Source organism: Rattus norvegicus, chromosome 7, assembly GCF_021556685.1.
Source record: "Rattus norvegicus strain SHRSP/BbbUtx chromosome 7, alternate assembly SHRSP_T2T, whole genome shotgun sequence".
Lineage (NCBI taxonomy): Eukaryota > Metazoa > Chordata > Mammalia > Rodentia > Muridae > Rattus > Rattus norvegicus.
The window spans coordinates 35,558,032-35,630,120 of record NC_141540.1 but is presented as its reverse complement, the minus strand read 5'-3'; the positions used below and the strand labels follow the sequence as shown (position 1 = coordinate 35,630,120).

The window sequence follows — 72,089 nt, the reverse complement described above, 5'->3', positions numbered from 1 at the left end:
AGTTGCCATATTCAAAGCTAAAAAGATCTGACTTCAAAAGGCTTCTAACTTTTTCAGAAGTATGCATGGGAATTTCAAGAAAGATCAGGAATGTAAATAAGTTCCAGTCTAGGAAGGTGTCTCGATAGGAAAAGTGCTTTCTGTGCAGTCATGAGAACCTGAGTTTGATCCCGACTGTAGAGAGTGTGATGCAGTTGGTGTGCACTTGTAAACTCATAGGAAAGGCAGAGACAGATTACAAAGGAAGATTACGGGGCCTTTTTTGGTCAATCATTCTTCTGAATAGATAAGCTCCAGGTTCAATGAGACACTCTATCTTTAAACGTAATTCCTCAGTTAAAGCCACCCCAATGTCAACATTGTCTAGCCTACATTCACACATGCACACACACACACACACACACACACACACACACACATACACACACGAGTTAAAATGGATAGCCCACACTCAGGCAACATATTTCAAGGTCTAACATTCATTTCTCCATTGAAAGAACTCTTGGCTGTTCACTCAATAACCGCCATTGAGTCCCATCAATAAGCAACCCTCATTATTCTTCTAAGAAATTTAATGTCAGCTTTTCTCAAAGAATGTCCTGTAAATCAGTAGCTCTGTAGGGCTTAACTGGTGGTTAGGTGACATATGAAATAAATTGAAAAGCACTGAATTAGAATGTGGTCACTAACCAAAAAGTTCCCAAAACTACTAGAAAAAGAAAACCATGATACCTCAAGAATTACCAAGGAAGAAACACAACGTTCAGGACTTCCAAGACTTACTTGACTACTGACTCACTCTCATTTGTAGGACAGGTGAGAATATTGCTCCACAGAAGACACTTTGGAAAATGATAAAGTGGGCTTCAGCCGGAGAAGCAGGGAAGCGAAGTGCAGATCTTCACCTCTCCCTTCGCTCTTCCAAATCCAATCCCCCAGTCTCATTCCCAGCTTGGCAGCATTTGCTCATGTAGGATGTCATACAGGTGAGGGAGGGTACAAGATAGAATGAGGCCTGTCATTGGACGAGAAGGAAGGATGGGTGGGAGAAAAGTTTGAGGGAAGAGGAGGAGACTGGAATGGAGGAGACTAGAAGAGGAAGCCACGGAGAGAACATGGAGGCTGACGTTAAGTTTCCCCTCTGTGTATTTACAGGTTGTTATGAATGTTCTTAAGGGATGGATGTGTATAGGACTTTGTATGTTTAGGTGGGCAATTATATCTTATCAAATGGATCAGAGGTCATTGTGTTGTGTGTTGTTTCATGTGCAGATTTAAGTGTAAGAGAGTGTACAGCGGCTAGAGACACTGGGCTCCATGGAGTTGGGATGTGTTTCTGCCAAGATATCTAGCAGATATCTTGGGACACTGTGGTGTTGGACATAGCAGGGTAAAAGAAACCATTTTTTTTAAATAATTTTATAACAACATGCTCAGTTTTGGTCTCTTTTGCTCCTATCTCTAGTATGTTGAACTGATCTCCCTTTCCTAACGCCCCCCCCACTCACTACTTTATCTCAGCCCCAATTCTAACAGGTATTCCCTGGGAACCCACAGGCCACTTCAGTTGGGAACTCAGGTAGGCTAACTGCAGATCTTCCTATCTCACAACATTCCTCCAAATCCAGTCCCCTAGTGTCATCCTCTGCTATAGCCTGCTTTCACTCTCTATCCCTATTCCCAAGGGACTAAGCAGAACCTGGTGGAACACCCTGCTTTCCTCCATCCCCTCAGCCCCAACTCCCTTTCAACTCATCCCTAAGTGCTAGCTCCCAATACCTAGAAACACATTTAACCTTGAACTTCCAGTAGCCACACCTAACAGGACCAGGGAAAATTTTTCTACTAGGCAACATCTAGCCACCACATTCTCCTAAGAACTAGAAAAGGCAACAGAAACCAAGGAACAAAATACCCACTCAACAAAAACAAGACCACGTATCAGCCACTAGACTTAAAATCTTCCCAAACCCAGATGCCTAGATACAATAACAGCCAAGACAACACGTCTTCACTGGAGTCCAGCAACCATACACAGTAACTGCTGAGTATTGCAACATAGCTGAAACATGAGAAAAAAGGCCTTAAATAAAATAGGTATGTGGGGGTTGGGGATTTAGCTCAGTGGTAGAGCGCTTGCCTAGCAAGCGCAAGGCCCTGGGTTTGGTCCCCAGCTCCGAAAAAAAAAACAAAAAACAAAAGACAAAAATAGGTATGTGTTCCTAAATCTGTAAATACAACTGCACAATCCATACAATATTACTCTATATATGCTAGCATAGCCTCTGTACTGGCTGGTTTTGCATGTCAGCTTGACACAAGCTGGTGTTATCACAGAGATAGGAGCCTCCCTTGAGGAAATGCCTCCATGAGACCCAGCTGTAAGACATTTTCTCAATTAGTCATCAAGGGTGGGAGGGCCCATTGTGGGTGGTGCCATACCTGGGCTAGTAGTGTTGGGTTCTATTAGAAAGCAAGAAAGCCAGTAAGAAACATCCCTCCATGGCCTCTGCACCAGTTCCTGCTTCCTGACCTGCTTGAGTTCCAGTCCTGACTTCCTTTGGTGATGAACAGCAGTGTGGAAGTGTAAGCTGAATAAACCCTTTCCTCCCCAACTTGCTTCTTGGCCGTGATGTTTGTGCAGGAATAGAAACCCTGACTAAGACAGCCTCCCATCTTCCTGTTTCTCCTCCTTTGGTTCTAGACAATTTCACTTCTACTTTCATTTCATATATATATATATATATATATATATATATATATATATATATATATATATATATATATATATTCATGTCTTTAGGTATCTATGTAAAAATCTGGGACTCACAAATGAGAAAACATATTTGTTTTTCCGAGGCCCCTTTATTTTGATTAATTCAATTATCTCCAATTGCATCCACTTTCCTGCAAAAGACATAATTTTACTTTTCTTTGCAACTGGGAAAAATTCCACTGAGAACATACCCCACCCTTTCCTTACCCATTCTGCAGCTGGGCACCTACACTGGTTCTATAACTTGGCTATTGTGAATGGCACTGGGATAAACGTTGATGTGCAAATGTCTGTGGTATGTTGACTTGAACCAGAAGTATTATAATAGACCATACTGTACAGGTAAAGATCTACTTTTTGGAGAAACGACCACACTGATTTCCATAGAGGCTGATACAGTTTACACCCCCAGCAGCAGTGCACACACCACACCAGTACTTACTGTTGCTTGCTTTCTTCATGGCTACGATTTTGACAGCTGTAAGGTAAAAATCTCAATGTAGTCCTGATGGGTAGTAAGGTTGACCATTTTCTCATCTTCACTGGCCATTCCCAGTCCATCTGTTGTGAACTGTGTTCATTTTAAGCCCATTTTATTGACTGAGTTTCTTATTTTCTTGTTGTTTAGTTTTTTTAAGTTCTTTTTCTGCTCTAGATATTCATCTATTAATCCTCTGTCATATGTAGAACTTTCAGAGGAGCTTCCATATAGTCCCAGGTCTAGAAGTCGATAAAGTAGGCATACAAACCAAACCACTAGTGGTAATAAACTATAAATTTATTTTAAAACAATGTTAGTCCATATACAATCTCCTACTTATTAAATATGATAGCTGTGCTTGTTTGCTTTTATATAAAGAATTAAATCTCAGCTGAGTATTTCATACTGCAGAATGCTCTTTAATATTTTCCAGGGTTGATCAGCATCTTTAATAATTATCAATGCTGAGAGTGTGGCTTTGTGCAAATACATAGTAAAAAAAACAGAAGTGTATTTAAGGCCATTGTAAAAATAGTTGAAAATTCTGTCTTAATTCCAAGCCAAATGTATTTTTTATAAAATTCAAGTCAGCAACTCAAACAGCACTTATTTAAATCAAATATTTCAACATAACATAATCCAAGAATTACTAATTTGAAACTTACATGATGAGGAGTGACAGTAGGAAAATATTGAAGGTTTTTCTTTCCATAATTAAACCATTATTTTTAAGATCTGAGAATTTTTATACACATGAGTGCACATACACACACACATACACACACACACACACACACACACACACACACACACACAAATACCTCCATTCACAGCATACAATAGGGTTGATTCTGAGCCAAGGTATTAGCATTATGTAAGGGGAAGCCATGCTCTGTGCAAAGTGTTCATGATAGGTCTTCTCAACCAAGACTATTGTTAAGTCATGTGACATAACATAGGTGTTACCAGAAACACATTGGATTCATTATGTGTTGGATTTGGAATTGATTTTTGATCATTACACTCTCTGGATCTTTTAACTGTTGCCATATTGTTCACAAGCCCCAGATTAGGTTACAACACCTCATATAGTAACACAACCCATATTTTAAGACCTATACTCTGATCGAAGCACTGCTGTGGAAGCCTTCTATTTGGAGTCCCTTCAGCTAGATCAGTGGTTCTCAGACTGTGGGTTGCCACCCCTTTAGAGTCACATATCATATATTTACATTACAATTCATAACAGTAGCAAAATTACAGTTACAAAGTACCAATGAAAATAATTTTATGGTTGGTGGTCACCAACCGTGAGGAACTGAAATAAGGATCACAGTGTTAGGAAGGTTGAGAACCACTGCTCTTGACCTTTCCTGAGTTCGATCTCAATATAGAACCCAGAGTGACTCTAACACATATGTAAAGATTACTTCCCTTTCAACCCTGGCATTTTCCTTCATGTACCAGAAACACTTTATAACAGTAAGTCTTCATAATATTGTCAGACTGTGTATGATTTGTCTTCTATGCCCTCATAATTGTCTCTTTCAATTATTGCCCCTGCTTTCATCATACCACTTCAGACTCTTTACAATCTCTCAAATATGTCAACTATGCTCCCACCCTAGAGCTTCTATAATTGTACCTCCATATTTGGATCATCTCGTCTTAGCACATCTTTCTGTATGCTCGCACCCACGTGATATCTTACCCTTCAAATCTGTGTTCAAGTATATGGTCTACCTTCCCGATCACCACATTGAATACTACAATCTTGCTCTAGTCTTCTCCACATTGTGCCTGCTGTCTCTTCTCTGATCTATGGTTTTATTACTTTTTTATACTCAACTCGATTGTGTTATAACTTATTCACTTACTGTATTTATTGTGTTCTTCCCCTATAAATTTGGGTGTATGTAGTGTGATTTTCATCTGTGTGTGGGTGCATGTATGTCTTCGTGTGAGCATGTGGATGGTGGCCAGAGGTTAACCACACGTAGTTTCCAACAGGGTGGCCATTCGTCTTGTTTTTAGAGACAGGGGTCTCTCACGGTGACCTGGGTCTCACCTAATTAGGCCAAACTGGCTGGCCAGTGATCAAGGGAGATCTATCTATCTCTATCTCTCAGCACCAAGATTATAAGTGGATGCTACTATGCCTACCTTTTCACATGAATTCTAGGAATAATGATTAAAACAACAAAATTTGGAGTCTATCAAGATTTCTCAGTGGATAAAAATACTTGGTGACTAATTCTGATGATCTGAGTTTGATCTCTGGAACTAACAAATTAAAAAAAAACTGACTTGCAAAAATTTTCTCCTGAATTCTTCATGCATAGTATCACATACACACAGACATGCAAGTACATGCACACATGAGTGTGTACACACACACACACACACACACCAATAATAATAATAATAACGATGGTAGTGGTGATAATGATAGTGATAATTTTTTAATAAAACAATCAACTTTGTATACACAGACTGAATTTTGACTGTGGCTCTACCATTCGTTACCATCTCTCTGAGCAACTATTTCTGCATCTTGGAAGTAAGAATCATGGTATCTAATTCACAAAGTGTAGTGCTTTGCCTAACGATAAAAAGAGGCCATTATTACAGGAAGCAGAACTTCTGGAAGCAAGATATGGGATGTGATGACCTGCCATGTAATTTGAGAGTACATTAATGTCATGTTAGACAACAGAAAATGGAGAAGAAAGCCGGCTTAAGCTCCCATACATAACTAAATGTGGAGCTTGTAAGCTATTTGGCAACAGCATATTAGGAAATTTAAAATGGATGAAATGTGACCATCTTCTACACAGTTGAATTGATGAGTAACACAGATAACAATCATTATAGCAGTTGACCACCCTGATGGTTTGAAAGTGAGGGTTTGGCTTTATAGAATGTATAAAATATGTCCATGTGTACTATAAAGCGTTTTGTAAAGAGTGCTTCAGAATCAGTCCCAAGGTCGTTCCAGTTGTCTCCAGTTCATGCATTCCAGAATGTCATCATTGACTTTGCACTTGACATTCTTCTCTGAGTCTGTTAAACTGTCCTTGGCAGCAAGGAGAGGCCATATGGTGCCCATCCATATGGATGGGCTGGCTGAATTTTAGAATCTTATTCCCTACTGATGCCCCTGTTGTGTGAATAGAATAACTTCTATTTAAGAGGGAAGATACACAATTCCAGACTTTCATAGTATGTCAGATAGAAAAGAGCAGAGACCTGAAGATGGGGTTTAAACAAAGAAGTTATGGCAGATGCCTCCAAAACACTGGTTCATATTTCATATGCATGTCTTCTGTGTGTCTGTCTGTCTGACTGACTGACTCTGTGTGTGTGTGTCTGTGTGTGTGTTTGTGTGTGTCTGTGTGTCTCCCCATCCCACCATTTTTTGAGCTATGGCTTCCTTTCTCAAGATTGCTTTATATGCACAAAGTGACTACTACAACTTCAGGATTTCCTCATTTTAAATTGAAGAACAGAAAAGATAAGGAACAAAGGACTCATGCCAGCTAATTTGTTAGCCCATATAAAAGAACAATATCCAAAGATTCACCTAATAACTTCTCTTTGAATTTCGTTAGATAGAATTTAGCAATTAATAATACTTCTCATCTCCCAGGCAGTCTGAGAAATCACATATATTTCAGCTAAGCATGTGCTGCCCCAATAAAATCAGAGTTCTCTATAAGGAAATAAGGAGATAATGGTTATTAAATAGTTTTCTAGCTGTCTCTTCTCCAGAAAGATTTTAAATTCTTCATTGGACAGAGGATTCAAAAAAGATGACTGTCATGCTTCCTAATGATTTTCCAGTTACCTTAACATTAACCTAGAAACTAAAATCCTTCTATTACTACCTGTTGAGTACCTATTTGATACTAATTAAAATATTCCATCCTTTATCGAGGCTTGTTATGACACAAGAAGTAAACAACTCCCAAGTCTAAGAAGTTCCTGAAATTTACAAGACTCACAGGTTCCCCTCTCCAAGGTTTATATGAGCAGTAGGAATGATAGGGAGAGACAACACTCCAGTTTGACTAACTGCCTGCAACCTACCTGCAAACAGCTCCAAAGATGCAGTTCTTTGTTTAAGTCATCACCCAAGCAAGGATGGAATTTTCTATGATGAAGCTGCTCTTCAGTCACCTATGCTCCAGTAAGTAACTCCTCATCCATATTCTTGTAAATAATGTCAATTAGCTTACTGGTTCACCAAATTGGACTCTATTGAAATTACTTTGGTCTGTCATTGGTTCCCTATCTGGAATAAGTAAAACATCTGTTCATCCTTTCCCAGGAAAGTCACAAACTCAAGGTGGCGCTGTCAAGAAGTTATTTCTAAGACATCCTACACATTGATGCCTACAGTACTACTGCTCTATATCACCCCTTGCTGATGAGATCTTCATTTGTATAACTGTTATCTCTCCCTGGGCATTGTGGGAAACATTTCACAGACCCTATCACTACAAGTCATCATTGTTGCAATGTCCCCTTGTGTGACCAAGGACCTTGACTGCCTCTTACACTCAACACAATACATGCTGTAAACTGGTGTTTGGGGAGTTATATTTGTTTTGTGCTTCAAAAACTCTTTAAGAATGCTTTGAGCACTCATTAGCTCTTTTGTGTCACCAGGGAGATATTTGGGTACATTTTACCCCTGCTAACAATTTCTAAGGATACCATTCCAATTTACTAAATGATCCCCCAGTTGCCTGGGTGAGTTATACAGTTTCAGAGAGTACCTTACTTACTCCCATGCAGTACTCCATCCACTCAGAAAAACTGGCTTCAAAAACCCATTATAAAATTCCTGTTGTTGCTAATTCTTTTCTCATACTACCTGAGGAATGTAAACATTTCAAAGGCAGCAATTTGTCCTAAAGGCCAGTGCCAAATGCTTGAGACAAAGCTATGAGACGTGTGAAGTACGCATTCATGGGAACTCACACCCCACCCAAAGGACATCTTTCTTTGTCTTTCATTTCTGCAATCTTGTTCTCTGAACACAACAGAACCCACACCAATTTCATGACAGACAAGCCCTTAATTTTTGGTCTGACTTCCTTTACTTCTGTGTGGAGATGGCTCTGTGGGGCTTTCAAGCTGCCAGATATAATCCATTTTGGCCACAGAGTCTTGAGAGGACAACTGCCACAGAATCCGTGCTGTCAGATGAAAAATCCATAGAATGCAAATGCAAAATCTTGCAGCGGTGATGAGCAGGGAGTTCTCCCTCCCCGGGATGGAAAGAGTACAACGTTGAAGCTGAAAAGACTAGGACAACAAATGACACAAGCCTCTGTGGACACAGCCTCAGCTGGTCATAAGGGATGACTCCCAAAAGCTCTGTGTCTTCACATCTCCCCTGTCACCCTCACTGACATATTTTCAGGAGAAAAAAAAAAAAAAGGCCAAACCACCCTTCATGAGGATATGCTGATTCAGACAGACAGCTAAGCCAGGGTGCCTTTGTTGAAAACACTCTCTGGAACGAAATGAGTTCCCCTGTGGTCTGCTGCCCTGGTGCTGTTAAACTGAAACTAGAGAATCTCGGAGTTGCTAAGAGATTGTCACACTGCTGCAGGAAGAATTTACACAATTGGCGCCCTCGGGCAAGCAGTGCTGAAACTGTCAATATTCAGGACTGTGTAATTTTTTCAGCTACTTCTTCATTCTGGTCTAAGTGGAGCACAGCCTGCTCTCCACACTTGCACAGTCAGCATCGACAGCATGGCCAGTTCTGAAGAAAGGCTGAGCCCAGGGCGACACTAGGAAGGAGGCAGACTGTCAGCACTAAAGCTGTGGACAGCTCCAGGGATAGATGGACCACACTTGGAAGGCTAGCCCAGACGATGCAGGAATGCAGAGAGAGCTCAAGATACTGTGAGTCACCACAGAAAAGGGGAGAGGGACTCATTGAGCACCCCAAAAGTGGGTTTGTAATGGAAAAACAGATCAGGACAGAAGCAAGGGCTAGGGTAGCTGCTACCCAGTTTGCTTTGCTGCTAATCAGAACTTACATCCAAAATCCCCAACTGAGGGGGCAAAAGGATCATCATATGACATCACATATTTTGCCATAGTTCAGCATCAGATTAAAAAACCATGTGACTCATTCAAGTACAGTAGTCTTTCAGCTGGCTTCCATATCTCTCCTCCCTTTTTATTTCCTTTCCTCCATTCTTCTGTTAAAATGACTCACTATGACTGGTGCCACACACCAGACATCCAAAGCCACAACTCAAATACGCGTGCCATCCAGGGTTAGGAGAGAGCAGAAAGTATGTCTTGGAAGGAAACCAGTGAGAAAAGGAAAAACAAAGAAGATATGCAGGGGCAGTGTGGAAGAGACGCCAGGTGAACTCAGGAGAGACAGGAAAGCAGGATAGCTACCTGACACCCTTCCGAGTCCCAGACAGACCTTGTGGTTATTCCTGCATGTGGCTTCTCCTGAACACTTAGAATCTATCCTGAAAGGTTTGACCCAACGAGTCTCCCATATTCTGCATATACCTCATTGCTGTAATGAGCCAGTTGTTCCACACTCTTTGCAGTGAAAGAACAAAGTGAACTGGGTCAGCAAGACGGCTCATTGGGTAAAAGTACTTGCTATACAAGCTTGACGGCAGGAGTTTGATCTCCGTAACCCATAGTGGAAGGAGAAAAAAATGACACCTAAAAGTTGTCCTCTAACTTCATACCAAGGCGCACACACACACACACACACACACATCTATACACACACACATATATGCACACACACATACACATCTATACACACACATATATGCACACACACATACACACACACATCTATACACACACACATATATGCACACACACATACACATCTATACACACACATGTATGCACACACACATACACATCTATACACACACATACATGCACACACACATACACATCTATACACACACACATATATGCACACACACATACACACACACATCTATACACACACACATACATGCACACACACATACACATCTATACACACACATGTATGCACACACACATATCTATACACACACACATATATGCACACACACATACACACACACATCTATACACACACATATATGCACACACACATACACATCTATACACACACATATATGCACACACATACACACACACATCTATACACACACACATATATGCACACACACATACACATCTATACACACACATGTATGCACACACATACACATCTATACACACACATATATGCACACACACATACACATCTATACATACACATGTATGCACACATGCACACACACATATACACACACATATATATGCACACATGCACACACACATTATACACACAATGATAGTATTTTTTACAAGAGCGAATATCATAAATACGCCCATGCACTCGTCCAGAACCAGAGAGCCATCCGAGATCAACTAGCGTCAGTTGGAGGAAAGCAGCCCATACAGGTCTCTCTATTTCACTCAAAGCCCTCACAATCTCTTGTGGTCTTGCTGGCCTACTGTGCCTTGGGCTTCCTCCTGAACCCCAATTAGACTGGCTTTCGATTTCTAGTCTTCCACTCTGCATAGTTTTCCTCTCCTTCGAAGGCTCTTCTTCCTCGTGTTATTTACTTCCTTATAAGGCCAGCCTGCTGCAGCCCATCCTGCTCATAGCTCATAGCTTCTTGATATAGATTCCTCCTATTCTAGACCCCTCTGAGCGCTAACTGTACTTTCTAGTTCAGCTTCAAAAGAAAGAATAGGATTAGTCCTGTTCATTCTTTGGCACCAGGCCAGAGGCTGCTGGCCAGCCTCTGATTTGACTATTCTTGGATCAAAGCCCACCTATTATGCAAACAATAGGGCAGGGCCACGTAGCATAAAACTCAGTGATCCAGGACTGCCGGATCAGCCCATGATAGGCCCTTTAACTGACACATTTCACTTAATGACTTCTCCTTACCATCCTCTGTTGTTCCCAGACAATCATGTGCTAAAGCCATCTATCTTGTAATATTGGTTATATTTTTATTCATTTTAGTAGTTTTCTAAATTTTTCCTGAGTAATATTTCAAATTTTTATAATCAGAAACATTCCATTAAGTATTAAGGGAAAAAAAAGTGTCCTTTCATCCGTATTCTTAGAGTTCTACTGCTGTGAATACGCTCCATGACTACGGCAACTCATAAAGGACAAGAGTTAATTGGGGCTCGCTTACCGTTCCAGAGGTCTGGCTCATTGTCATCATGGTGGGAGGCATGGCAGCATATAGGCAGACATGGTGCTAGAGAAAGAGCGGAGAGTTCTACATCTCGATCCACAGGGAGCAGGACCTGCTGTGTGCCACTGAGCATGTGAGACCTCAAAGCCCATTCCCCTCGTGACACACTTTCTCCAGTAAAGCTACACCTACTACAACAAGGCCACACCTACTACAACAAAGCCACACCTACTGCAATAAAGCCACACCTACTGCAACAAAGCCACACCTACTACAACAAGGCCACACCTACTGTAGCAAGGCTACACCTGCTGCAACAAGGCCACACCTACTGCAACAAAGCCATACCTACTGCAGCAAGGCCACACCTACTGTAGCAAAGCCACACCTACTGCAGCAAGGCCACACCTACTGTGACACGGCCACACCTACTGCGACAAGGCCACACCTTCTAATAGTGCTATATTTAAACCACCACAAAAGAACAAATGAATATTGAGCAACTATCATCTCCATGCTAAACACTGTAGAGATGCTCTTTTATTTGCTGGGAAAATCTCTTAGTGGATAAGAATACTTGTTCAATGTGCATGAGGATCTGAGTTAAAATCCCCAGCACAGACATACAAAGCTGGGCATGATTGCATATACCTGTAACATTTCAAGATGGATATCGGCAGATCCTGGAAGCTCACCTGCCAGACAGTTTCATATAAACAGTAGTAAGGTGGAGAGGGAAAAAATTAAAAATGAACCCAAGTTCTTCTAGCTCTGGTCCCACATGTGTATGTCTAGGAATGCTCACTGACACAGACATAGACCACACGCACGCGCGCGCGCGCACGCACACACACGCACACACCCACACACACACACACACACCACACACACACCACACACGAAACTGTCTCTTCATGGAGTATAAATCGTCTGACAAGGACTGAAGAGGTTATGGTAGATAAATGCTTTCCAGGGCTTTCTTCTTCCCATGAAGAACTGTGTTCACATCCCCAGCCTTGGCTTCCATATGCATAGGCGTATATACACGTGCACGTACATACATACACATGCCAATAAAAAAGAAAAAAAAACAAGTGGTCACATAATTTATCAGATGAGAACACTTCTGAGAGTGAAGGAGAGTGCTGTCTGAGATCAGAGCAGATGTCCGGGTTCGATCGCAGCCTCAGGCTCCTGCCACCATGATAGAAACCTCTCCTCCCCTGCTTCCCCCACCAAGATGAATAATGCCCTCGACCACCAGTGGATGATGCCTTCCAGTGTAAACCAAAATAAATCCTTTTTCCCTTAGGGAAAAAAAATTAAGATCAGGACCTGGCATGTAGCCCAGTGATAGAGTGCTTCCTCTACCTAGCATGTTCAAGGCCCTGGGTTTGGTCCCCAGGACTGCAAATAAATAAATATCATTTCAGGACTAAACTGAGACTGGGCTGAGCTGACTCAGGCATGTGGGGAATGCTTTGGTGGAACTGCACATTTCAACTGAGAACTACCAGATATGAGGCCCCAATCCCCCGACCCCTTAAACATTAATCAAGAGATTTAAAGAATATGTATATATGGAGACAGAGAGGTCCCTCAAATCTCAGCTTCTTCCTCCTACACTTTAGGAAACATTCCGGATTCCAGTGCAATAAGAGGAACCAAGGACATGAGGAATGCGATGAGTGTGTTCTAACAGGCATAAATCACTCACACACATGACAGCTACACAATTGGATGCGTTCGCCCCATGATCAAAGTTAATATGACACTAAATTCTGCAATATGGGCATTATTACACTCACATACTTGCACAGCAAACAAGATCAATCTGTCTCTGTTTGAATTTTTTTGGTCAAGGTATCAGGTCCAATGATAGAATTCAAATTGGGTCCCATTTGTCATGGCTAAATTCCCTACATCAATCCATCTCTTAAAATTTTACATTTAGAAACTCAAGACACTGGCACTCTATGACCTCATGTTCCTCTTTAAAATACAGGTCAATAGCTGTGGGTCTTCTGTAAAACTCCTTCTTCCACAATCTTAGCCCCTCTGCTTACCCCAAGCACAAAGGGAGAATGAATTTCACCGGATATTGCTTCTTACAACAGTTTCCATGGTTCTTGTGTAGGTGGTATCTGAATTCGCCATGACATTTGAAAATGAGAATTTTTTGAAGGCGATTAAAGAAAAATATCTGGAGGGTACCATTAGCCCAGGGGGTTAAAGAAAAAAAAATACTCAAAATGCCAAAAAGTATTTCTAACTAATTTTCTGCCAATTGAGTCAGAGTAATTCTATTGATACCAGATTAGTTAATTAAAGTAATATGTCAAATTCTGTCTTGACAAATAACATCACAACTCAAATATCTATTCACTTTAATGGATTTGACCTGCATCTTCTTTTTTTTTTAACCATGAATTGGAAAAACGCATATTTTCCCCCAAAGATGGTTTTTTGATGTTTATTTGAGAGTTTTTTTTTCAGTAGTGATGTCTATACTTGCCGCCCAGAGATATACACTTTGAATCAAAGTCACAAGAAGAAATAAAAAGGGCTTGAAACAAAGTCACCCCTAAGATATATTTTTCCCTGCCTTGTGTTAGCAAACTTCATTTACAAACTAGCACTAAAAGAATGTCAAAAGAATTTTTCACAACACTATCAAAAATTCTATTGTGTCTGGGAGGCATCTCTGCAGCAGAGCCCCATTGCATCTTTTGAAACAAATGTCTTGGAGGACCTGTGTGGGAGGGGCTGCAATTGGAAGACCCTTCTGAGATAGAAAAATCTCTTTTTATCCTAAGAGTCTTTGTTGAAACAAAAGACGTTCGTATCCTGGAAATGGCTGAAAATTATTCACCTTTTGTGTCCTGCATACTCAAAACCTGAGAGATGGGAAGAACACATATGGGAGACAGAATGGTTTTTAAGATGTGAACGTTTGGGTTCAGTACATAAGCAGAATGGGTAATTTCCTTTAATATAAGAAGGAAACAGAATCCTTTTGTCCCGGATAAGTTAAGTGACAGATTCGTCCAGGACTTGCCCCACTCTTCCCATTTGGATCTCAAGCCTCAATTCAAACCAGTGTTTTAAAATACTTAGGGTCTTTATTCTCCCTCCGTTTCTCCCATTAACAGCAAAATATAATCTTCTTTCATGTTGAGTAGCTGATAACAAAAACTGGCTAGCGTGAGAATGCCCCACTGACTTCACAGTCGGCTTCACAGAGCTGAGCTGGAGAGAAATAAATGCAACTATTTACTGTCTCCTGAATTATGGATTTTAGAGTAGTGTTTAATAAAGAAAAAGAATTATTTAAAACAGCTCCATTGAATTCTGCACATGCAGAAAACGAACAGGTCACTGGAACTGATAACGGATTTTGTTGGGAGAGTTAAATTGAAATCTAATGATAGTTTGGAAGCTGGGATGGTTCCACCAAGACAAATCCCAGCACGGCCTGCATGCTAGCAACCTGGGAAGTATAATTATATTTTTAAGTGGTTAATTTTTTTTTTAACTTGAAGCTTTAGATAAGGAACTTTTCCTACTTCTCTGGCCTTTATTTAAGCTTCGGGGTTCACGGGGGTAGCTCTCTGAAGGGTGCCTCTTCATCTCCCAATTCCTCAGTTATTCAGAAATCTGGGTCATCTTCTGAACCGAACTGTGAGTCACTGGAGTTCTTCGGACCATGGCTGAGGTAGTGGGAGCACATGTCCCTTGGTTTTCATCTGTTCGAGCTTTCAGATTTGCGGCTAGCCCGCTAGCGTTGGAAGCTCTGCTGGCTGATTACGGGGAGCCGGAAGCAGCTTCTGATTTGGGGCAGGATAAACTAAGCGTCACACGGAAGTGCTAGGTGATCCCAAACGGGACTGGACGCAAGCATCCACTGACTCAGACGGAGGTCTGGGGATTCTTACAGATGTGGATTCCTGATCCGGAGTTGTAAGCGGGAGCCAGGAACGGAAAGAGAGAAGGGTCTCCTGGGCAGAGGGCTTAGCTTCCTTCCAAGGTCTAGACAACTGAGAAAAACCGGGTCTAGAAGAGCTAAAAGTGGTTCACTGAGATTGATGCATGGATGCACTGCGGGCAGGATAATCTTTGTTGGCCTTTGGGTATCCTACTCATTCACTCCTTCCCGACAGCCTGGAAATATAAATTCCAGTGCTTTTACTTTATTTTGCATTCCAGAGAGTTTGAAAGTGTCCAGACTTTCAGTGTGAAACCATGACTAGGCCCAAGAGAAACCAAATAGATGATGCTTTTCAATTAGGTAAAATAATTCAGTACCTATCGATGATCCGATGTGTTCAGCATGCGGACACAAACATTATACATCTGTTTTTCTATTTCCGTTCTCTCTAACATTCCCCTCCTTACTCTTGGCTAGATTTCTATCCCAAGCTTGAGAGTAGAGAGTGGGAGAAGGAATGTATAGGGTGGTAGATATAAGAACATATTAATTTCTGAAAGCTAATTGTAGCCCACTATGTGCAGAAGTGTCTCCTTCTACACCCTAAACCATTTAAATAAAATAAAAAAATAAAGTCTTTCTGTCCACAGGGCCAAATCTACAAATAGCCTGTTGGGACTTAAGCTCGAAGTCTCCAATTTCCAGATATCTGCTCTGAGTACAGTGACTCCCTTTTTTTCTGTCATGGCTTTCCCTTCTCTCACCTTGTCTGGAAATACAGACCCCAGCCCCATACACACCCTCTATCTGAGGAAGGTCTCATAACCCTTGGCAAACCTACAAGTTCAACTTTTCTTTCTTCTTTCCCAATAAGAACCCACCCAGCAAGTACTTGAGATTCTTGGAATGCCTCTCCACCCAAATGGAATCATTCACATGAAAACTCCTTCCCACAATCCAAGGCTCGTATCCAAGCTCTTGGTCACCCCAAATAAAGTCTATGCACACCAGTTGTTTTGCTGAAGACTGTCTAAGAGAGCTGTACCACTGAATAGCATCTAAACGATCTGTAACAGCTGTAACGCTAACATCTTCCTTGGAAAAGGCCTTCCTCAGTCTCCATGTTCCCACCCTTACACCCCTGCACTTATTCTCGGGATCCTGTAGACCCCACCTGTTATGGACTCTGCTTCATCCTTCCACCCCAGTGTGCAGTGGCACCTGGACACCCTGAGAGAGAAGGCGAAGGATGATGAACCACACGTAGTCCCCAACAGGCACACCACAATTAACAGTACTGCTCGTTGATCAAACTCCATCGTCTGAACCAGAACTTTCCTGTGGAATGAATAAAACAGTTTGACCTCTCAGGTGGACAGTTCAACAGTATATAGCCAATAGTTTATAAGTTGACATACCAATAGTGCCAAACTTCTTGTTCTTAGGAAGCTGCCCTTAAAGAATAAATAAGGACATACATGAAGACTTGGCTGAACATCATTGGGTTTTGACGATCATTGTAATAAACATTTAGGATGTCTAAATCTTAGCCAAAAGCAGTCCCATGGTGACCAGTTTTGAGTTACTGACATGAAGTTGTGGACACAGAAAGGTCTGTGCCTGCTCCCTCCCGCACAGCACTGAAGAGAAACCACATGTGGGGTTTCTGTGTCTTTGGTTGGTTGGTTGACTGGAGTTGATCTCCTCTTTGTTTCTTTTCTTATCTGACTATTATAAAGAGTCTAGGTGTGTGATCCTGGGCTGACTTAGACCTTGCTAGGTCCCCAAACTTGTAGTGATCCTCCTGCCTCTGCCTCTGAGTGCTGGGACTGTAGGTATGCACATCAAAGCCAGCAACTCTTGTTCCGTTTTCTATTTTAGAACCACAACACCTGCCTGTCACGCATTCACCACACCACCTGACTCTCAGCCTGTGACTCCGGTTGCTCTCATGGCAATGCCCAACTGCAGAAGGATCCAGAAAGAGAAATTGTTCTATTGATAAACACAGTGATGTTCTCCACAGTACCAAGCCCCTGGGTTTCCTCTTTCACACTCATAAAATCCACTGGAAACAAAGTTTGTCCTTTCCCTAAATGAAAAGCGATCATCATTATACTCAAAATAATTGTTCATTCTCACCCAGTACAACTAAGGTAAACAAACAGCTTACAAATTTAAAAAACAAAACTTATTTCAGGATGATAGGCTTAGAAATGTCTGGTTTTATTTCTATTAATTTGCGTTTTCTAATTTTTTTTTGATTTTTTTTTATTAACTTGAGTATTTCTTATATACATTTCGAGTGTTATTCCCTTTCCCGGTTTCCGGGCAAACATCCCCCTCCCCCCTCCCCTTCCTTATGGGTGTTCCCCTCCCAACCCTTCCCCCATTGCCGCCCTCCCCCCATAGACTAGTTCACTGGGGGTTCAGTCTTAGCAGGACCCAGGGCTTCCCCTTCCACTGGTGCTCTTACTAGGATATTCATTGCTACCTATGGGGTCAGAGTCCAGGGTCAGTCCATGTATAGTCTTTAGGTAGTGGCTTAGTCCCTGGAAGCTCTGGTTGCTTGGCATTGTTGTTCATATGGGGTCTCGAGCCCCTTCAAGCTCTTCCAGTTCTTTCTCTGATTCCTTCAATAGGGGACCTATTCTCAGTTCAGTGGTTTGGTGCTGGCATTCGCCTCTATATTTGCTGTATTCTGGCTGTGTCTCTCAGGAGCGATCTACATCCGGCTCCTGTCGGTCTGCACTTCTTTGCTTCATCCATCTTGTCTAATTGGGTGGCTCTATATGTATGGGCCACATGTGGGGCAGGCTCTGAATGGGTGTTCCTTCAGTCTCTGTTTTAATCTTTGCCTCTCCCTTCCCTGCCAAGGGTATTCTTTTTCCTCATTTAAAGAAGGAGTGAAGCATTCACATTTTGATCATCCGTCTTGAGTTTCGTTTGTTCTAGGGATCTAGGGTAATTCAAGCATTTGGGCTAATAGCCACTTATCAATGAGTGCATACCATGTATGTCTTTCTGTGATTGGGTTAGCTCACTCAGGATGATATTTTCCAGTTCCAACCATTTGCCTACGAATTTCATAAACTCGTTGTTTTTGATAGCTGAGTAATATTCCATTGTGTAGATGTACCACATTTTCTGTATCCATTCCTCTGCTGAAGGGCATCTGGGTTCTTTCCATTTTCTGGCTATTATAAATAAGGCTGCGATGAACATAGTGGAGCACGTGTCTCTTTTATATGTTGAGGCATCTTTTGGGTATATGCCCAAGAGAGGTATAGCTGGATCATCAGGCAGTTCAATGTCCAATTTTCTGAGGAACCTCCAGACTGATTTCCAGAATGGTTTTACCAGTCTGCAATCCCACCAACAATGGAGGAGTGTTCCTCTTTCTCCACATCCTCGCCAGCATCTGCTGTCACCTGAGTTTTTGATCTTAGCCAATCGCACTGGTGTGAGGTGAAATCTCAGGGTTGTTTTGATTTGCATTTCCCTTATGACTAAAGATGTTGAACATTTCTTTAGGTGTTTCTCCGCCATTCGGCATTCCTCAGCTGTGAATTCTTTGTTTAGCTCTGAACCCCATTTTTTAATAGGGTTATTTGTTTCCCTGCGGTCTAACTTCTTGAGTTCTTTGTATATTTTGGAAATAAGGCCTCTATCTGTTGTAGGATTGGTAAAGATCTTTTTCCAATCTGTTGGTTGCCGTTTTGTCCTAACCACAGTGTCCTTTGTCTTACAGAAGCTTTGCAGTTTTATGAGATCCCATTTGTCGATTCTTGATCTTAGAGCATAAGCCATTGGTGTTTTGTTCAGGAAATTTTTTCCAGTGCCCATGTGTTCCAGATGCTTCCCTAGTTTTTCTTCTATTAGTTTGAGTGTGTCTGGTTTGATGTGGAGGTCCTTGATCCACTTGGACTTAAGCTTTGTACAGGGTGATAAGGATGGATCGATCTGCATTCTTCTACATGTTGCCCTCCAGTTGAACCAGCACCATTTGCTGAAAATGCTATCTTTTTTCCATTGGATGGTTTTGGCTCCTTTGTCAAAAATCAAGTGACCATAGGTGTGTGGGTTCATTTCTGGGTCTTCAATTCTATTCCATTGGTCTATCTGTCTGTCTCTGTACCAATACCATGCAGTTTTTATCACTATTGCTCTGTAATACTGCTTGAGTTCAGGGATAGTGATTCCCCCTGAAGTCCTTTTATTGTTGAGGATAGCTTTAGCTATCCTGGGTTTTTTGTTATTCCAGATGAATTTGCAAATTGTTCTGTCTAACTCTTTGAAGAATTGGATTGGTATTTTGATGGGGATTGCATTGAATCTGTAGATTGCTTTTGGTAAAATGGCCATTTTTACCATATTAATCCTGCCAATCCATGAGCATGGGAGATCTTTCCATCTTCTGAGGTCTTCTTCAATTTCTTTCCTCAGTGTCTTGAAGTTCTTATTGTACAGATCTTTTACTTGCTTGGTTAAAGTCACACCGAGGTACTTTATATTATTTGGGTCTATTATGAAGGGTGTCATTTCCCTAATTTCTTTCTCGGCTTGTTTCTCTTTTGTATAGAGGAAGGCAACTGATTTATTTGAGTTAATTTTATACCCAGCCACTTTGCTGAAGTTGTTTATCAGCTTTAGTAGTTCTCTGGTGGAACTTTTGGGATCACTTAAATATACTATCATGTCATCTGCAAATAGTGATATTTTGACCTCTTCTTTTCCGATCTGTATCCCTTTGATCTCCTTTTGTTGTCTGATTGCTCTGGCTAGAACTTCAAGAACTATATTGAATAAGTAGGGAGAGAGTGGGCAGCCTTGTCTAGTCCCTGATTTTAGTGGGATTGCTTCAAGTTTCTCTCCATTTAGTTTAATGTTAGCAACTGGTTTGCTGTATATGGCTTTTACTATGTTTAGGTATGGGCCTTGAATTCCTATTCTTTCCAGGACTTTTATCATGAAGGGGTGTTGAATTTTGTCAAATGCTTTCTCAGCATCTAATGAAATGATCATGTGGTTCTGTTCTTTCAGTTTGTTTATATAATGGATCACGTTGATGGTTTTCCGTATATTAAACCATCCCTGCATGCCTGGGATGAAGCCTACTTGATCATGGTGGATGATTGTTTTGATGTGCTCTTGAATTCGGTTTGCCAGAATTTTATTGAGTATTTTTGCGTCGATATTCATAAGGGAAATTGGTCTGAAGTTCTCTTTCTTTGTTGTGTCTTTGTGTGGTTTAGGTATAAGAGTAATTGTGGCTTCGTAGAAGGAATTCGGTAGGGCTCCATCTGTTTCAATTTTGTGGAATAGTTTGGATAATATTGGTATGAGGTCTTCTATGAAGGTTTGATAGAATTCTGCACTAAACCCGTCTGGACCTGGGCTCTTTTTGGTTGGGAGACCTTTAATGACTGCTTCTATTTCCTTAGGAGTTATGGGGTTGTTTAACTGGTTTATCTGTTCCTGATTTAACTTCGATACCTGGTATCTGTCTAGGAAATTGTCCATTTCCTGAAGATTTTCAAATTTTGTTGAATATAGGTTTTTATAGTAAGATCTGATGATTTTTTGAATTTCCTCCGAATCTGTAGTTATGTCTCCCTTTTCATTTCTGATTTTGTTAATTGCGTTTTCTAATTTTTTTTGTCCATAATAAATGTGCTATTTATAACAAGAGAAATAAGGTCATGGCTAAAATTGCGTGCATATCTGTATACATGACTCCATTATATGTGGATTACAAGCACACATGAATGTATGTCTTCTCTGTATTACTCTGACAAATCCTGACTTTTTTACTTTAAGATAAACAGAAGGCAGAAAGATAAGGTTTCCGGCCACACCCAGCAGCTCAGCAAACCCCCTTTGTGGTACCTCTCCCATGTTGTCTTCAAAACTTTGCTTGGCTGTCTATATATGTTCCTTGTGCTCTTTCTTTGGCTCTTTTTATTACCTGTCTGTTGATTTGCTCTGTCTTATTCTGGTTTGTGTGTTTTTGTTTTGTCTCACTTTATTTTTTTTAAATGACTGCTTTCTAATGAGAGAAAGAAAGAATGAAAAAAAGAAGCATACAAGCAAATGAATGAATGAATGAATGATGAACAAAGGGCATGAGTACAGAGGTGGGGAGAATCTGGGAGGAGTTGGGAAATAGGAAACCATAATCAAAATTCATATTATGGGATTGGGGATTTATCTCAGTGGTAGAGCGCTTGCCTAGTAAGCGCAAGGCCCTGGGTTCGGTCCCCAGCTCCGAAAAAAAAAAAATAAAAAAAAAATTCATATTATATGAAAAAAATCTATTTTCAATTTTAAAAAGTGTGTGTGTGTGTGTGTGTGTGTGTGTGTGTGTGTGTGTGTGTGTGTAAGATAGCTCAAATAACTGAATTACAAGGAAAAACACAGTCAATCTAGATTTTTTTAAAACATGTACATTTTGGTTATTTTAAATACATGTTTTCTTCATTATCTCCCCTCCACTAGGCAGAACTGTGCTCTTGGTTACTTAGTTATTGTCTTAGTTAGGGTCTAATTGCTGTGAACAGACACCATGACCAATGTAAGTTTTTTTTGTTTGTTTGTTTTTTGTTTTTTTGTTTTTTTGTTTTTTTGTTTTTTTTTTTTTTTGGTTCTTTTTTTCGGAGCTGGGGACCGAACCCAGGGCCTTGTGCTTCCTAGGTAAGTGCTCTACCACTGAGCTAAATCCCCAGCCCCCCAATGTAAGTTTTATAAAGGACAACATTTAGTTGGGGCTGGCTTACAGGTTCAGAGGTTCAGTCCAGTATCATTAAAGCAGAAGCATGGCAGCATCCAGGCAGGCATGGTGCAGGATTTGTTGAGAGCTCTATATCTTCATCCAAAAGAAGCCAGGAACAGACTGGGCATCCTCTGGCAGCTAGGAGGAGGGTCTCCAAGCCACCCCCACAGTAACACACTTCCTCCAACAAGGCCACACCTAATGGTGCCAGTTCCTGGACCAAGCATATGCAAACCATCACGGTTATATATAATAATCTTATTATTTGTGACACGTATATTTTACGTCAGATACAGAATGGGTTACAAAAAATAAGATAAAAGGTCAGATCCAGATCACAATGTCTAAAAGCTTTGATACAATCCGAAGTCTCTTCCTTAGTGGCCTTTCCCACACCTCCTCTCTCCTGAAGACCACTGTCCTACTCAGCCCCCTCTACAACAGATCCTAGGCATGGGCTTCCTAGCTACAAAGGCCCTCACGACATTTATTAGATAGCGTGTGATCCCCACATGTGTCAGCTGTGATGCTGGGGCACCAGGGGGCACCATGGCTGTGGACCCCTGGGGAGGAGCTGTGTCTGTGGAGATGAACCCATTAAAGCTGCAGTGATGTGGAGAGGTTGGAATGTTGCAGCTCCAAGGTTAATTACCTTATCTCAGCTAGCTTTAGCTGCCTGGGTTGCCATTTCTTGTCCACCTCTGTGTCAGAACGAACATCCTGTGACTAAAAGATTAAAACTTTTTGAAACTTGTTAACTTAGCAGGCTACTAGCTTCCTCCAACCGCAAAGCTAAGACGATGTCACTAAATTGTGTCTTAGGCTACGTAGGAAAGCATCCTCCATCTTGCTGTAACTGCCTGTCTGACATAGCAACCAACCAGTGTATTTTAAACTCTGTATGACTTTCTTTGTTCTGTAGAACTATGAAATTGCTTCCAATTGTGTGTGGGGGCAGGGGGGTTGTCTGGCACTAACTGGCAAAGCTAGCTGGAATCCAGCAGTTCTTAGACATTTCCCATCCTTACTCCTGACATTCCTACCCAACCATCACTGTGCCTCAGGGGACCCTCATTAATATCATCTAAATCTAAATAATGGCATTTGTTGGCCACTGGTCAATGTCTAAAAAAAGTGGAAATATTGAAGTCTGGGAATATATATTTTCCTGATCCCCCTCCATTAAATTTTATGAAGAGGGAAAAAAATACTTTAATGAAAAACTTTGGTAGTCAATTCTTTGATTTTTATTTTTCTATCTCATTTCCATGGTCAAAATGTACTCCTCGGGATGCAAAGGAAGGGTTTCTTTCCATCTATAAAAACCCAGAGGTTGAGAAGACTGCTCAACTGAAAAGTATACACCCCAAGTGCACCGTGTGCAGGGGTATATTGGCCGGGCTCTAGGTAAACACAAAGAGCTACCATTGCTGGGTGAAAGGACTTAAACTTTTCACTAAGAACGCAGGAGTCTTCCGGTTACAACTGTTTCCTGTGCTCACTTGTCTGGGTACCACCATACTTCATTTATTATTGGCTGCCATCAGTGCAAGGATACAGGGACTTACAAAAGAAGATTTGCATCCATTTCCTTAACCTAGCATAAGTCCCTTGCAATCTCTCTTGGATACCTGTATCCCGTCGCTTGTCAAAGTGTGTGCTAAAATGGCAAGCCGCGTAAACCCCAATTATGCTATTTTACAGTTAAAAATAACGCACACAGACAAATTTATAAACATTTTACAGCATGCGTGTCGAAGCGTTATTACCACTGCGGTGTGCCCTGTCGGATAGGCATGTCCCGGCACTGAGTGTCAGATAATGGAGGAATATTCATTGAATTGAAAAGAGCAGTACGACAGCAGATTACAACTTTTATATACAGGAGAAGTACATCACTGCAATGCCTTTTCTTCTTTTTATCTACTTCCCCTTTCCCTTCAGGCAAAAATATAAATGAAAAATACCTTCTCCCTTCAATCAAATACCACAGATAAAATGCCGAATGCTTGCTCGCCTGCTCGCTTTGGAGGTATAACAAATGTTAATCTATTTCTACAGCCAACAGAGACCGGAGGCTGAGTAGGGAAGAAGGGGATTAGAGGAGCTTTTCCTCCATGGCATTTTTGAGACTTCAAAATGCTCTTAGAAGCTACTTAACAACAAAATCAGTTGATCCCACTGTTGTGCCTCAGAATTCGGCTTCATTTACAGCTGAGTAGAGGAGCTGAAGCGGGGCGGGGCGGGGCGGGGTGTGACTGCCCCGCCCATGCATCGGTCCAAAACCTTTTACTTAGAGCATTTCTATGAAGTCTTATAAAAATCCTCCAGCTTTCCACAAGATTTGTGTCTCCCGGACCAGACCCACCAAGGGCAGAATCAAAGACCTCATCATCATCTGCAAAGATCCCAGAAGGCTCGATCTATCAAGTTGTATCTCTAAAACTCCATCTCGGCCCCATTTCCACCCACCCAATCCCACTATCGGTTCAGCTTCTGTCTGGTGCAGAGTGTGCTGAAGAACACCCCCTACCCTCGTGGGTCCCATAGGACCCTTAGTGTTGTCCCATGGTTCCAGCCTCGCTACTTAGCTGTGGCGACCCTTAACCCAGACCATGCTCTCTGAACATCCCAGACTTTGCTCAGCTGCTAGAAAAGAGAAAAAAAAAGAGATTGACTGTTAAGGGGGCGGGGGGAGTACCTGTGTGCTCTCCCATGTGCTCGGTGTAATTTTTGTCTATTTTTGATATTGTAATTGTAATTTACAACATTTCTTCCCCCACCACCACCACCAAACCCTCCCATATACATCTCCCTACACTCCTTTAAATTCAGGGCCTCTTTTTTTCATCAATTGTCATCACGTGCATATATAAATATATTTGTATATACATACACATATATTTCTAAAATAATGTTCACATAATGTTACTTATGTGTATGTTTTTAAGGCTTACCTTGCACTGGACAACCAGTTGGTGTTCTGTTCCCTGGAGAAAACCACCTATGTTCTATTTAACCACTAATGTTAAATGGACAGACAGGTAGAAAATTGGTACCTAAAGATAGATAGAAAGATGATAGATAGATAGAAACATGCTTCATATGTACATATACATACATACATACATACATACATACATACATACATACATACATGTGAAATCCATTATTTGTGGGGTAGAAAGATAGATCGATGGGTGAATGCTTACTACTCAAGCATGGAGACTCGTGTTCACAACACCGACGTAAAAAGACAGGCACAGTGGCATCCACATACCCTTTGCTGGGAAGGGAGGTAGAAAGGAGAATCCTGGTGACTCGCTGACCAGCCAATCTAACCAAAAACGGCAACTTCCAGGTTCAAAAAACCATTCTATCTTGAAAATTAAGTAGAGTCACCTGACATCAACTTCTGGCTTCCATAGGAGCACATGGACATTCATGTACTTGTATGTGAACACACGTGCATGCGCACACATACAGAGGAGAGAGAGGAGAGAGAGACAGGACAGAGAGAAAGACAGACAGACAGACAGAGGCAGAGACAGCGAGAGCAGTATCTCACTGGTTTTGGTTCTGCGTCTCTGGAGGAATTCTTCTACATACAATTCCCCTACAAATGCTCGCCCTGCTCATAGGACAGCACATTGGGTCCTCAAAGGCAGACTGAATCACTCAGATCAAGCTAGGAAGCCTCTTCAACAAAAAGAACATTCTACCCTTCAGGGAATGCTTTCTGGTGCTCAGTGATGTGACTGCACTTTGAGAAGTCTTCAGGGTCTTGTACACTGACCCGTACTCTCAAGATCTGAAAGGGAACCAGTAGCTAGCGAGCCTTGCTCTCCCCAACATTGAACAGGTAAACTCTGTCTCTTCTCTCAGCCCAAGGAGATATCTCTTCTCTCACACACCTTGGCTCTGGAGGGGAAACAACTCTTCTGACTGGTGATAACATATTGTGCAGCAGGCCTTGGAGGCAGTGTGTTGGTCCTCTCTGAACTTCATGGTAACTGAAATGCAGGAAGAGACTCTCCTTCAAGCCCCAGAAATGTGAAAGATCCTCTCTAGAAATGTCTAAGGCCAACTGGAAAGAACCCAGATGCCCTTCAACAGAGGAATGGATACAGAAAATGTGGTACATCTACACAATGGAATATTACTCAGCTATCAAAAACAATGAGTTTATGAAATTCGTAGGCAAATGGTTGGAACTGGAAAATATCATCCTGAGTGAGCTAACCCAATCACAGAAAGACATACATGGTATGCACTCATTGATAAGTGGCTATTAGCCCAAATGCTTGAATTACCCTAGATCCCTAGAACAAACGAAACTCAAGACGGATGATCAAAAGATGAATGCTTCACTCCTTCTTTAAATGAGGAAAAAGAATACCCTTGGCAGGGAAGGGAGAGGCAAAGATTAAAACAGAGACTGAAGGAACACCCATTCAGAGCCTGCCCCACATGTGGCCCATACATATAGAGCCACCCAATTAGACAAGATGGATGAAGCAAAGAAGTGCAGACCGACAGGAGCCGGATGTAGATTGCTCCTGAGAGACACAGCCAGAATACAGCAAATACAGAGGCGAATGCCAGCAGCAAACCACTGAACTGAGAATAGGACCCCCGTTGAAGGAATCAGAGAAAGAACTGGAAGAGCTTGAAGGGGCTCGAGACCCCATATGTACAACTATGCCAAGCAACCAGAGCTTCCAGGGACTAAGCCACTACCTAAAGACTATACATGGACTGACCCTGGACTCTGACCCCATAGGTAGCAATGAATATCCTAGTAAGAGCACCAGTGGAAGGGGAAGCCCTGGGTCCTACTAAGACTGAACCCCCAGTGAACTAGACTATGGGGGTAGGGCAGCAATGGGGGGAGGGTTGGGAGGGAAACACCCATAAGGAAAGGGATGGGGGAGGGGGATGTTTGCCCGGAAACCGGGAAAGGGAATAACACTTGAAATGTATATAAGAAATACTCAAGTTAATAAAAAAATAAAAAATAAAAAAAATAGATACATAAAAAAAAAGAAAAAAGAAATGTCTAAGGCCAAACTTTACACGAATCAGTTTGTCTGGTTTCCAAAGAGCAGAAATTTGGGTAAGAGAACCTTCTAGCAAAATCAAGCCTGCGTCACCTTCCGTTTCTTCATTAGTAATTCAGATCTGTGATTCTCCAAAGGAGAATAGGAATCATTTGAATATCCATACTTTTTCCTGGTGACTCTGGTTCATTTTGTGGTCCTGTCAGTTCAGTGAGTAAAGGCCAGTTTCTCACACTTTTTTCCATTCTCTCTTAGCCATTCTCTCTTTCTCTGTTTAGTGTCCCTCCAGTGTGCCCTCGACCTGAAATTATTCCAACAACTGCATTTTCTTTTCTAATCTCTATGTGCTCTGTAAACCAAAGAACAACAAAATTGAGCTCCATTACTCTCCTCTCCTCTCCTCCTCCTTCTCCTCCTCTTCCTCCTCCTCCTCCTCCTTCTTCTTCCCCCCCTCTCTCCCTCCCTCCCTTCTTCCCTCCCTCCCTCCAGGGAGAGTAAAAGAAAGTTTAAATTGCAAACAGCCAATTGACCTGTCATCTCATCTGTATTTATAACCTTTATTCATCCAAGCAAGACACCAAGTTTCCTGGGAAATCAGTTCTTCTCCCAAGTTGCAAGTAAGAAATGATGTAAGATGCTCTAGAGATTTAAAGGAATCTTTCTAGTAACCTGGAAGCAACCCACTCCGGTCACTCCACTGAAGTAGAAGGCTCAGCCAATCACCAATTAATGAATCCAGGGCCCACTCAACTGAATGCCTAGCTGGGCTGTGAAATCGCCATTCAATAACCCAGAGGTCTTCCAGGAGATTCCCACAATGACCCGCCTGTGGTGACATGTTTAATCCCACCCTCTGATTTCAACTGGTTCCCTGGTTTCAACTGGTTATCACTAGGGAGAAAGGGGAGTCAAAGGCTCTCTGATCTAAGGAGACTCATCCAGAAATGAGGCTCTCCCTGGAGACAGAACCACACATTATGGAGCAGGCACTGCAACCCAGGAACCACAGGCAGAAAGACTTGTAAGAAACTAACAAATGTCTTGGCATCGAAAGGAAAACATGACCTGAGTACTTAGCCAGTTGAAATGGATGGAGATTCACATTGTAACTGAACCATTATTTAAGGTTCCAAGGTACAACCACGGTCTGTATGTAGCATATGAAAGAAGAATTTTTAAAAAAAATAATCCAAGATAAAGAGATAGCCCAAGTTCAAATCGGTATTATATATATATATATATATATATATAATTCCTGTCTTCAAACCTTATTGGTAAAGTGAGCATGCTCATAGGGTTATGGTGAGTATTAAGTGATTTGACAATCATCTACTAATCTAAATAAAATACTTAGCTAATAGCCACTACACGGTAACTGCTTTACAAGTATTGTAACTAACTGTTATGTATTGGTGAGTCCTGGTAACTACAAGTATTGTAACTGACTGTTACATATTAGTGAGTCCTGTTAACAATTACCTCATACAAAAGCCAATTTCAACTTGCTGAGGACAGCATTTGCACCAACAGAGAAAGTTTGGCTTTAAGATACTTCTGGAGGTCTTAAAAAAACTGAAGGAACATGGGAGAGCATCATTATCCCAGGTGAAGGGAGGAAATTTGAAGGATGAAAGGGCATAAGAGTCCAAGAAGCTAATAGCTAGCATTATTAGATGAGGTCACAGGGTGGAGTCAGGAGACATCATCTGGCTTCCTGAATAGCTATTTAAAGGTCTCAGAACAACAGATACCTGACTGGGGATAAAATTGACCTTGGGGAAAGCCTATTGCCAAGGGCAAGACAAGAACAAATGGTGGTATATTTACACAGTGGCACATGTTTATAAGCATAATGACAAAGAATTAAGTAAACACAGGAAACATTGGAGTGAAAGAAGTAAAAGACAAGAGACTCCCCCACCATATGATTTGTTTATGGGACATTCATTAAATGATCATAGAAAAGGAATATGTGGATACATTGAGAATGGTGGACATGGAATTGACTGGAAAAAAAAATGTCAAGAGGAAAGTTTTAGGGTGAGTGAAACATCCTAAGTTTTGTTTTATGGTGGTTTTTTCAAGACTCGTTGTCACGAACATCTGTATTTATTGTGTGTTAACATGAAATAATATTTCTTTTAGAAAGGAAATAAAACCTACAGTGAAGAAATGAGAATACAGAAACAAAACAACCATTGGCTATAAAATAATGCAAGAAAATATTGATTGGTTTTGTGTACGTTGCTTTGAAAGAAGGAATTAAATATTAAAGAGGATTTGTAGGTGAAGCTCAGTAGAGAACTTGCTGAGTATGTGTAAGGCCTGGGACCCAGAAAATCAGTAATAAAAATGCTACACAATGATATTAAGGTCAGAAGCTTTGACTCTTTCATAAAAAGATCCAAGAACGCTTAAAATTGGGACTTTTGGCCTTCATTAATGCGTGAGCAGTGTAACAAGAGCACCTAGAATCTAAAGCAGTGTATAAGTTCTAAACTGGAAGGCAAGGGCAGTAAAGGAAACTCAAACTGTAGTGAGAAGTTCCGTTTCTTAAGACACGGAAATGTCATAGGAATGTGTTTCTGTTCTGACCCCGGGTGTGGGATACGGGGCCGCTTTAGACTGCCCACAGCAACAGACTAGGATTCGCCTCGTGCTCTAGCAGGGGTGCGATTTGCCAGCAGTGGATAGTCTTTGCAAGCATATGAGGTTTGGAATTCTGGGAACTCTTGAGAGGGTATAAAAATGCTAGAGCCCCAAGAGGTGCAAGAGCTGCTGCTCCCCCTGCTCCTGCTGCTTCCCTCCCACTCCCACCCCGCTGTTCCTGCTGCCCCCGCCCCCGCCCCCGCCCCTGCTGCTGCTGCTGCTGATGTTGTGGTTTCTGGTTGGAAATATCCTGAAGACAAAGATCAACATCTCCCCAAGGAAGTGGACAACCCAAATCAGCAGGTAGTTGTCTAATGAGATTGGTACCCAGTTTTCCTTCTATCCTTCTTTCTTTCCTACCTAGTGTCGGGGGTTGAAAGGGACTGGGGTGGAGAATGATAGGAAGACGAGCCTTTAAGCTATCCAAAAGTGTGGCTACAGCAAACGGTTAGTCAATTTAATACATCCTATTGGGGCAGGGGGTGGAGGAGGGGGTATGTGACTCCAAAGAACACATCCAAAGGTACCACAGAGGCATGTCCCACCCACATTCACGGCAGTTTGATCATAATAGAAAATGTATAGAACCAGCCCAGATACACAACAGCAGGTGAATGGGTGCATGGATAAATAAAACATGAAACATATACCCTCTATATTCCATAAAAAATAAAATTATGACATCGGCAAGAAGATGAATAGAACTGGAGACTGTTGTGTTAGTAGAAGAATCAAAACTCAGACAAACACTACTTATTTCCTCTCACACGTGAAATCTAGGTTTAAGCAATACATGTATTCGTATGTTGAGGCAAGTAGAAAAAGGACAGAGGGGAGGGAAAGGGGATAAAGGGAGGAGAAAGAGCAAGAGAGGGAAATGGAAGACATATTAGGTAGAAGCAGGAAGGGGAGTGGAGAGAGGAAGGGCCAGATAGTGGCGAGACGAGGAAAGACTGCGGGAGGAAAATAAGAATAAAATATCATGGTAAATGTGTGAAAATCCATTACCTTGTATGCCACTAAAAAATTAATTTCTAAGATGACAGAAAGAAGGTAGCAAGGTAGCTCAGGATCTTGCTGACAAGCCTGGTGGCCTGAGTGTGATCCCAGGAACCCACACGTTAGAAGGAAAGAACTAATTCCTGCAAGCTGTCCTCTGACCTCCACATGCTCGCTGTGGCTCTCTCATATACAGACACAAACAAACAAATAAAAATAATAAATATCTTAAATGGTAGAGGTGCATAAAGACATCAATAATCACAACAAATATGCAGTCTTGCATTCACTAATCTTACACATATACATTTGAAGCACACAGTAGTCAGTTATATATTGCTTATAAAAACAATAACTACTGTCCAAAAGACAGAAGTAAAGAGGTGGAGAGATGTACAGTTGGCAAAGGCTAGCCATTAAATGCATGCAGTTGTTGTAAGCCACACAAACCAAATTTAATTGAGAAGACACTAATTAATAATGAAATAATACATATAGCCTTGAACTTGCAAATACTCAATAATATTGCTTCAAAATGTGTAAAGTAGGGCTGGAGAAGTGGCTCAGGGGTCAGGATAATCTTCCAGAAGAATCCTCAGCACCCACACAGCAGCTCACGACCCTCTGTAGTTCCAGTTCCAGCGGATCCAACGCCTCCTTCTGGCCACCAGGGACACCACAAGTCCAGGTGCACAGACATGAACACAAGCAAAACACCCGCACGGAAGACGATAAAACGAAATAAACTTTTTAAATAAGAAAAAAAATCCAAAGCATTATAATTAATAAATTTCGCCAGACAGTAAGTTTCATCTTGCACCAAAAATCAATAAGGAATTTGCCCATAAAGGAAGATCCAATAAATTCTGAACATTTTATAACACACAGAACATATCTTGTGACCAAAGTAGTATAAAATTAAGAAATGAGAGAGCTCTGCCTGCCACCATATGGCATGGGCTGGTGGGAGATACCCACGGCTCTGTGGCCCATGGGTATGTGGTAGAAAGATGGGCAAAGGGGTATACTGTGTGACACACTGTGACACACTTCAGCTTCCACAGCAACAACAAAAAATGTTGTTGTTGTTACTGTTGTTGTTATTGTTGTTGTTGTTGCTGTTGTGAATTTTATTTTTGTTTTCTTTGGCAGGGTTGCAGAGGCAGAGGGTGTGTATGAAGGGACAGGGAGATAAGTGAGATTGGGGTGCATGATGTGAAATTCACAAAAAATCAATATAAAGTAACGGTGGGGAAGAAAACATGATCAAATATTTTGTATAAAAAAATTAAATAAAAATGTTCTTTAGAAAAGATTGGTGCTATTGCTTCTCTGTCTTTTGGCTAAGATCAAGTGTAAAAAACATTGGTGCTTTGATTTCAGTGAACAGTGTCATACTATTTCTTATAACCCCATACAGTCATAATGTTAAGTAAGTTAATAATCAAAGCATTATTTACATTACTGCTATGACATTCTGATAATGGCCTCAACATGCTGAAACATATACTAAGAGGGACGAATGAAATACAGAAAAAGTGTCAAACTTTTTTAAAAACTTTGAACACTTTTCTACAATAAAAGTAATTCATAAATACATCAAGCCTAACATAGGCCTATCAGAAATTCAAAGACGATTAATATTAGGAAATCACTCAAAATAGAACCACACTAATATGTTGGGAGGGGAGTGGAAATCTCCAAGCTTCAGATAAAGAACAAATAAAATTCAATTCCAGCTCTCTGTTCTTCCCTGTTCCAGACACAGTCACATCTTCTCATGCAGTGTCAGCCTCGTCCCGTAGACAAGATGGTGAAGGTTGGTGAACAGATTTGGCTGTATTGGGTGCCTGGTTACAAGGGCTGCCTTCTGCTCTGCATCTGGCAAAGTGGAGATTGTTGTTATCAGTGATCCCTTCATTGACATCAACTACGTGGTCTACATGCTCCAGTATGACTCTAGCCATGGCAAGTTCAATGGCACAGTCAAGGCTGAGAATGGGAAGCTTGTCATAAGCCCATCACCATCTTCCAGGAGCGAGATCCCGCTAACATCAAATGGGGTGACACTGGTGCTGAGTATGTCACGGAGTCTACTGGTGTCTTTACCGCCATGGAGAAGGCTGGGGCTCACTTGAAGGGTGGGGCCAAAAGAGTCATCATCTCTGCCCCTTCTGTTGGTGCCCCTATGTTTGTGATGGGTGTGAACCATGAGAAATATAACAACTCCCTCAAGATTGTCATCAAAACTTCCTGCTTAGCCCCCGTGGCCAAGGTCATCCATGACAACTTTGGTATCATGGAAGGGCTCATGACCACAGTCCATGCCATCGCTGCCTCTCAGAAGACTGTGGATGGCCTCTCTGGAAAGCTGTGGCTCGATGGCAGTAGGGCTGCCCAGAACATCATCCCTACATCCACTGGTGCTGGCAAGGCTGTGGGCAAGGTAATTCTGGAGCTGAACGGGAAGTTCACTTGCATGGCCTTCCGGGTTCCTACCCCCAATGTATCCATTGTGGATCTGACGTGCCGCCTGGAGAAACCTGCCAAGTGTGATGACATCAAGAAGGTGGTGAAGCAGGCATCCGAGGGCCCACTAAAGGGCATCCTGGGCTACACTGAGGACCAGGTTGTCTCCTGCGACTTTAACAGTAACTCCCACTATTCCATCTTTGATACTGGGGCTGGCATTGCTCTCAATGACAGTTTTATAAAGTTTATCTACTGGTAGGACAGGGTGGTGGTCCTCATGACCTACATGGCCTCTAAGGAATAAGAAGCCCTGGACCACCCACCCCAGTGAGGACACTGAGAGCAAGAGAGAGGCCCTCAGTTGCTAAGGAGTCCCTGTCTCAACTCGGCCCCCAACACTGAGCATCTTTCTCACAATTTCCATCCCAGACCCCAATAATAACAGGAGGGGCTTAGGGAGCCCTACTCTCTTGAATACCATCAAAAAAAAAAAAAAAAAAACCTAATCCCTATATATTACGGAAACTTAGCAACTGAGACAAGGGGAGAAGTCTATGCTTGACAAAAGATACCCATTAAAAAGGACCTTCTGCAGAGACTAGAGAGATGGATTAGTGGTTAAGAATGCTAGATGCTCTTCAAAGGATCCACATGGCAGCCTACAACTGCCCGTAACTCCAGATCCAGGGAATCCAATTCCCCACCTCTGTCTTTTGTGGGCACCTGCAATCATGTGGACACACACACACACACACACACACACACACACAAAATAAAAAAAACACCCTTTAATTATCAGGCTGAAGACTAACGTGTGTAGGCTTTGCTCTTTCTGTAATAACAATGCCTGCAGTGCTTAGTTTTAATTGTCAACAAACTATTTGAGTTACCAAAACTTCCCATAGAGTAAATAAAAGCTTGGGCCAATGAGATAGTGTAGTAGGGTAAAAGCACTTACTGGGAAGGAGAAAACCAAATCCTGTTAGGAGACGAAAATAAACACAGTCTAGAATCACCCGGGAAGAGAGTCTCAGCGAGGGATTGTCTAGACTGATTGATTTGCTGACGTGGGAAGACCTGCTCATTACTGATGGCATCATTTCCAGGGTTTGGGCCCTGAAATGTATAAGACTGAAGAATGAGTTAAGTACAAGTTCTTTTCCTGACCGTAGCTGCTTCAAGTTCATACTACCTGGACATCCTCATAAAGATAGACCCATAGACGGGAGTGACGTAAACACTTTCTCCTTTGATTTGCTTTTGCAGACTATTTTATCATAGCTAGGACAGTGCCCTTAACCTCCATTTGTGTCCGGTGCTTTCCTGGAAGCTGTGACTAAAACAAAAAGGCCAGTTGGGAGGGGGAAGATATGTAGAGGCTAGACAAAGAGAGCCAGAGCTGCCATCGTTCACAGATAACAACCGTTTACACAGAAAGATCTATGAGAATAAATGAAGAAACTATTAAAAGCAGTAAGAGCTTGATGGATTCAAAGATCATACACAAGAATCAATAACCTCCCTATATACAGGCAACATCCAATTAAAAGGCACAACTTTAAAAATCGCCTTAGCCACAAGCAGCAACCAAAACTGTAAGCTATGTAAGAACACAGTTAGCAAGCCGTATTCATCTGTATTAATATCGGGGAAACAATATACAGATTTACTTAAGCAAATAAATTTTGAAACACGTCAGGGAGGGAAATGAGGCAATGTAGTTTACATGAGTAAGAAGCAGGCAGTGTTTAGAGATGGTGGCTCTTTGAAAATGAATCTAAAAAGCCAATGCATTTCTGATTGAGTCCTCTGGGGTTTCCACAGACCCTGTCAAGCCGATGCTAAAATTCCTATAGAACAACAAAGGTCAAAGAACAAGCAGGACAGTTCTGACAAATAATGAAACAGGGCTTGCCCTCAAAGACACCGAGGCTCATTATAAAGTCACATCTCAGGGAAATGAAACAGTGCCCAGTTGGAGTAGAGTAGGAAGCTCAGAAATATACCCAAGTGTGAGTACTAGACTCAGTGTGGGACAGGGAGAAGCCGGGAAGATTTTGTGGATATGGGAGGGGCATAGCCAATTTTCTCACAATTCTTAACATCATCAACAAGAGCATTCAAAGAATAATGCATCTGTTAATATGAAATGTTCGTAAGAATGTGGGGAGTGGACATTCACATGTACCTAATAGGAAAATAAATTGTTTGGGGACTTTGGACAACAATTTTTGCAACCTATTAAACTTGACTCATTCAAAAATGGCAGCCCCACCCTTGAGCAGCTACCCTGTAGAAACTAAGTACTCATTAGAATGGATAACAAATGGTGATTTTATTTACATTTGTAAGACATAATGGAATTGCAATAAACTAAATATTGATAAAATTTTGACTGTGCCAGTACAAAAAAGATCTTTGTTATGTGAGTTTTATTTTGTTTTGTTTTGTTTCATTAGAATAAGTTCTTACCATCAAATCTTGACTGGCCTGATACTATATATCTCAGACTGTCTTTGAACTTGCAGTCCTCATCCCGCAACCTCCTGGAATTACAAATATGCTCCAACACACACAGCTTCATTTATGTAAAATTTTAAATGCATATAGTAATACAATGGATTTTTTTTTTAGACAGAAAAATGAGTACTGTTGAAGTAGATCAACAGTTAAGAGCACTTGCCACACAAGGGTAGGGACCATAACTCTGATCACCAGTAGTCATCTGTAAGCCAAATGTGGTCCCACACGCCCTGTAACCCCAACACTGAAGATGGGGACAGAGACAGGAGGATCAGTGGCTTACCATCAAAAAGGGGGGAGATGCTCTAGCAATAAAGTGAGGCAACAGAAAGCAATGCCTAGCTCCTTCTTGTGGCCCAAATCCACACTGGCCTACACACACATACACACACACACACACACACACACACACACACACACACACAAACTTTCACAACTTACATACATTCACACTCATAAATTCATTTCTTAAATAAGTAAGTAATAGAAAAAAAATGAAGCCAGGGTATAATAGCTCAGTAGTAGAACAAGAGATCCCAAATTCAAATACCAGTACCCCTGACGTACCTTGAGATAAGCACGGTGGTACACACCTCCAATCCTCAGAACTCCAGAGCCAGAAGCAAGCAGGTATCTATGAGTTTAGAGGCCAGCCTGGTCTACATAGGGAGCTCCATGTCAGCCTGGGCTACATAATGAGACTCTGTCTCAAAAGGGATAGAGAAATGGAGTGTGGTAATAGCATGGGCCCACTCGGTGGATGTTAGTCATTCATTGGTAGGCGGGTCTCAGCACAGACATGAAGTTATTTAGGTGGGGGCAAGTGAGACATACCTGATAAGGTATTTTCTGTTCATCTGTATGATTGACATGGATGGAATTAACACATGAACTTAGAAGTGTGCTCCAGAGGGGTAATTAGGGAGATTCAAGAAATCCTAAGTTCAACCAAGATGATGTAGAGGTTAGTAAGTGGACGGAATGAAGTTGTGGCCAACTGAGAGAGGCTTAAAGAAAGGTGTCAGAGAGCAAGAACCAGACAGGAATCCACACTCCTGTCCAGAGAACAGATGAAATCGTCTATTAGGTCTTACCTCACAATCTTCATCAAGATGCTTGGCCTTCTTTTTCTCCAGTCCATGCCTGGTTATCCACTCTGAGCTTACAGCAGCTTCCCAGATTCACTACGGCTCTTCTCTACGGAGTCCAACAGCCTTCGTCAGAAAGGGGCATTCCTGCATGGAGAGGCTGATGCAGCAATTCTGACTGGACCTTTAGATTAGGATGTAGGAACTTTCCAAGCTAGGATGCCACCCTGGCTCTCTTGCCCTTACTCTTCTCTGCTCTGTGCCCTCTTTGTCCCTGTCTCTTCTCTCCCCATCCCCACCCCACTTCTTTCCACATGCTCATGGCCAACCTCTGTTCCTCCCCTCTTCTACTCTTCTTCTCTCATTAAACCTTTCAATGTGGCGGGAAAAAAAATGCCACCCTGCCTTCTAGAAGTTGCTTGGCCTTGGGCAAATTATATTAGTCTCTCTGCTTTTCTCCTTCAGAGGTGCACCAAGAATGCTTGCCTTGGGCTGGAGAGATGGTTCTGTAAGAGGGCTTGCTGCTCTTACAGAAGACCAGAGTTAGTTTCCTTTGCCTAAATGGTGACTCACAACCAGCTGTTACTCCGTCCCTATGGAATCCAGCATCCTCTCTGGTCTCCATGGTCACTCGTGTGAGCATCAGCGCACATAGCCACACATGTATACACAGAATTAAAAAATCAAAATATTTGAGGCTGCAGAACAAATAGTTGAGGCTGGGGAGATGACTCTCTGCTCTTCCACAGGACCCAAGCTCAGTTCCAGGAACCACGTCACACAATCACCATCACCTGTAACGACCACTTCAGGAAAACCAAGACCTTCTTCTGGCTCCTTTGGGTACCTACGAACATGTAGCTAGAACACGTTCACACAAACACATACATACACAGGGATCAAAATAAAATTAAATATTTTAAAAATACTTGCCTCGTTGAGTTATTGTGAAACTAAAATAATACAATGTGTTCAGAAAGGTTACTATGTTGCTTGCCAAACAGTAAGTGTAGTGGCTGTTACTGACTGTCAACTTGACTATTCTGGAATGAACTACAATCCTGAATCGGAAGACTCACCTGTGATCCTGATCCTGAGATTGGGAGACACAAGTTTCTAACCTGGATCTTGCATGGAGATCTTGAGGCACAGTGACTATGAATCCCAGAAGACTAAGGCAAAGAGAGCTCTGAGTTCAAGGTCATCTGGAACAAAGCAAGTCCCAGATCCAGGCATGGTGGTACACACCATTAATCTGGGCCACACCTTCTGCTGAAGACCTACATAAGGAAATTGGAAAAATGAAGATCCTCTCTTCTCCTGCCTGACTTGTGGGTCTGAACAACTGCTAGATCCTTGGACTTCCACTCACAGCTTCTGCTAACCATTGTTGGGGAGTTGGACTACAGACTGTAAGTCATCAACAAATCCCCTTACTCTACAGAGACTACCCATAAGTTCTGTGACTCTGGAGAACCCCGACTAATATAGTAAGTAATTAATAAAGTTATCAATGGTTATTGTGACTGTACAAATGAAATAATGCTTTTTAGTTATGAAAACCAGAATCCATCACAACTTTACTCAGTGAGACTGCTTGCTGGTTCTCATCACAGAAATGCAAGGATGGGTAGCCTTTTAGGGTGATTTCTGTCCCTCCAGTTCTCAGGAAGACAGTTGAATTTGGTCACCTTCATCCCGATGAGGACTGCCCATTATCTAAGATGAAATCTCTCAGCAGAATGAGGCTACTTCACTCCCACGGAGTCCAGTAGTTCTGGAAGGGGAGAGAAAATTCTTTATCCGCTGCAAGATCTGTAACGGTGAACCCTAAAACAAAACAAAAAATCAATAAAACCAAAGCATACAAATTTTCCTATCAATTTCACATAATATGAGAAAAATAGCAACCCAAAGGAACCTGGAGAACTATGTATTACAGATAGTCATCCCGAAGTGTGATTGGAAGACAAAAGGATATCTCTCCAGATAACAGACTGAGGAGAACTTAGCAAGGCCCATTGTGTAGATCTCAGGTGTTTAAGGGATAAGGATGTTTCTTTCCTTAGCGTGTAGGATACCTCTCTGGATAAGGAACTTTGACCTATTTCTAAGGAAGCTCTACCATGTTTTGTGTTGACATCAGACAATAACCAGTAAGACAGTGTAAGGGAGAGATTCCTCTTTGGAGCTGTGTTTTTTCTCATACAGTTTAACACAGCAGCCTGGACTCTAAGGAAGTTACCCTTCTAGAAGCTAGAGGTAAAGCTTCTTCCTGTCACTCGGCCAACCAGGCCAAGAGGAGTTGACTCCGTGACAGGATAAAATCAAAAGTTCCATACCTAGGTCCTAGGCTAGCAACATCAGCACCACCTGAAAATAAGAACCCTCTGCTCTGATCCAAAAAATATCAACATTGACACTCTAGGGTGGCATCCAGCCATCCTTGGGTGTATTTAACCAAGACCTCCAAATGAGTCACATGGATCTAGACACTCCTTTTTTTTTTAAAAGATTTATTTACTTTATTTATATGAGTACATTGTAGCTGTTTTTCAGACACACCAGAAGAGGGCATCAGATCCCATTACAGATGGTTGTGAGCCACCATGTGGTTGCTGGGAATTGAACTCAGGACCTCTGGAAGAGCAGTCAGTGCTCTTAACCACTGAGTCATCTCTCCAGCCCTCTAGACACTCCTTAAAGCTGAGCTTAAGTAGCCTCCCTGTAATACACAGGCTCTATGCAGAAGGGTAGATTCCTCTACAAACGTAGGGTGATTTTACAAACGAGGCAGGCAAGTGTGAAGTGGGTGCCCAGATATGCACTAATGCTCTGTGGGCGATTACTGTGACACTCCCTGTCCCTGGGGCTCATCCGTGGCCAGTATTAGTCCATTAGGACAAAGGGAACCGAGATGATGGGTAGGAGAGTGGGATCAGAAGATCAACTTTACTTGGGGTGATGCAAGGCTTATATAGTTTGGTAGACTGAGGTTAGGAACATCCAGGATTGTCAAAAGTCATTGGCTAAAGGCTTAAGGTACCAAAATGTCTCATTAACACAGAGAGACATTCCAGGACCCTCAGGTGCTAGCTGAATGGATTCTTATTGGGAGAAAGGAAGATAAATCTTAACCAAGGCTATGAGACGTTCCAAAGGCAGAGGTGGGGGAGGGGGGTGTTCAGGTCAGAGAAGGGGAAGCCCTGCTACTAAGGGAGTCCTCCTTTATACGCTGAGCACAGAAGGCTATCGGGACAGTAGCAGACTTCAACCTTAATTAGCAGGGCAATAGCTACTGTAAGCCCGATTTGAACTAACCACATTGCTTGTGTCGTATGACAACTTTGCAGTGGGCAGAATTTTATATGCATAACAGCTGCAGAAATTGAAGCGTAATTTGTGCAACTTGTATGAGATCCCACGGCTAACCAGAAAGAGAGCCCTGGCCGCCATTGAGAGGTCTAATTGCAGAGACTGCCTGCAAACCACACCACTACATATGTTTATTTGTCCAGTTTGTTTGTTTTTTTTTTTAAGTTCTCTACTTACAAAATGGAGAACCAGCCCCTAATCGATGGTGACTCCCTCACCTAGAGAATACCACTGCCGTTAGTGAAATCTGCAGCTTGCCTCTCTAACTCACATACCAATAGGGAAATTGGGACTTAGGAGTAATTGAGAGTAAGGTGACTCAGCAGGAGGGGGTGCATGCTGCCAAGACTGACAATCTGTGTGCGATTCCCAGAACACACGTGGTAGAAGGGAAGAATTGGCTTTTACGACTTGTCCTCTGACCTCGACGGAAATACCATGGTGCACATGCATCAACACGGGACACAACAATTAAATAAATATGAATACAGTTTAAAAGAGTAACTAAAATTCTTCCCCCCGAAAAAAAATCATTGAGTCTGTTGGCCCCATAGCCGGGGAATAAACATCCCATTTTCTTAGACTATAAGGACATTCGTGGGCTGCTCGCCTTACAAGTGTGAATACCTGAGTCGAGATCCCAGAGCCTTCCTCTAAAACCATGGCACCGTGGCGCACGGCTGGGATCGCAGCAGTGCAGGATGGGAAGCAGAGACAGGTGGATCCCCGGAAGCTCAAGGTCTTGCTAGACTCCCCTGTGCCAAAGTTCTAAGCCAACGAGAAACTCTGTCTCCAACCAAAGGTGGGAAACACCTGACCTCCACACAGGCATCACCCATGTACACTTCTAGACTTACATGTGCACTCACTCGCTACAAGTGTATACACACACCAGAAAGAAGAGGAAGAGAAAGATCGAGGACGAAGGGGTGGACGAGGGATTGGAGTGTTGGGGGAGGGGCAGAAGGGAGGAGGGAGGAGGAGTGGGAGGAGGGAGTAAGAGGGAAGAGGGGGTAATAAGGAAGAGGAGGAGGGAGAGGGGATATGGAGGAGGGGGAACAAGAGGGGGGAGGAGGGTAGAAGAGGAGGGGAGGGGAAGAGAGAAGAAGGAGGAGGAGGGTAGAAGAGGAGGAGAGGGGAGGATGGGGAGAAGGGGAAGGAGGATGAGGAGGAAAGAGGAGGAAATCTTTTAGAGGGACACCCATCTGCATTTAGAGAGATTTGTTCCCTTCTTGTATCCATTTAATTTGTTTTTCAGCCATGGAGAGAGGGGGATCTTAAAAGAGCAGTTTTCACACGAAGAGGAAAGGGTCTCTTATTCTTTCATAAAGCCTCAAAAAAAAAAAAAAAAAAAAAAAGCCATCTGTGCTACCACAGCAGATGTTCAAGCCTCAGACCTGACTGCACAGGGACTAACCTTGGGCTCCTTTTCCTAAGAAATTGGAAATCAATGTCAAATCAGGTGATGGAGAAAGCCAACGAAGCGCTTATGTTCGTATCCCCTCGCTGTGGGGCACACTCTCTTCGTTAGCATCGATCAGGGAGCAGACGACTGTCTGTGCTCCTGCGCGATCAGGCAGATCCTTCGAGAACTCTTAGCCCGACATCAGTTGGCCTCACTCTGTGCTGGGGGGGGGGGGGGAATCTATATATTTCTCCCTAAAACTTTTATTTGGGACAGCAGCTAGATTTCTATTTCCACGACTTTGGCCCAATTGACCGAAAGACTCCATGGGACTTGCGCTTTCTGTAACTGATGCTTTTAAATGCCTAAATGTCCGAAGTCAAAGCAAAGGGGTCAGGGCAACGTGGCAGTGAAAATAACAGTCAAATGGCCACTCCTCCAGTCACACTGTGGGGACAGAGAAAGCCAACCTGTGTTCTGCTTACCCTGTCGGTGCAGCGTGACTGCTTCAGTGACCACGCCGGCAAGATTCTTCTCCAGCAGACAGCAGTTAGGCGTCCCATACTTTAACTCAGGGGCGCCTCCATCTACCTGGAAATATTAGCAGATCCTACAGGTTGAGAGTTCCGTGCCACAAGACAGTTCCCACTTCAAACGCCAGTTGTAAACGCAGTGTACCTGTGTTTTCCGGTTCAACAGTTATAATATAGCAGGGCTCCCCTGACCCCCTGAAGGCTATAGAGGATACAGATGATGTTCAGATTGAAGTGAGGCAAACAAAAAGGCAAGGAAGGAGTGTGTGGGTCCCTCCACAGATTCAGCCGTCCAGAAGGTCTCCATTTCTGGTACATTAGGGATTTCTCAGGGGTTTTCTTACACACAGGTGATTGTCTATGTCAGTGGCTACTAGCGACCAACTCAACATTCACCCTCTCTCCAATCCAACAAGTATTGAAGTTGGAGTTGAATTTTCGACCCTTCCTTCCCCTACCCCTGCCTTGGTCTTTCCAGAGACCAGTGGTTATCCAGAAACTACTTTAGCAGTCTTCTTGTGAGCATCTAAAATACATTTAGCATTCAAGACTTTTTAAGACTTTTTCATTAATAATTTATTTATTGCTTGGCATCTGATCGAAATTTCCTCTTCTCCCAGTCCCTCCATCTCACTTCTTCTCCCCTCCCACAAGCCCCCTTTGCTTCTCAGAAAAAAGGAGGCCTCCCATAGATATCAACCAGCCTTGGCATAGCAAGTTGCAGTAGGACTAGGCACATCTTCTTCTACTGAGGCTAGACGAGGCATCCCAGTCTGGAGAAAGAGACCCAAAAGCTTGCAATAACATCAGAGCCTCTGCTCCTGCTTTAGGAGTCCCACAGGAAGACCCAACTGCGCAATTGTCACATATGTGTAGGGGGTTCTAGGTCCCACCCATGCATGTTCTCCGGTTGGTGGTTCAGTCTCTGTGAGCCCCTATGGGTCCAGGTTGGTTGATTCTGTAGGTTTTCTTATGGTGTCCTTGACCCCACTGGCTCCTTCAATCCTTCCTTCTCCATCTAATGTTTGGCTGTGGATCTCTACATCTGTTTCCATCAGCTTCTGGATAAAGCCTCTCAGAGAGTTGTGTTAGGCTCCTGTCTGCAAGTATGGCAGGGTTCACTCTCTTTCAAGTTAGGCCACTCAATTTCTGCTCCTCCTTTATCCCTATGCAGCTTGTAGGCAGGACAAATTTATGGACTGAAGTTTATGTGGCTAAGTTGGTGTCAAGAGCTGTGTACCAGGAGACTACAGAGGATGTGGTGATTCGGAAAAACTGGCCTCTGTAGGTCCATAGAAGCCAGCACTGTTAGGAGGTGTGGCCTTGTTGCAGGAGGCAACCACTGGGTGTGGGGTTTGAGGTTTCAGATGCTCAAGGCAGCTCCAGTGACTTCTCTCTCTTCCTGCCATCCACTGACTGAGATGTGTAACTCTCAGCTACCTCACCAGCCCCATGTCTACTTTCCCGTCACCAAGCTTTCTGCCATGGTGATAGTGGACTGTAAGCCAGCCCCAATTAATTGTTTTCCTTTGTAATGGTTGCCGTAGTCATGGTTTCTCTTCACAGCAATTGAAACCCTAAGACAGAGAAGACCAAGTAAATGTTTATCACATAGCAACACCAGGCACCTCCTTTATCTCAGTACCTCACTTACCACGAGACCATTTCTAACTTCATGAGATCTTTTCACTTTCATGAAATGGACAGAGCAGGGAATTCCTCTCTTCTGGTGGCCTCACCAGAGCTAGAAAATATTTCCAGTCCTTAAAATTGGCCTCAAGTTTGGATTGAGCTCACCTGTAGTGAGAGGCAAGCAGGACAGGTTCAAAGCCTCCAGTATTTGTTTGCTTTACTCTTCCTTTGTTATTGATATGAGAACCAGCAACCGGCCTCTCTGGGGAGTTTGAGAGACAAGTGAAACCAATTAAGCACAGACCTTACTAAAGAGTGGAGCCCTCCAGAAACTGCTACTTGAAACAGAGATACCCAACTGAACCCAGTTCAGATGAGCCAAGCTGCACCTAACCTACACGTCCATCATCTGAACAGATACTCAGTGTTGTAGACTCCTGGGATTCCTTTCTGCAGTGTTGTGATAATAGTTGACTCAAACGCTCTTCCTTTTGTGAGCAAATTAGATAATCCATGCCTAGGATGGAGCCTAAACAAAATATAATTTTAATTGCGCTTGAAACAAATATAGAGGATGTGGTGAAGTTCATAAATATGTCCCTTTTGGAGACTAACTTTTACTTGTTTTCTTTTTAATATTACCTTCTTCCAAACTACTTTGGGGAACTGCTTCTAGAAATTACTTTCTAAATCAATAGCACAAATTTTGGATTGTCAACCTAAATAACAATCAAAGAGATTCTCCAAAGAACTGTGATATTTATTTGGGAATAGAATAGCATTGTGTATACTGTGAGGAAATTCAAAATGAGGGAAGCAAAAGGAAGGTGTTAAAGGAAAATAAAACTTGACTATGCAGAAAACTTTGAAACAATAATCATTGGCCACAGGATACTAACACAGGTAGCCCCAGGTTGGACCATTAATACACAGATGTCCCTGCAGGCATGTTTCTTGTGCATGCCTGTTGTAGCATTATGTGACACTGTGATTCTGGCAGAGTTTTGAGAGATGGTTACTCTCAGGCCATCATGTATGAAAACCTTACCTTATGTTGATTCAGACAATTTTCACAGAATTGTTCTGGTAACAGGAAAAAAAATCTTCATTCTTTGAAAAGATTTTTCCTTTGATATTTTTATATCATTACAGATTATCTTTGTTTCTCAAGGATCAATAAGAATTATTCAAAATTTCATTCAATAGAAGAAACAGGTACCTCAAAAGACTTACAAAGTTAAAGTAAAATGAGTCACACTCAGACAGTCATTAACCCTGTTCTCCAATGCATGACTCACTGAAATATCTCAGAAGTTCTCTTCTGTAGCATGTTGGGCTTCTTAGTACAAAGTTTGAGGTCTGAAACTTGAAAATGAATGTTTGGCATCTATCTGAATCCAGACAGCTCTGGCCATGTGTCTTTTGCGTGTGTTTTATCTCTTTTGAGACAAATACAACATCCAAAATGTCATCCAGCAAATGACTATCCAAACATCTCTGTTTCCTCTAAAAGACTTGAGTGACAAGATAGTAGCAGAAACTTCCAAGAGTTAGAAGTATTAGGATTAGAAGGTAAGATCGAAAATATAACTTGATTATCTCAATGGATGACCCTCTAGATCTCCTGGCATAAGGGGTGTGTGTGTGTGTGTGTGTGTGTGAGAGAGAGAGAGAGAGAGAGAGAGAGAGACAGACAGACAGAGAGACAGAGAGACAGAGAGAGACAGAGACAGAGACAGAGAGAGAGAGACAGAGAGAGAGACAGAGAGAGAGAGAGAGAGAGAGAGAGAGAGAGAGAGAGAGAGATGAAATTTTGAGCCACAGGATTTGAGCCAATTCTCCATGAGTGTTGTAATGGAATCTTCATGTGGAGTCTCAGCCTGGGCTATCCAATCTTTCTCCTTTGGTGCGTCAGAAGCATTACTTTCATCGGACACAGTAATACAGCAGTCTCTAAAACACCAAACATCAACAACCCAAGAAGATGGGTGGGATCCAAGCACCATGATACCCATGTTTAGTGACTCCCAGAGTGTGGTACTATTTCCATACAGATTGTCACAAATTTCTTGCCCCCAATTCCAAGAAGCGCTACTAATCTTAAATGTGAATCTTAATCCAAAAAAGAAACAAGCTAGATTTCACAAAATTGCTTCATGTATCATCCAAGAACACAGCCATTTATAGAAACAAGCATGTTGTGTACCTTTTAAAATAACAAAGTTTCTCTTCAAGTCAAATTATTTCTAAATGTATCTTAATTTCGCAGATAGTTATTGTCTCAGTTAGGGTTTTATTGCTGTGAAGAGACACTATGACTATAGAAGCTATTATAAAGGAGAGCATTAGGGCTGGCTTACATTTCAGAACTTTAATCAGTCATCATTATGGCGGGAAGCATGACAGCACCCAGGCAGACATGGGGCTACGGAATTAGCTGAGAGAGTTCTACGTCTGGATCAGCAGGCAGCAGGAAAAGAGAGTGACACTGGGCCTGGCTTAAGCTTCTGAAATGTCAAAGCCCACCCCAGTGGTACACTTCCTCCAACAAAGCCACAGCTATTCCAACAAGGCCACACCTCCTAATAGTGCCCCTCCCTGTGAGTCTATGGAGCCATTATGAGTCAAACTGCCACAATTACAATTATTGAGTACCTTTAAATTTTTTTCTGTCATATTTGATCATGAGCATGTAACTATGCATACCTGATGATTGTAAAATAATCCAGAATTAAAGATGTCAAGTTTATTTACTCATTCTCTTATAGTTAGATATCTAGGTCTTGGCTTTTTTCAAAAGAAATGATGCTGACACAGAATCCCTAGGTATGTCAAATTTCTCTTTCTTGTTAGTTACTTGTGAAAGATGGCAGGCTGTAGGACTCTGAAACCAACAGCTGGAAACAGTTCTAAGGCATGACATTCTGTACCTGATTGCTAAGTGCACTGAAAATGTTCATGTCCCCAAACTGTGCTTTTGAAAGTTTCGGACTGAAGTGGCACAGAAGGCATTGTGCTAAATGGACAGAATACACTAAATGTCCTTGACAGTCTGGAAATAGTTTCTATTGTGAGGAACAGTACAACAGTTTTTCAGGCCATTTGTCAAAAGTGAGTCAGGAACAAATGGGCACAGCTAAAAAAAAAAAAAAAAAAAAAAAAAAAAAAAAAAAAAAAAAAAAAGATCTACAGCTAAGCTTCATGTCTACATCCAGAACCTGACTGGGGGACTCAGGGCATCACATCCTCAAGAGAAAATAACCCATCCAAGGCTGGGCTAACCTTCACATTTAGGAACACCTATGGTGAGTGGTGTCTTTGGACTCAGGAACATATATGACCCCTGATGAGGAAAATGATGTACCATATCCAAGAGCATAGTGATGGCTTTGGGGGTGGAAATGGAGCTCAGCTACCAGAGTGCTTGTCTGATGCTAATGAAATCGGTGTTTAATACCTAGCCCCGGTGGCATCCATCTGTGATCTGAGCACTCGGGAGGTAAAGGCAGGAGGATTGAAAGTTCAAAACCCTCCTGGGCTACATGCCAGCTTGTCAGAAGGAGAGAAAGAAGAAGGAAAAGGGGGTGGGGGAAGGGAGGGAGGGAGAGAATGTTTATTTGTTTGTTGGTTGGTTAGTTGGTTGGTTGGGTTGGTTGGTTGGGTTGCTTGGTTGGTTAGTTGGTTGGTTGGTTGGTTGGTTAGTTGGTTAGTTGATTGGTTAGTTGGCTGGTTAGTTGGTTAGTTGATTGGTTAGTTGGTTGGTTAGTTGTCTGGTTAGTTGGTTGGGTTGGTTGGTTGGTTGATTTGACTGATCTGGTTTTGGCCTGTATGCCCTTCTACAGGAGTGACCTTGAAATGGATGACTCTTATGCCCCACACTCCACACATGTCATCTGTAGAGACTTATAGAGCAGAAATAGTAGCTCCCTAAAGCTTCTTGGTTGGTGTGGACTCTACCACAAAAGGCTGGTTTTAAAGAGAGAAATGAGCAGAAATTCATTGCCAGATATATTCCATACAGAATAGGAGACCCTATGAGAGTGAAGGGTTCTTAGGTTTCCACTCATAATTGTCTCCAACGAAGCACAGTGCACTCACAGAGGAGCAGGACGGTACAGGAAATGGTCTTTGAGTCTCTGGCAGTGGCAGCTTCAGAGTCAGCTAACATCTGACAGACAAGGTTAGTTTACAAAGCTTGTCGAGTAGGCTTCCTTGGTGCCATCTGATAAAGAGTAAAGATGCCCTTAGCTGCTAAGCTTAGTTCTTGCCAGAAGAGAGTAAGGGCAGGTTACCACTTGTCCTTTTAAACCTATGTCCTCTCTCTGGCAGGGACAGGGATTGCTTTTCTGTCTCTGCTCAATAATCCTTCAGATTTGAGGGTGACATAGATAGCCTGTTCACACACAGGGCTAACCACACTTAGACATAGAATTTATTGAGATAATGTAGACAAGTTCTTAACCAGGCCAGTGTCCAGGTTGGACGTAGCCTGCAGTATTCATTGTAAAGGAAATGCAAACAAGAATGAAATTCTAGAGTTTTTTAAAGGACTTGGAACAAAGAAATAACTTGGTTGGTTGAGCACTTGTCACACAAGCGTGAGAACCTGAATTTGATCCCCAGAGCCCATGTAAGGAAGCCAGGCATAGGCCAGAGTAGATGCACACATCTTTACCCCAGCACTCAGGAGGCAGAAGCAGAGGTAGGTAGATCTCTGTGTGTTCCAAGACAGCAAGAACTACACTGTGAGACTATCTGGGAAAAAGGAGCTAGACACAGTGGTGAATGCTTGTAATCACCGAGTTGGGGAGACAAAAACAGGGTCACTTGGGCTTGCTAGCTGGCCGCCCCTGCCTACCTAATGAACTGTAGGTCACTGGCAGATGCTAATTTTAAAAGTAAGGAAGATGACACCTGAAAAAAGACATCCTTTAGAAAGATGACCTTTAGCCTACACACACACACACACACACACACACACACACACACACACACACACACACACGAAATAAAGAACTAATATAAACACTAGGGAATATCGTTACCAGCTTCGCTTGACCACTTTGCTACCCCCAGCCTCCCTGACCACATCACAAAGTGGCATCCAATAAGAATCCATCCCTTAGCTGGAGATCATTCTGAGCCTGTCCTGAACTCCACACTGACTTATGGCTTCTCATTAATACACTAATAAAAACACAAGTAATAGAATACTTAATGTTGATTTTTTTTCTTAGTCTTGATTATCTGCCAAGTGCTAGTATAGCAGAACCGTGCTCTGTACTGCAATCATACTATGCTTATTATAAACACAATTATTACAACTCAAATGGAGAAAGGATTCCTCCTGCCAGCAGGTATCACCCGGCCTCTTAATGAAGGAGGCTGCCTTGTTTAGAGGTCATTTACATAAAATATAAACCATAACATTCTCCTCCTCCTTCTCTACTGTTTCAAGTGTCTTCAAGTGTGGGGTAAAGACTGGGGCTCCCCCTGAGATGCCGAGGCCAGGAGCTACACCCTAGTGGTGAAGTAAGGAAAACTAACAGCCTGGGTCAGAGGAGAGAAACAAAGGGCTCTCTTTTCTTAATCTGCCAGCTGACTGAGGCAGATACTTACAGCCAACCATTGAACTGAGGTCAGGGACCCCAACGGGAGAGTTAGGGGAAAGATTGAAGGAGCTGAAGGGGATGGCAACCCCACAGGAAGACAGTGTCAACTAACCAGACCTCTCAGAGATCCCAGAGCTAAGCCACCAACCAAGAGAATACAAGGGCTAGTCAGAGGTCCCCAGCACATATTTCCCAAAGGACTGTCATGTCTGGCCTCAGTAGAAGAGGATGTGCCTAATCCTATAGAGATTTTATACCCCAGGGAAAGGGGATGCTGGGGGTGAGTACCCCCTAAGAGACGAAAAGGGGAATGGGGTGAAGAACTCTGGGAGGGGGAGAGAAGACAATATTTGGGATGTAAATAAATAAAATAATTAATTTTTTTTTAAAATAGTGTCTCTTTCAGTCACAGCCTGTCTTTATCTTAACAAGTAGAAGAGGCCACAATATTTATCTGGAACATGATCTTATTTAGGGTAAAGAAGTAGGAAAACTTCCGCTCTTGATCACAGCTATTTTAAATATGAAGAAACAGTTAAGGAGGTTCTATGGTATGCTTACTTTGGTTTTCTTTGTTTTTGATTTTTATTTATTGTATGTAGGTGAGTAGCTGTCTTCAGACACACCAGAAGAGGGCATCAGATCCTATTACAGATGACTGTGAGCCACCATGTGACTGCTGGGAATTGAACTCAGGTCCTCTGGAAGAGTAATCAGTGCTCCTAACCGCTGAGCCATCTTCCCAGCCTTTGTGATATGCTTACTTGAGGCCAGGTAAACAGCAGAATCAAAATTTAAGCCAAGAGCTCCCTGACTTTTGTTACACTCTCTTCCCTGCACTCCTGACTCCTGCCCCCGCTCCCCACCCACCTCGCCCACAGTACAACCTTCTTCCTCAGTTATCCAGGGACTACCTATCCCTGCTGCTGCTTAACTTCTACAGCCTCAAGAGAACAGATCCCCTTTCCCAACCAAGCAGATACAGTCCTTTGACTGTGTCCGGGGCAAATGCAAATGAATATGCAAATGAACATGCAAATGATATGAATCCTTGCTGGATCTCCATTAATCCAGCCACACTTTCCACAGACATTTGCTAAAATTAGGCACAAGTGCATTTCCCTTCAAGTTGAGTCATAGTGAGATTCAAGAGAATTTCTAAGTATATGAAAATAATACATTCAAATCAGTTATTAACCTAGGCTTGAGGTGTTTGGGGTACGTCCTTTAGCCTCCCGAGATTGCTACCAGGGGAAAACATGACCTTTCCAAAAACAGTCTGGAATGGCATTGGAATGGCATTGTGAAGAAGGAAATGTTAAGCTGGCTTGACCCTGATGGCATTTCTTTGGATCAAGTTTAATGAATTCTTTCTTAAAATAATTTTTTCTATTATGAAAGTAGTCCGTGTTCACTGCAGAATAATTGTAAAATAAAGAAAACTCCTAACTTAGTGAGAACCATTATTAATATTTTGGTATTTTCTACATGCAGTCTCTTTGCTTCATACATTTTTTTTACAGCTTTTGAACCCACAGCATATAAAAACTTATACAGAATGATTATTAACAAGAGCTCCTCTTTCACAAGTTACAAGTATAAATTGCAAAAAACAAAAAAAAGAAGAAAAGAAAAAGAAAAAAGAAACCAGAGACCTGAAAATTAAAATTACCCAGAACATCGGCACTCAGAGAAAATTCATGGCAAACATCTTAAAATTTACCCCCAGAAGCCTTCTTGCTATATATTTTTACGATTGAGATCAAACTATAAACTAAATTTTAAATGAGAGTCAACGCTGAAACACTGGAGTTCTATGTGGAAGATGCTTCAAAGAAAGACCCTGTGCCTGGTGAGCTGGCAACCAAGGTCATTAATATGAATTTTGAAGAAGCAGAAGATCATAGCTCAAGCTCTTCAGCGAAGAAAATGACTAATATATTGCTCTTTGCAAAATATGGAAGGAAAAATAATTCTTCTGTTTAGCCACTGTTTCCAGCACGGTATCCCCTGCCTATAAATACTTTTGATATGGTTCCCATTAATTTATTTATTTGTTTGCTTTACATCCTGATCATATCACCCCTCTCCTTTCAGTCCCACACTCACACAGCCCCTCCCCCATCCCTCCTCCCTTCTCCTCTGAGAAGAGTAAGGCCCCACCTGGGTACCAACCCACCCTGGCACCTCAAGTCACTATAGGCTTAGGTACAGCCTCTCCCAATGAGGCCTGACAAGGCAGCCCAGGTAGGGGAACAGGATCCACAGGCAGGCAACAGACAGAGAAAACCCCTACTCCAGTTGTTGAGGAAACCACACGAAGACCAAGCTGCACATCCGATACATATGCGTGGTGGCGGAGAATGGGAGAGGAGATTGCAGGGTAGAAGAACGGGGGCTTGGTCCAGTCTATGTTCTTTGGTTGATGGGTTAGTCTCTGGGAGACCCCCAAGGATCCAGGTTTGTTGACCCTGTTGGTCTTCCTATGGAGTCCCTATCCCCTCCAGGTTCCTCAATCCTTCCCCTAACTCTTCCACAAGACTTCCCCAGCTCCGTCTAACATTTGCCTTGAGTCTCTGCATCTGTTTTATTCAGCTGCTGGGTGGAGACTCTCAGAGGATCGTTATGCTAGACTCCTGTCCCCAAACATAACAGAGTATATCATTAATAGTGTCAGAGATTGGTTCTTACCCATGGGATGGGTCTCAATCGGGCCAGTCTTTGGTTGGCCACTCCCTCAGTCACTTCGGGCTCTGTATCTCCCACTGTTAGGAGTCTCAGCCAGAGTCACCCTCATAGGCTCCCTCGAGCCTCCCCCATTCCAGGTGTCTGGCACTTCCTAGAGATGCCCCACCCACCCACTGCTGATTTCCATTCACTCTGAGGGCTTCTCTCCCCCGGCTAGTTTTGTCCTTCTTAGTATTGCAGAATAACAGCAGTTGTTGTTTCCAGTGGTTTTCAGGCAGGGTGACAGCGTCCTTCCAAATTACGGTGAGATGAATGTGCCAAAAAGAAAACAAACCCATTGCAGGCTACTGGAAGAAGAGCTAAGGCAAGAGATGAGGAGTGAAGGCCCACTTCCTCCCTTCCCAGCGTGCCTCTTCACGGACATGCCCAGAGAGCTCTGCTGCCTCCGTCTGTAGAGGACATTATTCCTTGTGAATCTTCTTCCAAGTTCAGTGTTCCCACAGCCTTCTAGGGTCTAGCTCCTTCTACAAATACACCCTCTGTTTTTAATTGGGGTACATGACCATTATAGATGGATGAAGCAGCCGCTCACACTGTGAAACTCTACGGAAGTGGGACTGAAATTCTGGCCCAAGAATCCTTAGAGATACGCCACTCTGCAGTTAACTTATGATTAAGTAAATTCAAAAGGAAGCCTTGCCACACCACGTACCCTACAGGGTCAGCCCATTATAACTGTAATGCATATTCAGAATAGTCTGGGATTTAAAGTAGAGCCCAAGAGTTTTTAAGCTTCTTTCTTGCCTCCTTCAAATATTAAAGGATATCCACAGAAACTCATTAAAACTCCCAGGAGTGCCTGTCTCTACTCCCCAAACATCCCTCCCACTCTCTTAATATCTACCATCACTAACAGCCGGATGCCCCAGTGGCCTCTTTCTTCTTGGGTCTCAAGAAACAAGCTGTTCGCACCCCACTCTCCCACTAGAAGCTCAGGGAGTTGACATTCTTTTGGCTTGGTTTTTTTTTTTTCCCTCACAAGATACTTAGGTGTGCAATTCTTAATTGGGAAGAAGAAAAGAGTAGGCGAAGGAAAGCTGTGACTTTCATCCTATCATGTGATAAGGTATGGGATCCGGTACTCTCAGGAGAATGAGATGTTAGCAGAACATGAGGATTTGGAAATTCATATGGGCTGAGAGCCCAGAGCATCACTACTTCAGAACGTGGTAGGGTAAGATGCGTCCTTCCAAATGAATTCCAATGAATTCCCACCTTTGCAGAAGGGTCTAGACTAGGGGCATTGGAGAGCAAGCTCGTTTCACAGAGAAATCCAAGGACGTGTAATCACCTTGGAGACAAGTACTTCTAGCCCCCTCAGTGTTCCCACACCTCTACCTCAACTGCCCCAGCCACTACCATCAGCATCACCTGCATCATGGCCAGAGTGTAGGTTACTTACTGAAATTATTTAAAACGTGAAAATATAAGGCACAAAATGAGTTGCTAGTATATCAACATACTGCTGTGTGTTTTAGGGTCATTTATAACTTTCGTTTCACATGGTTGAAATCATAAAAGGTATTCCCTCTCTCCCACCATCGTCACTGGGCAAGACCAGTTCTCTGCCCTCAGAAGCTACTGTGTTTCAAACATTGTTACAGTAAAAGAAACAAAGCAATATAGACATAGTCAAGGTCTCCTTTTCCCCATTCTCCTTCCATGATCCCTCCAGGCAACCATGGATTTGATGCATGTGTCCAAGGCTTTTAGAGCCTTTCCCTACATATGCATGTATTTATGAGCAAAGAGAGCATTACACCACGTGCTTTCTATACTTTGCATCAACAGAATCTACCTTCTAGTGCTGGGCTGTGCTGCCAGCTCATTCCTTCTAACTGGTATATGGTGTTCTATTGTCTGACTATATTATATCTCATTCATCCATTTGGCTCTTGATGGAAATTCTTCCTGCTCAACAACAGCAACAAGGCTAAATCATTGGCGGTTTCCAAGTTAAAATAACCTGGGCCCCATCTCTACCAGATGATTCCAGACTTTTAAAACAATAGAGTCAAAGCCACCTAGAGTACTCTGTGAAAGTTGATACACTAATTCTAAAGTTCATAGGGAGGAGAAAACAGATAGAAGGTGGCAAAAACTTCCTGGGAAGAAACTCACAAAGAAACATTCTTGCCATTCTATAATCTGCATTTGCTCTTTTTTATTTTTTCCACTTTGATGATCCCTAATGGGAGAGGAAGAATGAGCTTGAAGGGTTTGAGAGGGAGAAGATGGCTGTGTGTGCTTTGAGGGGACTCTGAAAGTGCAGCGAGTCCAGGTAGTCTAGCCAATGGTGAGCCTCGGGTTCAGTGATCAACCTCGCCCCAGAAAAATACGGTGGAGAGCAACTGAAGAAGACACATGGCCAGTGGTCTCCACACATGCATGCACATGCTAATGAGCAAAGACAAAGACAGCCTCTCTCTTGCTAGACATTAGCAAGAAGTTGTAAGGTTCCGGTAGCCAGCTTGGGATCCAGGCTGAAGTTGTACCAACAATGATGGGAAATGGAGCAAAGACTCGGAGAGAAAAATAACAAGTCTGATTCCTTGTTCAGTTTCACCCTAAACCAATTATCCAGGCCAGCTTGGGGTTGGCTCTCTGATAATTGCACTCCAAAGATTCTTAGCTGGTTCCTTTTCTCTCTGGAACTTTCCAGCACAAAGCTTAGATCACAGTCCGTACCAGCAGAGCTAACAGTTGACTTATGTGGCACCTAATGTATGCTAGGCACTGTTGTAAGCACTTCATTCATTTGGAGTTTTATTAAGTAGCACTATAGCCCTGTGAGCTACTTGGTGAGGAGGAGAGTTATGAGCTCATTTGTAAAATGGGAGAAGTAAAGTACTTTGGTTAAGTACGGTTGTCAAAGCTAACAGATGGCACAGCCTTGACTCAAATCCAATTGGACCCTCTCACTCCAGACTCTTGGCTCTTATGACGTTGGCTAGCAGTCCATCCTGGCTGTCCTGGGTCCCCTCATTAAGGAAATCCAGCACCACGTTGAAGTAAGGAGACTGGGAGTGGGCCATGAATAGGAAATACTCAAATGTTCATTTTCTGTCGTTTTTTAGGAGCCTGCAAGTACACATGTCAGTTTTCATGACTCCAAAATGCCAGTTGAAGATCTCTCTCTCTCTCTCTCTCTCTCTCTCTCTCTCTCTCTCTCTCTCTCTCCCTCCCTCCCTCCCTCCCTCCCCCCCCTCTCTCTCTCATATGCCACTGATGAAATGTCTTTTGCCAGGTCATTGCTCAGTTGCTGACAGCTGTTGTCTAGGCTAGGTCAATATTTTCATAATCCTGTGTGTCAAGATCACTGAAGAATAAATGCTGGGGGTTTTCTCCATGTTCTAGCTCCTACTTTTATGTTAGAAACAAAGTCTAGAGTTTATATCCCTGCTGCCATATGTACAAAACACTAGAAGTATAATGTGTGATTTATTGATATAACTATGGCAGTCTTCTGGGCCAATGTACAGCCACCCACTCTCCACCTTCCCTTGCTGACGTGGCTGTGGAAACTCTGGCCAATGACACTTAGGTTTTCGTCTTTATCCCTCTGACAAATACTCCTTATCTCTCATTTTGAAAACTCCCTTTTCCATGGCATTCGTGATGTTCCTGGAGATGGCTCAGTGGTTAAGAGCACTGTCTAACTGAAGGAACACCCATTCAGAGTCTGCCCCACATGTGGCCCATACATATATAGCCACCCAATTAGACAAGATGGATGAAGCAAAGAAGTGCAGACCGACAGGAGCCGGATGTAGATCGCTCCTAAGAGACACAGCCAGAATACAGCAAACACAGAGGCGAATGCCAGCAGCAAACCACTGAACTGAGAATAGGACCCCCGTTGAAGGAATCAGAGAAAGAACTGGAAGAGCTTGAAGGGGCTCGAGACCCCATATGTACAACAATGCCAAGCAACCAGAGCTTCCAGGGACTAAGCCACTACCTAAAGACTATACATGGACTGACCCTGGACTCTGACCCCATAGGTAGCAATGAATATCCTAGTAAGAGCACCAGTGGAAGTGGAAGCCCTGGGTCCTGCTAAGACTGAACCCCCAGTGAACTAGACTGGTGGGGGGAGGGCGGCAATGGGGGGAGGGTTGGGAGGGGAACACCCATAAGGAAGGGGAGGGGGGAGGGGGATGTTTGCCCGGATACCGGGAAAGGGAATAACACTTGAAATGTATATAAGAAATACTCAAGTTAATAAAAAAAAAATATAGAAATAAAAAAAAAAAGAGCACTGTCTACTCTTCCAGAGGTCCTGAGTTCAACTCCCAGCAACCACATGGTGGCTCACAACCATCTGTAATGGGATCTGGTGCCATCTTTTGGCCTGCAGACATACATGCAGGCAGGATGCAGTATACATAATAAATGAATAAATCTCTTTAAACAATTAAAAAATAAACAAATTAGTGATGTTGCATTTAGTGTGACTAAATAGAAGCATCGTTTCCTTTATTACCTCATATACTCCTCTACTGTTTTTGTTTTTGTTTTGTTTTTTTATTTTTTCTTGGCTACTTCGACCATGGAAAGGACAAAATAGGCAAAAGAAAAAGAAAGAAAAATGAAGGCAGTTTCCCTGAGTTTAAAGATCAGTTAGTGGAAGGTCATCATTTTATGACAGGTGAATATAGGGTGAGAAGCTTGATTATGGACATTATCAAAGCAGAACTATATGCATATACATATATGTATATATGCACATATATAAGTATATACATGTATGTGTATATATGCATATGTGTATGTATATACATATATGTATATATGCATATGTATATGTATACATATATATATATATATATGCTTTTTGAGGTAGTGATTCTCTGTGCAACCCTGCCTATCCTAGAACTCACTCTGCAGACCAGGCTGGCCTCAAACTCAGAGATCCGCCTACTTCTGCCTCCCAAAAGCTGGGATTAAAGGCCTGTGCCACCACCACACCCAGATGAGATTGTCAGGATTCTTGCCCTTAGAGTTCTCTGTCTGAACAACCACTCAGTAAGAGGGGATGCTACTGCTAATGATCAGGTTCAAATGGTAACTGCTCCAACAATGTGGAGCCCACCTCCTCCACTGTTACTAAGTCTGTAAATCGGCATACAAGCTTCCCGAAACATCAAAAAAAGAATAACTGTCTGGCCCAGCGGTCCCACTCCTGTAGATGCAGCTGAGAAATCAGAGTTTCCATGCACTAGAGACGCTGGGGTGCCCATGCATGTTGCATCAACACCCACAATATCCAAGTTAGAGGAGGAACCGGGTGCCAATAAATAACGGGTGCATAATAAATGTAGTATAGCACCATAGATGGAAATAGAGGCGGTTATGGTAAATAAATATGAGGGCTCATTCAGCCATGAAGAAGAATGGAATTGCCATCCACAGAGAAATGGATGGAAACAGAGAGCATGATGGGACGTGGACCAAGCCAGACACAAAAGGACAAATACCATCTAATTTTACCACACCCAGATTTTTTAAAAAAAAAATAATTTATTTTTTATTACATGTGCACTGGTGTTTTTCTGCATCTATGACTGCGTGAGAGTGTCAGATCCTCTGGAACTGGAGTTATGGACAGCTATGAGCCACCATGTGGTTGCTGGGATTTGAATTCAGCACCTCTGGAAGAGCAGCCAATGCTCTCAACCACTGAGCCATCTCTCCAGGCCCAAACCTAGATTTCTTTTAACAAAGAGACAGACACAAAGGTAGAAGAGGAGCCATTAGAGGGCAACAGGAAGACAGAGGAAGGACAAAGAAGGACAATAATAGGGTGACTATGACCAAAACACATCAAGGCTGTGTATGAGATCTCAAAATTAGGCCTATTATCTCATAAATTTATCATATTAATAAAAGTTCTTATGATTCAAATTTATCTAAGACAAAAATAACTCCGGTGCCTACAAGAGATATTAGGTAAACAATATCATTTCTCCAAGTTTTATTTCTCTTTGACTTCCTGATCAAATTTAATTACGCATTAAGCGAGAACTATTTTTTAAACCACCGTGCCGAATGAAAAGGCTATTCAGAAACTTTAACTAACTTACAAAGAAGTCTTCTTAAAGCCCAATGCTTTCACGGATAAATCAAGAGATTAGCGTGGGCGCCGATCCGTTATCCCTCCAAAGGCCGGTGCAGCTGGAAGGAAATGTTCAAGAACATGTACACGTCAGAGACGATCTTACACCACGAATGACTGATGGCTAACAGAGATTTTAGATCTTTCCAAACGATAAATCTTATTTTTTTAAAAGCTTCAGTGGCTAATACAAAGACAATTACAGTCTGGTCCTCACCCTGTAGAAAGTCGGCCTTCCCCGGACCAGCCGCAGATGTATCAGCCCGGTGCCTCTCACTGATTTTCTTGACATAGTCTCACGAGTCATTACGCACCCTTCACAGTGCAAGCCTCGGAGAAAGAGGCTTTGTTTTGTTTTATGCAAAGCCTTTGACTCCTGTAATGTGCGGGTTCACACCTTTGGCGTCAGATGAATGGCAAGCGCTCGCCGTCAGAGGCTGTAACACATTCTGATAGGAAGTTTTACATCCGGTCCTGTTTTCCGAAGGCTGCTAAAATCATTAGACATATGACATTGGTGGATCGGTGGGGCCGTACGTCTCAGCTCTGTTTACTTAATTTTGGAAGCGGCTGGAAACGTGCCTTTAATGCGAAAGTCGAATCGCTGGCGTTCAGACTTCTCGTACTCGGAACAAAATTATCAGCTTCGGAAACGGAACGAGGTCTCGCTCCATCGTCATCGTCCTCCATTTTCTTGACATGTTCACCCCCGTCTATCGGCGAACCAAATGTGATGTCAGGATCGGCCCCAAAACGCCGTCCGTAATTGCAAAGCTAACACCTGTATGAACAATAAAATTGCAAACAGGCAGAGCTCCATCGAAAAGAATCAAGGTGATTATTTTTTTAATGATTATATTTCTACGTGCCCGTGATGGCTTACAAGCATCAGCTTTCTCTAGAATGAATTTTAGTGCATTTCTAAACCCGAGCACAGTGAAGGCGGAGGCAAGACTATAACATCAGCTTAATAATAAAGCAACTCGGGTAAGAGAAGGATGCCTTTCCAGTTAATCACTTGGGAGTGGCATGAGGAGTTACAGACCCTAGCCTCTGGCCCTTCAGCACTCAGAAGTTGAGCAGACAGGACTCCAGCTATAGACCTTAGGATGTCTACCTACCTAGTAGTCTTATTCTTTCACCCAGAGGCCAGGAAAGGCATAATTAACATAAGACACCAGGGTCTACAAATTCTCCTTGATTTTTTCCCATTAATATATTTATTCGTTTTACACACTGATCCCACCCCCTCCTCCTCCCAGTCCCCCACACACACAGCACTTCCCCCATCCCTCTTCCCGTTCTCCTCTGAAAACAAGGAGCCCCCCCCCCCAGTACCAACCAACCCTTGGCACCTCAGGTCACTATGGGACTAGGTGCATCGTCTCCCACTGAGACCAGACAAGGCAGCCCAGTTAAGGGAACAGGATCCATAGAGGAACAGACAACAGAGTTAGGGACAGCCCCTGCTCCAGTTGCTGAGGGACCTGCATGAAGACCAAACTGCACATCTGGTAAAAATGAGAACAGAGGGGCGTTGTTGGGAGGGGCCTTAGGTCTAGCCCATGTAGGCTCTTTGGTTGGTGCTTCAGTCTCTGAGAGTCTCCAAGGGTCCAGATTAGTTGACTCTGTTAGCCTTCTTTTGGAATCCCCATTCCCTCCAGGTTCCTCAATCCTTCCCTGAACTTTTCCACAAGACTTCCCAAGCTCCATCTAATGTTTGTCTGTGTGTCTCTCTGCATCTGTTTCAGTCAGCTGCTGGATGGAGCCTCTCGGAGGACAGAGGCTCCTGTCTGCAAGCATAATAGCTTGTTATTAATAGTGTCAGGGATTGATTCTTGCCCAAGGGGTGTACCAAACTGCCATCTGGTAAAAATGTGCATAGAGGGGCGTTGTTGGGAGGGGCCTTAGGTCTAGCCCATATACGTTCTTTGGTTGGTGGTTCAGTCTCTGGGAGTCTCCAAGAGTCCCGATTAGTTGACTCTGGACCTTGATGTTTAAGTGGCTCAGATCCATCTCAACCTTTGTAAGAGCTCCCCCAAAAGCATCTTAGGATTCACAGACTTAGCCTCAACTGTTTTCTCTGCCCAGTGTCTGAGCCGAACAACACAACTCTGGATTTCAGACCCAGACTCTGGGTTTCAGACCCATCATCCTTCCTCAGCATCTCATTGCCTGCACTGAAACCAAGGAACTGTGTCCCGGTGCTCTGGGCTGCAGCAGCAGGAACTCCAGCAAGAAGAAGGGCTGTATTAACGAACGGTATCTACCACTCGTCGGCTGCTCTTTACCCACTCCCAAAAATCGCACATCTAATTAGTATTACTGTGCATATTGGAATAGTGAAAGTTCAGGGACATAATTAACTTGCTTAAGGTCACACCAATGCAAGCAGAATTTAAAGTTCCCAATATCTGGGGCTTCTTCACCACTGACCTTACTGCCTGCTCTTCCCCACTGAGCCTACTGCCTGGTGTTCACTTCCTGAAGACATTGGTCAGTCATTCAACACACACGGTTCGAATATTGTCTATGGGCCAGGCACACATTATGGGAAGAACTAGATAGGAGATGAATGAACGAAGGGAGTATCCGGGACCCTGTAGACAAGTGAACCCCTAGTGAGGATGATGCTGAGCTTGCCTGTCAGGTGGCTTACCCAGACAGGTGCTAGGCTTCCTTCCAGAAATAATACTTTAGACCTGATCTGAAAAGGCCATCTGTCCAAGTTTCCGTAGGCTCGGATTGATTTGCCAATTACAAACGTTCCCTCCTGGATTTCCTTCCATTCCTGAGTGGTCCTCCCCAGCATGCTGTCTTGATTTAGGCCAATCATGGTTTCCTTCCCTAAAGAGCAACACAAGACAGTCGACAATTCTGTCCCCACTTGCTGTTTTTCCTCACACACTTCTCCGTCTGTTCCTTTGCCCCTTTCTTCCCCGTCTGCCACCTCAGGCTCGGGCTTGCCCTTTTTAAGCCATTTCTCCCACCAGTTCATTAAGCAGCATTGCTTGTCCACAGGTTTGGGGTTGCTTTGGTCAGGTTTCTTTCTCCCATCAAGATTTTGTAGATAGAGTTCGAAGCCCTCTGCACTGTGGTCTGATCACCTGACACTAACCTTTTAGAGGTTATCCATCCTCCATTAGCTTCCTCTTGCCTCTGGGTTTCCAAGCTGGTAACCCAAGGCAGGAAGGTTTGGAGTGGGAGGAACTTCTCTCTGGTTCTAATTTCTCATTTGAGCTTACACATTCTAGTGGGTTCGTTGAGCTCGGGGAAAATAGCAATCAGAGCAACCAAGTGTCCAAGAGATATAAACAAACCAAAAGAGTCAAGCCCCACACAGATGGGGAGACGGCGGAATCGGATGATTTACTCATAGCAAGAAATTAAAAAGTCAAACGGGAAAGGGATGGTGATGTGTGAGAAGGGAGTGCTGACAGCTAAATTACCCTTCGGGCAAAAAGAGATAATCTCCTGCCTGCGCAAAAGGGCATCTGGGCCAGAGCTAGATTTTAAATCCTTGGAGCCCTGCACAGGCCTTTGGACTATTTCTCTCCGCCCTGTATTCAGTTGTCAGCTCTTTCTCCGTCGCAATAAATGCTTGGACGTATCCAGCCAGGGGTTCTTCAGACAAGGAGCACATTTCCACAAACCAGGAAAAACATATGTTCGTTTTTTGGGTTGTTTTTTGTTGGTTTTTTTTTTTTTCTTTTAACCATGGCTGTCCACCTCTGGAGACCAGATCCCCATCTGAAAGACTGTTCAATTCATCCCAAGACCGGCTTTGCAAATCAATTACAAAATTCAAATTGCATTCTGTCGCTCACTCGTGCTGTGTAAGAAAAAATAAAAAAGGGGGGAGGGGGGGTGCGGTGGGTTTTAATGACTCCAGTAACTTCCATCTACGTGAAGGCTGAAACTACCAAAATATTCATTTTCTTTCTTGGCAGCTGATTCTGGTAATTAAGGTAAAGTACTAATAACCCTGTTCGGAATGCAGGATAGGTTGTTCCCAAACATATTGAGAGGAATCATATTGAGCAGCTTGAAGTCCAGGCAGATCCTTCGAGAGAACTCTGCCAAGAACACAATCTCCAGCAAGGAAAACATGAGCCTAGAGAGGCCAGAACCTAAAGCTTCCGGCGGGTGGCTTGCTTCACACCGGCTTGTATTCTGCCCCACCTCAAAGCCGCTCCAGGTTGCCTCCATCCTCTCTTAAAGCAGCCCTCTGAATGACCATACTTCCTGTTTAGAGCAGGGCTTGGCAAACCGAGGAGTGAAGGGTCAGATAATCCATCTACTCATTTTTACAGACCATTCCATCTCTAGCTGCTATCAGCTCCGCCATTGTCCTGGGCAGCAAGGGACAAAGAAGTGTGTCCCTGAGCTAATGAAACTGCACTTACAAGAGCAGGTGACGGTGACATAGGGTGGCAGCTTCCTGATCCCTGCTCCTGAGCATTAGGTAACAGACTATGGTACAGAGCATGCCAACTGCTTCCTTTCCCCCCAGAGGACAGACTTCCGGGTACCTGACCTGAGCTATATCCTCCAGGGAAGATGAGCTCAGCCTAAATGGGGGAAAACAACCAATTTGGGAAGTCTAGACTCCCTGAGCCCCTACGATGACAGCGATGACGCATCGAAGCCTTATTCAGACTCACTCATTTGCAGTGAGTCACTACGTGATTTGCAAGATCTTCTACTTCAATGAAAATATTGAAAGCCCACTAATATTAGTCACAGTGAGAAGCTGTCCCTAAAACTGAGGGAGGAAATTACTTTGCAGTTTTAATTTCAGTCGATGCACTAAAACGACTATCTATCAAATGGCTCCCAGTGCTGCCTTTGGGACTAACATGAACAAAAAAATGACATCTTCAAGTCATGCTGTTCTGCTCAGCAGGCTATTATCTGGGGTCTTGAATGGAGACATCTGCCCACATGTGCCATAGATTACGAAGGAAAGGGTGTGAGGCGTAGACTCCATTGACCCTGGTTTATGACTTCTCTTCTAACATGCCACTACCTGTAAAACCAAGATGAATTGGCCATGAATTAGAATGTTGGGAACAAAGAGCTGGACAATGAAATAATGCCCAGGGAATGACTTCGTTCGCTGTGCAGTAGACCTTACACAAGAAGGGTCTGGAGCTACCCACTAGACTCAGAGCACTGACTCCCCACTGCCCCTTGATTCATGGTGCATCAACCTGGACCTCTACTGTGATCCTTGGGAGTCATTTCTTCAAAGTCCACCAGTCCAATGAAGTAAGCTCAATGAGGAGCTTCCCAAAGATCAGGAATCAGTAATGGGGTATGCTACAGAATCTCATTGCATCATTTCCTACTTTTAGCCATTAAGGGGGGAAGGGGACCATAGAACTGATGGGGAGATAGGAAACTGGGCAGTGATGGTATAGGGTGAAGGAAGGAGTCGTGTCTTCCCCCATTCATGAGTGTGTATGTGTTTGTGTACATGAGTTTGTTCATGCATGCCTGTTTGTGTGCGTACATGCACATGTGTGTGTGCATGTGTGTGTGGTGTGTATTTGTGTGTGTGTGTGTGTGTGTGTGTGTGTGTGTGTGTGTGTGCCCAAGCAGAAAGCAAAAGGAGGATGTTTAGAGTCTTGCTGTCTCACTTCTGACTCAATACCCAGTCTCTCACTAAACCTGGAACTTCCTGTTTTCAGCTAAGGTTGGCTGGCCAGCAAGTCCCTATGATTCTTCTGTCCCTGCAGCCTCCCTCACAGTGCTATGTGTGTAGGCATGCAAAAATCCACACCCAGCTTTTACATAGGTACTAAGGTTCAAAACTCGGGTCTTTGTGCTTGGGCAACAGGGTTCCTACCCACCTTCCCCAGCCTGTCTCCTTTTCTGAATGCTCCAGGTTCTTGTCACTGAAAAGTCCAGAGAGCTGGCATGCTCCACCATTCTCCTGGAGACAGATTTATCCCTAAGGCAAGCATTTGTTCCATAGGAAGACTTCTATGCTGAACACACCCCTTCGTTGAGTTTTTCCATCTTTCATCACATCTGTGCGGACTTCCTTCCGGCCAGGATGTGTTGCCTTTCCAGTGGTCACAGGTAACAAATTCGTCAGTCTAAGATGGACCCAGAAGGTGAGATAGCATTGACCACTGACTTAAAACACCTCATAGAAAACAAACTGTGGTCTCAAGAAGGCAGCAAGCGTGAGTGTCAAACCCATTTCTAAATGATAAGACTAAACATTTTCAATGTATCTGTCTCAGTTAGGGTTTCCACTGCTGTGAAGAGACACCATGACCAAAGCAACTCTTACAAAGGACAAGATTTAACTGGACCTGACTGACTTACACTTTCAGAGGTTCAGTCCCTTATCATCATTCCAGGAAGCACGGTAATGTGCAGGCAGATGTGGTACTGGAGGGGCCAAGAGTTCTACATCTTTATTGAAAGATCTCAAAACCTCCTACCACAGAGACACACTTCCTCCAACAAAGCCACACCCACTCCAACAAGGCCACACCTCCTCTATCAAGGCCACACCTCCAAATAATGCCACTCCCTAGACCAAACATATCCAAACCACCACAGTATCCATTTCTCATCCAGTTTCATTCTTTTTTTTTTTTTCACTTAATTCTCATTGAAATTTCCAATTATGAGGAAGAGGAGGTTTGCCTTTTATATCCCTTGACATGGTTATTCTAAAGGTTCTATGCATGGATTAACAGAAGGAGCTGAGGAAAGAGGGTTTGAAATGAAGAGGGAGTGATGCATTCTTGACTTTAAGTGTGGAGCAGTCAGCCCATAAACGGGACCACGGAAAGCAGATCAATAGGTAAAGTACCACACTGAAACTAATACTCCATGTGTATTCGTGGCTAAGGATAAATGACACGCTAATGATTAAAAGACAAAGAGCCATAATGAATAAGCAGGGTCTCCCTTGCCCCTTCTAGTATTCGAGAATACAGTAGAAAGAAGCCTTATAGGAAACAAAAAGGGAACACACACACACAACACATGCATGAGCACACGTGCACATACACATGCATGCATGTACATGTGCACACACACACATGCATACACATGAATGCATGAATGTGTGCTCTCACACACCCGTGCACACATAAGCACACACACTCAGCACTTCTAGATGGAAGGTTTAATTTGAAAGTACACTGCTGTTAGCTAAATGATCCTACAAGCACCAGCCACACATCTCCCCCCTCTCTCCCTTTGGTTAAATGTTTTGAAATGAGTTTCACACAGGGTTGGCTCAAATGGCAGCTCTTCATTTCACCTTGTTTCTGCAGATGCCATTTGTGCAAATGTTTTACGGTCCCGTTAATTACCTACACCGAGAGGTAAGTCTATTGTTTCTAGAGAAGTGCTTATAAATGTAAATATTCTGAGGCAGGAGATTGCTCCAGCAAAGCAAAGCAGGAGTGTTTCCTATAGAAACGGATGTGGGCATTTAAAGAGAGGCGTGGCCGTTAGTAAAATATCACTAGGATATTTCTAGGCACAGTTCTAAGCATAGAATAACCGAGGCAGACTGCCCTGTCTTTGGTGCAGCAGGGAGTTTGGGAGACTCATGCTCTGACATTTACAGGTCTCCTGTGTCTCTGACCCTCAGTGTCCCCATCTCTGAAGAGATATAACAATGGCTATCTCTAAGAGAATGGGACTAGATTCCTCATGATGATAAACATGTAGTCGATTCCTGTGGATGATGGCGGGTTGGGAACTCTCTCCTAGTGATGGAAGATCAGGAGTCTTACTCCCAATAAGTATTCTCGGACTCTCTCAGTCATCAATGTACTACTTCCGGTGAGCTAATTACACTCTCTGTGATCTAGTGTCTGAGTTTATAAGAGTGCTCGATGATGGTATATATTTCTGAGTATTATGGAGACAGACAGATTAACCCATGACACTGGCTTAAGACAGAGTTTTCCCAAAATTGGGTGGATGATACACATTGGGACCGACAAGTATATGTTTGTCCTGGGGACAATCACATATGCACCTTTGTGACTTGATAGCATGGGACTAACACTGACTTCCCTGTTTGCTTTCAGTCATCCCAACCTGGCCAGGGTCCTTTCCATTTCTACGGGGGGGGGGGGGGGCGTTTCCTCAAAACAATTAAGGAAATAAAATGCCTTAATTATGTACAAAAAGGAAATTTTTGCCTCTTCTGTGTCAATAAAAAAAAGATTCTTTTCCCTGCTGGGGAAAATGCTCTCAGTACTCCTGGAGAGTCTGGGCTCAGCATGAGGGCCTTGGCTCTCTCTAAGGAGAGAGAGATGTGTGCACTTCGGTGACTCTGACACGTGCAAAGCAACTCAATATTTTGACACACACTGGGGTCCCTCAGGGTGCTCTCAGTTGGTGCCAGAGAAGACAGTCTCTCCAGCTGCGGCAACCACAGCACTCCTTGGTATGGCAACCCGGCTCCTAACGACCCAGCCTTGCTCTGAAAGTGATGTCTCCATTCCAATGGAGGAGCAAAGCCCGAACCTGACGATCCATCCAATCGAATCCAAATCGTGGCTCCATGGTTTCAAACAGCACGACACAGGAGGAGATGTCTACTCCCTATGAGATTTAGCCTCATTGCCATCCCAACAAGTTGCTTCCCTCAGCAGGAGTTGTGAAGAATTGAGAGAGGAGAGAGAGAGAGAGAGAGAGAGAGAGAGAGAGAGAGAGAGAGAGAGAGAGAGAGAGAGAGTAAATAAGGCATTTGCCAGTAGCTGGCACAGGGATATTGCGGCTATGATTTTTCAGACCTCAGCACTAATGTATCTGGAACATTCTACACGTGACTTGCGCAAGAGCAGACAAGAAATAGAGGTTCCTGCAAAGATCTTGCTTTGCATCTTGTCTCCAGCTTGGTGGAGTGCAGAGGCAACTGGTTCTTTTAGTCTCGCGTGGCTTCGTGTTTTCAGATCCCCAGTCCCACTACAGGGCACCAGCCCTCCTTAGCACAGCTCACAAGCCTCTTTGCTTGCAAACTGGCCCAGTTTTCTTAGCTTAGAAGGCTGCTGACGATGTCAAGACGTAGCCAACACAGATCACTATTCTGACCTTTCTCAGCACGCCCCCTAGAGGCGCAGGCCCATGGGACACAGGGCCATGCTTCTAAGGCCACAAAAAGCATCTCTTGAGAAATTTGCCCCTGACAAGAAGGCGGATGTCACGTATTCTGGAGGAAAAGGAATTGATAGGAACTTTTGGGTTCTACTTTCAATTTCTTTTCTTTCTCTCTTTCTTTTTTAAGGAAAACACTTTGCAGTCCAGGTCCTTTACTTCATTTTTGTCCATTAGGCCGTGAGTCCGTATGGGATGAGCTCCAACAGCTCGGGCTCTTTTCCGTTAGTCCTCACAAAGCACACTTCTCCGGGTGGCGCAGCCTGACGCTTCAGCGGAACCCAAGTGTCCTTCTCTTTGACTTCCTCTTTTTTCTGATCATTCTCCTTCAACCGCTTCAGCAAGCTGCCTCTGCTCTTCGAGTGCTTGATGTCCTCAATCCGCACATTGGTCCTCTTGGCCAGAATCTTGCCCTTAACCTGCTTGTTTACAATGATGCCCACGGCAAGCTTGGTGACTTGGCAGACTCTTCCGGGTTTGCCATGGTAACACTTATGGGGCATTCCTTTTGAACGGTGCCCATTCCCTTGACGTCTACAATGTCACCCTTCTTGTAGATTCCCATGTATGTGGCCAAAGGAACAACTCCATGTTTCCTAAAGGCCTAGAGAACATAGACTGAGTGCCCCTCCTCCTTCCCTTTGTGTTCGTCATTTTGGTGAGTGACTGCAAAATGACCACCTCAGCCCTACTTTCTTTCTTTCTTTTTTTCAGAGCTGAGAACCGAACCCAGGGTCTTGAGCTTGCTACCCAAGCGCTCTACCACTGAACTAAACCCCAACCCCCTACTTTCAATCTCTCACTAGAAAGTGCAAAGGCTTCGGCGGCTTTTGCATATCAGAAATTGAAACAAGGAGATGCTTCTGAAAGCATACAGTCTGGGTTGCCATGGATATTCCAACAGTCACCACTACATGACCTTCCACAGACTTCTTGAATGCCCTGAGCCTATTTCTTCATCTTTAAAACAGGATGATGGTCAGACCTCATTATTCCATTGTTAGGAATCGCAAATGAGCAGATGTATATATACTTGGTACAGAGCATGTAGTGCTATGATCTTAATAAACTGAGAGTTTTTCCCCCACCTCCAGCCCTGCCCCTACCCCTAGCGATGGGCAAAGAGACACCTTGTGGGTGATATTCTTCATATATCAGTCAGGAACAGAGCAGATGGCAGGCAACCCTTTGCTCATCCTAACTTGGTAGACAAAACTGTCTTACACCCAGGTCTCATAAAAATCAAATCCAGGCAGTGCAGGGCAAGAGGAAGAAGACAGACCAAGACCTAAGCACCATCCTGCCTCCCACAGACCTGCCCTCCAGCGTGTGGCACAAGCCGGCCATAGATACTCACTGTGCCACATGGATGGAGAATGTCGCCCAGAGGCCAGCCTGCAGCAGGAGCCATCACAATGTGTGTAGTGGTCAGATGGGAGAGGAGAAATGGAATAGCTTGAGCCCTGTGAAGAGAAATGGAACTGGAGACTCAAAGGTAGAGAGGAGTAGTCTGTTATGAGTGGCCAGCCCCACCACCTGGGACCACCGTGAGGCCCCAGCATGAGCCGCCACTGAGAACTATGTCTGAGTCTGTGGCAGGGGTGGTTGTCAATGTCTACGGCTCATATTATCACTAGAGAACATGGGGATGTCCCTGGTCAGTTGGGGTAGCCATTGGAAACCAGGTGGCTATAGAGGGGTAGTGCATAACTGGCCCCACTCCTCACTGGCTTCTGACATCTGGAGAGCTGGCACCACCCCTCAGTGCTGCTGCACTCTGGGGCCTTGTGTCTCACTCAGCCAGCATAATAGTACTGACCCTGGTGGAGCGGGAGTGGGTAAGCCAGACCCGAGGACAGAGTAAAAGAAAGCTGGCCCTGTCACTCATCTACCATGAGGTAGCATGGGTACGGGAGGCGGGGGATGACACCCTTCCCTACCCTCCTCATCCCTCACCACCTGTGGCAAGCGGGAGAACTGGCCCTGAGGTCATAAGAGTGGGTGAGTTGGCCCTGTCCCTCACCAGCTATATGACTTAGGAAAGCAAGCCCTGCATCTTACCTGGGCAGCAGATGGCCCTGGAGGGAGGGGTTATGCAAGTGAATTGGCCGAGAGGGTGAGGTGGCATGGGCGATGCCCTGCCTCTCCCCCCTTGTCACCTGCAATAGCCAGAAGAGCTGACCCTGGAGTCATAAGAGCAGGAGAGCTAGCCCTGCCCATCACTGGCTGTAGCATTCAGAAGAGTGGCCCCTGCACCTGTGAAGCTGGCCCAGATGGTAAAGGCTCGGGTGAGCCAACCCTGAGGGTGTGGAAGCGGGAGAGCTAGCCCAGCCCCTCACAGGATGCAGCACGTAGAAGAGTGGGCCCTGAACCTTGACTAGGGACACAGTGGAGCTGGCCCTGGACATGTAGTTACAGGTAAGACTTCCATTGCTCTGCCCCCAAAGGCATAAAAGCACAAATGCAGGAAAACTGACCCTGCCTCATGCCCATGGTGACCTTGGGTGGCCTCACTGGAGCAGTGCTGAGAGCTCCACTCTCACGGCGCAGACAAGGGAGAGCCAGTGGGCTGACCAGCTCAGATGCCACCCAGGCCCAGATCCAGGGCTCTGAACTGGCCCACCCCAAAACCTGCAAATGGTTGGGACACGTGAAAGGGTCAGTCCTGCTATTCCAAAACTGCAGGATCTCCATGACACAGGGCAACAACAGGATAACCAGGAAGAGTCCCTATGTGGATCCGACATTGACACTGTCGCAGAAGCTAGAGATGTCAAACCAGACCGATGACTCATTGCAATGAACATTTGCAAGTGAAGATGTGTGGACAGAGGGATATACTGGGATATACACTGGGACATACTACAGGTGTTTTCTATGCTTTGGATTTTGTCACTGTGTGTGTGTGTGTGTGTGTGTGTCTGTGTCTGTGTGTGTGTGTGTGTCTGTGTGTGTGTGTGTGTGTGTGTGTGTCTGTGTCTGTGTCTGTGTGTTTTATTGGGGGTGGGGGTTTGCAAGGGTGAAGGGCAGATATGAGGAGATGGGGAAATGAGGAGCACTGGGGTACATGATGTGAAACTCACAAAGAATCAATAAAAAGTTTAAAAAGACGTGAGATCTTGTTAACTATTGCGATTGCTACTAATGTTATTGCTGCACATTGCTACTCCTTCTGGGAAAGACGGTAAGTAATGGGCTACCCCTCATCCCCTGACCTTGTGAGGTTTACATAAGGATGTTGATAACTCTGATTACAGCAAGAATGGTCATTGCAATGAAGGAGACGGCTCAGCTCCCTACATCCTTAGCAAACTGGAGACTCCAGGTGGAATATTGCATGGCTGTGGTGCTCTGAGGACTGACGACCAACTTCTGTAGCATTCTACATGGAAAATGGACCTGAAAAAAGTCAGCCATACCCGCTCATTGCACCTTTACCATGCTTTAGAGCTGTTTACTCCACATAGTTTGCATCTAATTAGTGGTACGGTAATGTCTGACACAAGCTCAAACTGCCAGGGTTCTAATTCATGTTCTACCACTGACCAGAAGTCTGGTCCCAGTCAGGTTTTCTACCCCTTCCTCATCTCTCTACAAATTAGTAGATATTCATAAACTACGTAGAACATTCTCCACATAGTAAGCACTCAACATGTAGCAGTCCTAGCTAGTTGGTTTAAAAGTCTTGAATTCCATTGTTTGGTTCACTTCTTTCTGTATGTATGTTCACACACTCGTGCTGTGGTGTATGTGTGCACACACTCGTGCTGTAGTGAAAGTGTGAGGATCGATCCAAGAACAACTTGCCAGAGTCAGTTCTTTCTTTCCATTGTGTGAGTCTCAGGGACTGAACTCAGATAACAGGCACCTTTATCTGTTGAGCCATATCATTGGCCTCCTCTCAAACTTCTAAGTAGTCCTACAGATAAGGTAGTTATCTCTACTGATGAGAAAACTGGGGCTACAAGGAATAAACTAATAATTTTCAAAGCAAAGCAAGAGTTTAACTTGAGCCTCTGAGCTCCATATTTATAATTCTTTCCCCTCCTGCCAGTAGACTATCTGTAAAAAGAATATGTATGTGTGTATGTGTGTGTATGTATGTGTATATGTGTGTGTATGTGTATATGTGTGTATGTGTGTTATGTATATGTGTGTTAGTGTATATATATATGTGTGTATATATGTGTGTATGTGTGTGTATATGTGTCTGTGTATGTGTATGTGTCTGTGTGTGTGTGTGTGTTCTCTCTACCTCTACAAAATTAACACATAAACAGTACAGATTAAAATGTTTCCTGAAAACAGGGTATTGTGACACAGAACTTAGTAAAGTAGCAAAAGAAGCCAGAGGTTTAAATTAAAAAGATAAATAAATAACAAAGCAGCTAGCTTAGAATGAGAGCAATTAAGAGTATTTTTCTGCATAAGTAAGTCTCAAAGATTTGGTTAGAACACCATAGTTTACACCAACTTAAAACAAAATGGCCACTTTAGCAACAGCACAAGCTTATAT

At 43.3% G+C, this 72,089-nt stretch overlaps 2 pseudogenes; one reads left to right on the top strand and one right to left on the bottom strand.

The window, feature by feature from the left end:
• Nucleotides 1-15,221: 15,221 nt before the first annotated feature.
• On the top strand, nucleotides 15,222-59,218 carry Gapdh-ps98 (Glyceraldehyde-3-phosphate dehydrogenase, pseudogene 98; annotated as a pseudogene).
• An 8,528-nt stretch (nucleotides 59,219-67,746) lies between these two features.
• On the bottom strand, nucleotides 67,747-68,076 carry LOC134479794 (large ribosomal subunit protein eL21-like; annotated as a pseudogene).
• Between the last annotated feature and the right edge of the window lie 4,013 nt (nucleotides 68,077-72,089).